The sequence below is a fragment of the Glycine max genome, chromosome 8 (assembly GCF_000004515.6).
Source record: "Glycine max cultivar Williams 82 chromosome 8, Glycine_max_v4.0, whole genome shotgun sequence".
In the NCBI taxonomy this organism is placed as follows: domain Eukaryota; kingdom Viridiplantae; phylum Streptophyta; class Magnoliopsida; order Fabales; family Fabaceae; genus Glycine; species Glycine max.
In genome coordinates, this window is record NC_038244.2 from 44,663,591 (window position 1) to 44,734,154 (window position 70,564).

The 70,564-nt window shown below is 31.9% G+C and overlaps 9 protein-coding genes across 10 annotated transcripts in view; 4 read left to right on the forward strand and 5 right to left on the reverse strand.

Moving 5' to 3' along the window:
* Nucleotides 1–8,634: 8,634 nt before the first annotated feature.
* NF-YA07 (nuclear transcription factor Y subunit A-7) lies at nt 8,635–12,460 on the forward strand. 2 transcript variants are annotated; one of them, XM_003532156.5, is made up of 6 exons: nt 8,635–8,877; nt 9,704–9,992; nt 10,134–10,246; nt 10,432–10,503; nt 10,766–10,930; nt 11,632–12,460. In XM_003532156.5, the coding sequence occupies exons 2-6, from the start codon at nt 9,716–9,718 to the stop codon at nt 12,013–12,015; spliced, it is 1,011 nt and encodes a 336-aa protein (XP_003532204.1). In that variant the 5' UTR covers nt 8,635–8,877; nt 9,704–9,715; the 3' UTR covers nt 12,016–12,460. The 2 variants fall into 2 exon arrangements, with proteins under 2 accessions (XP_003532204.1, XP_006586181.1); XM_006586118.4 differs by having other exon boundaries at nt 8,692–8,881.
* A 2,398-nt stretch (nt 12,461–14,858) lies between these two features.
* On the reverse strand, nt 14,859–18,496 carry LOC100784481 (uncharacterized). The gene is made up of 5 exons (XM_003532158.5): nt 18,332–18,496; nt 17,459–17,773; nt 16,140–16,341; nt 15,352–15,580; nt 14,859–15,217 (listed from the first exon to the last, which is right to left on the reverse strand). The coding sequence occupies exons 1-5, from the start codon at nt 18,416–18,418 to the stop codon at nt 14,974–14,976; spliced, it is 1,077 nt and encodes a 358-aa protein (XP_003532206.1). The 5' UTR covers nt 18,419–18,496; the 3' UTR covers nt 14,859–14,973.
* Nucleotides 18,497–20,870: 2,374 nt separating this feature from the next.
* On the forward strand, nt 20,871–22,053 carry LOC100783048 (uncharacterized). The gene is made up of 2 exons (XM_003532155.5): nt 20,871–21,212; nt 21,788–22,053. Exons 1-2 carry the CDS (start codon nt 20,912–20,914, stop codon nt 21,949–21,951), a joined length of 465 nt encoding a protein of 154 aa, XP_003532203.1. The 5' UTR covers nt 20,871–20,911; the 3' UTR covers nt 21,952–22,053.
* Nucleotides 22,054–25,172: 3,119 nt separating this feature from the next.
* Nucleotides 25,173–29,620, forward strand: LOC100782507 (THO complex subunit 3). Its single transcript, XM_003532154.4, has 11 exons — nt 25,173–25,386; nt 25,550–25,645; nt 26,634–26,763; nt 27,113–27,204; nt 27,413–27,481; nt 28,227–28,284; nt 28,391–28,490; nt 28,676–28,762; nt 28,863–28,941; nt 29,068–29,200; nt 29,291–29,620. The coding sequence occupies exons 1-11, from the start codon at nt 25,324–25,326 to the stop codon at nt 29,323–29,325; spliced, it is 942 nt and encodes a 313-aa protein (XP_003532202.1). The 5' UTR covers nt 25,173–25,323; the 3' UTR covers nt 29,326–29,620.
* A 1,145-nt stretch (nt 29,621–30,765) lies between these two features.
* On the reverse strand, nt 30,766–32,710 carry LOC100801421 (uncharacterized). Its single transcript, XM_003530780.5, has 3 exons — nt 32,170–32,710; nt 31,672–32,019; nt 30,766–31,258 (listed from the first exon to the last, which is right to left on the reverse strand). Exons 1-2 carry the CDS (start codon nt 32,581–32,583, stop codon nt 31,735–31,737), a joined length of 699 nt encoding a protein of 232 aa, XP_003530828.3. The 5' UTR covers nt 32,584–32,710; the 3' UTR covers nt 30,766–31,258; nt 31,672–31,734.
* Nucleotides 32,711–46,842: 14,132 nt separating this feature from the next.
* On the forward strand, nt 46,843–63,736 carry LOC100781622 (proteasome activator subunit 4). Its single transcript, XM_006586117.4, has 35 exons — nt 46,843–47,154; nt 48,022–48,124; nt 48,223–48,335; nt 48,700–48,822; nt 49,190–49,291; nt 49,377–49,542; nt 50,184–50,300; nt 50,400–50,467; nt 50,575–50,676; nt 50,753–50,969; nt 51,269–51,505; nt 51,591–51,718; nt 51,834–51,951; nt 52,038–52,256; nt 52,339–52,494; nt 52,633–52,709; nt 52,814–53,019; nt 53,338–53,551; nt 53,646–53,725; nt 53,824–53,941; nt 54,033–54,203; nt 56,269–56,437; nt 56,520–56,563; nt 56,658–56,700; nt 56,778–56,929; nt 57,474–57,568; nt 57,713–58,614; nt 59,714–59,995; nt 60,082–60,177; nt 60,967–61,145; nt 61,387–61,468; nt 61,938–62,062; nt 62,506–62,598; nt 63,264–63,417; nt 63,533–63,736. Exons 1-35 carry the CDS (start codon nt 46,994–46,996, stop codon nt 63,572–63,574), a joined length of 5,454 nt encoding a protein of 1,817 aa, XP_006586180.1. The 5' UTR covers nt 46,843–46,993; the 3' UTR covers nt 63,575–63,736.
* A 51-nt stretch (nt 63,737–63,787) lies between these two features.
* Nucleotides 63,788–64,411, reverse strand: LOC121175246 (transcription factor MYB80-like). Its single transcript, XM_041017784.1, has one exon. It carries the CDS (start codon nt 64,409–64,411, stop codon nt 63,788–63,790), a length of 624 nt encoding a protein of 207 aa, XP_040873718.1.
* A 6-nt stretch (nt 64,412–64,417) lies between these two features.
* On the reverse strand, nt 64,418–65,268 carry LOC100800883 (transcription factor MYB80). The gene is made up of 2 exons (XM_041017697.1): nt 64,825–65,268; nt 64,418–64,732 (listed from the first exon to the last, which is right to left on the reverse strand). Exons 1-2 carry the CDS (start codon nt 64,955–64,957, stop codon nt 64,503–64,505), a joined length of 363 nt encoding a protein of 120 aa, XP_040873631.1. The 5' UTR covers nt 64,958–65,268; the 3' UTR covers nt 64,418–64,502.
* Nucleotides 65,269–66,209: 941 nt separating this feature from the next.
* Nucleotides 66,210–70,564, reverse strand: part of LOC100800344 (probable amino acid permease 7) — a 7,233-nt gene continuing 2,878 nt past the window's right edge. The window contains exons 4-7 of the mRNA XM_041017680.1: nt 67,675–67,889; nt 67,382–67,515; nt 67,046–67,273; nt 66,210–66,935 (exon numbers count right to left, since the gene is read on the reverse strand). Coding sequence (XP_040873614.1) covers nt 66,534–66,935; nt 67,046–67,273; nt 67,382–67,515; nt 67,675–67,889 — 979 coding nt within the window. The 3' untranslated portion in view covers nt 66,210–66,533. The remainder of the gene's footprint in view (nt 66,936–67,045; nt 67,274–67,381; nt 67,516–67,674; nt 67,890–70,564) is intronic.

Genomic DNA, 70,564 nt, shown 5'->3' on the forward strand with positions numbered 1-70,564 from the left:
AGTTAATATTACCTTGATATGTCAATAGGAAGTTCTCAAGAAAAATATAATAATTTTCTTTGACATGAGATTATCATAATAATTGTCAAGTTATTTATTATATTTTAATTCAGGACACCTAATTTCTTAGGATACTCGTTGAATTGGATATGATTAAATACACGTAAAATTAATGATTAATTAAGAAAGAATTCATCAACTCTAGATAATGAGTTTGAAATCTATGATAAAATTAAGACATTGTTGAGGACAATTTAATGAGTGAAAAAAATAATTTTTAAAATTATTTATTGATTAAATATAATGTGGTAACTTATTAGAGTTTGATAATATTATTATACTCTAAATTTAATCTTGAGATGTAAATGATAAAAAGAAATATTATATTATTGTTCTATTGATTCTTCTTGAAGGTAAGGTAAAATATGTTATTCGCTGTAGGTGTTTTGAACACTCATTTTTCCTGCGGATGATACCGGTTCATCACGGCACGTGAATGGAGACATGGATTTGTATGTATATTCTTAGGGTTCCTTCACCTAAAGATAGGATCTAGATATGCCTCTGCATTTAAATAAAAAAATATGAAAATAAAAGGGAGGAAAAAAAAAAGAAGACAAGAAGAATCCATCGTGTACATACATTCGTTTATTTTAGACCAAGCTAAAGGATCACTCGAAAGATTGTGCCAACTTTTATCTAAACTTTTCTTCACGTATAATGCTATACAAAGGCAAAGTTGTGTGCATAGGAAAAACCACTGATCTATCTAGAAAAGTACTGAGATAACATTGGGACTTTAGACTGGAGCAGCATTAAATTTTGAGCTTAAACTTTAGTTGACTCTAACAGCTACTACCTTCAATTTGTAGAAGAGAATCTCTCTATTGCATGCATAAACCCCACCCCTTAGCGTAATGCCTCCTCTTTAGTTAAGGCAAATGTTTTAAAGTATTCATACACATAATCTCAATTGCATTTCAATTATTGTAGTTTTAATATTTCTACTGAATGAATTAATCGCTGTTTTTATGCTTGCTAACCCAAATTCACATGGAAAAAAAATTAATACTACTAGATTGAATATCATCAAACATAGAAATTCTAATCTAACCCTTATATATTAATCCCGTTTTGAAAAACTTTAGCTATAAATTGATGTGTCTCCTCTGTATATATTATAATAAAATTGATTCATGAAAAAACTTTAGAAACCTTCTTGTAGTTGGATAAATTAGTTAGTACCTTAGTACTGATCGAATAATAACTTCTTTTGACGTAGGAAACATCGTTTCAATCATCAGGACAGATTATGTGTAAATGCCAGCAATTATCTTTTCTGCTTTTATGATTGTCAAATAAAAAGAACGTGCACGGACTCACATGTATCAAAAGAGAGATAGATCAAATATTTTGTAGAAATGAGTGCCACATATATTGTTGTTTTCAATATTAAACCATGTTTAAGGCCAGGTGTATATGTATTTCTAAAGCAAAGCAAGTTGGTCAGTTAGATTCCCGTTCCCTACTTATTTAGAAAAAGAAGGCTTTAGCACTTTAGACAACGAACAGCATCATACTGAAGCAATGGATGAAGATTCTCTCACACTGCAGATATATATTAAGCTTTTATATCCAACGAATTGATGAAGGGGGTTCATCTTTTTTAATTATTTAATTTATACATTGTTTCAGTTTATAGAGCATTGTACTTCACAATTGCAATTTGTTTTGTTTCAAATTACAGAGAGTATAAAGATGGAAATCAAAAGCAAAAATTATTCAATCAAGATGACAAGATGTATGATGTATCCAGTTGAATTGCTCTATACGATGATATAGAATTGTATACTTACATTGAAACTTTTATATATAGGAAGTGTAAATCTCAATAGGTAATTTATTACCTTTAATTTTATTAGTTTAATTAGATCAACAATCTTCCACCCCCTCTGGTCAGTGCTTCTTCATCTCCTTCTTGAGCACAAACAAAATTTCAACCATTGATTCGAACTTACGAATCATTTGCAATTCACATTTCATTTAAAATTCTATTCAAATATAAACTAATAGTACACACGTCAACGGTCAAATTCTCAAAAAACCCTTTTTCCTTAACTTATTTTTTGTTTGTTCAATAAAGATAGTCGTATTATACCGACCCCTTTCTTTCATTTGGTCAAACTCTATTGACTCCTTTATGTATAGTTCCTTTGTTTATTATGGGCCATTGGTGCAAAATTGTGTTGTTACTGGATCCAGCAGTTTAGCTATTATTGGCCCAACTCACAGCTCACAGAAGCAAATCTAAACTCTACAATTTGGGTAATGTTTGAATTGATAGATTGGAGGGATTAATAATAGAGTGCAGTGAGAAGAGGGTTTCAAACTATTATGAGTTTCCATAGAAATAGAGTGGAGATGAGAAAAATGGAAGAAAAAAATTAATTGAAGAATAAATTATTAGAATTTCTCATATGACACAAAGTAAAGGACTAAATCTATTAGCCATCAAGTTAGTAGGTTGTTTCTTCTTACATTCCTAAAATATCACCCTAAATCCCCTCTTAATTATAAAAAATCAATTTTATTTTTTATTTGTAGGAATCGAAGACAAGTATTAAAGAAATTTACAATTCACATTTTTCTTAATCAACTGAATTAGACCTTTCTTGACATGGAAAGATTAATCTGAAATGAAGGTTTTACATTTTGAATTACCTAATTTGAAATTTATAAGGGGTGTTTCTTTCATTGCTAAATAATAAATCTGGATTCAAATTTTAAATTTTGGAGTACCTAATCCAGAATGTACAAAGAGTTAGGGTGAGATTTTTGGGGTGCAGGAAGAAACACCCCAGTTGATATCGGCCACAATCCTCTCAAACCTTGTTAAGGCCCAAACAGCACGAAGGAGATGCAAGAATACCTATTCAGGAATAAGATAAGGGTAATATGGGAATTTTGAAACATTTTGGGGGTGCAAGAAGCAATTGTCTTAGAAAAATATTAATGGTCTTAAAATAAAATAAAAAAGGCTCAACCTCCCAAAATGGTGCTGGAAAAAATTGACCATATTGGATCTTGGACTTTCAGCATAGTGGTGGGTATCTAGTTGTTCTTGATTTAACCAAGTCACCAATCATACTTTCTGTGTATGATAGCGAGAATCTGTTTGAGGATTATTAGTTAGGAGCTAATTCAGTCATTTCCCTCATATTGCTCGCAGCTGTGATAGAAATACTAGCAACCTTTGTTATATTTCCAATTTATATATGATATTAGAAACAGTCCAGTCTATTCTGGTTTTAGAATGAGGCAAAAGATAAAGTGTGCTTAATTTTTAGTTTGGAAAGTCCCAAACCACAGTTTGGGGAAAATCTTGTCTCTTTTAACTATTGCACAAATCTTGTTCTGCAGTTTCCAAACTGAAATCCAAACATGCTAAAGATGGTTGTACTTGCTTTAGAACTTAATATTAGTACTGACAATGTGACTTGCTTGATAGTCTTCTTTAGTTTATTGCACTTATAACCTACTTAACATCTATATGTAACATTGGAGTTAAATCATGCTTGGTATATGATTTATTTGAAAAAAAAAATGGACAGGATGGGGTGCAGGTTTACTTTCCCCAAGCAATTAGCAAAACATGTAGGGAGAGGGGCCAGGTTGCCCCTATGTTGTTGGAGTTGGGTGTCTATTTCTATAACCTACGTGCTAATATAATGCAAACAATGAGTAGTGAAAGACTACGAACCATTTTCTAGTTTCATTGAACTTATCATATGGACAATGTAATCCATATTAAACTCATGCTGTTACTGTTATTATTCTACTCAATTGATAATTCTTGTATATATTTTCTGTATCTGTTCAGTTCTTGATATTATGATTTTGTGATAGCCTGATGTGTAATATTTTACATTTATCATCTTTCCTAGGGAGGCGTTCTTTCTGGTGTGAGTGTGGCATTACTAGTTTCCTGATAGAAGAAAGTCTAATGGCACATTCAACAAGCTTGATCTTTATGGGCCGCAGTTTTAGTCCACTTCCTAAAACCAAAGTCAGTGTATCTGGAAGGCTTGTCTCCAGATCTTCAGCAGGACTTCGCATTCAAGCTGTGCAAGAGAACGGTGGACCACGAAGACTAGTGGACATTATTAGACTTGTGCCTGAGCTCTCAAGGAATTAATTACTTTAGAAGCCATTCTCACAGGGCTCTGTTTGGTGGAATCTCATTGTTGGGTGGATTTTATGTGGCACAAACAATCTCTCTTTTGGAGCTCTAGGAGTCAATGATGTTATTGCTGCAGCGTTATGTGTTCTTCTCACAGAATATGTGACAAAGTTCGGCAAATTTTTCAAACTATGTTCCTTTTAGAAACTAATTCCTAAAAGGGAGCTGTTTTGAAACTTTTTTCAGGGGGGGTCTGTTTTTGAGGGGGACTCGCCAATGGGGTTGGCGAGTTGGACACGTGGCGGCGCCTGGTGGACTCGCCAGTGGAGTTGGCGAGTTGCTGTCCACGTGGCGGGTCCCGCCACTCGTACTGGCGAAATGTTTTTTTACGGAAATTTTTTTTTTAACTTCAAACGGGTATAACTTTTGATAGGAATGTCCGTTTGAGGCCCATAATATGTCAAAATGCTCGAAATTGAATGACGAATCCCTTGGCAAATTCTCGAAGGAGATTTGGTCAACTCATTTTCCCAAAAAATGCCTCTAAGTAGCTCAAAAATAGGATTTAAGATTAAAAAATGGGTGGTTGAATCTTAAATCCATTTTTTGGGAAAATGAGTTGATCAAATCCCTTCGGGGATTTGCCAAGGGATTCTTCATTCAATTTCGAGCATTTTGACATATTATAGGCCTCAAACGGACATTCCTATCAAAAGTTATACCCGTTTGAAGTTAAAAAAAAAATTTCTGTAAAAAAACATTTCGCCAGTACGAGTGGCGGGACCCGCCACGTGGACAGCAACTCGCCAACTCCACTGGCAAGTCCACCAGGCGCCGCCACGTGTCCAACTCGCCAACCTCACTGGCGAGTCCCCCTAAAAAACAAACCCCCCTGAAAAAAGTTTCAAAACAGCCCCCTTTTGGGAATTAGTTTCTAAAAGGAACCTAGTTTGAGAAATTTGCCGACAAAGTTCTACTAAAGTCGACCTAAAGTTACATTCCTAGTTGCTCTTCTCAACAACTTTAAAATGGGTTTCACTTATGGACTCTTCATTGATGCCTTTAAGCTTGCCAGTTGATCTTTAACATCAATGCAACTACTCGAGATTGGAACTTTCATACTTAGCTGGTTACTCTCCAAAATGGGTTTGCTTTTGTTCAGCCACCAAGCTAGTACATTTCAGAACTGGTCAACATATAAATGCAACTATTGAAGATACATGTTACGTGGTCACTCTCCAAAATTGGTTTGGTTCGTAAATGTTAGAATTATCCCTTTGTACATCAGCCATAATTCTCGTAATAACATATCAATTATTTTTGCCTTATATGTCTTCTATTTTCTTTGTAATTTGTCTGGCTGTTCTGGTCTTTTTCACTATTTTTGTACCTTTTAGGCTCTAAAAAACTGTATACCTCTTTGGTCTTTATATTTGGGCCACAAATCACAATATTGGAGTTATGAGCCTATGACCACATTCTGATTACATTTTTCTATTTGGGTGGACCTTAGGGTAAATGGCTTACATAGGGAGGATAACTCTAATGGTTTTCCATATAGTGGATGATACTAATATTTTTAAATATCTTTTAATTAGTTGACACTTTATGCTATCACCCTACCAATCTATTGAAAATCTACTTGCGTGGCTCTATTTTGTTGCTCAAATGTTGCAAACTAGTAGTTATTGAAGCATTTTAGCAGTTTCAAAAAACCAAAATTATATCATTAGTATTGAATAAACATAGATAGTGGAGATGTTTGGTCATCAAACACGTCAACCTCATAGACTGTATGACAAAGAACAATCTTGTTTGATTTTATAGGCATGATGTTTCTTGCTTAGTTGATATCATCTTTATGAATGTTAGGTGACGGTATTAAATCTCTAGATATTTAGTCCTTATCAAATTCTTGTAAGGAATTTTCTAAACACGAGTCAGGGTCTCAAAAAAAATTTGAGTTTCACTGTCTTGCTTGCTTTGGAAAAAGGTTGGGTGTGATAACTAAATAATTTATTAGAATATATATGCGTGTATCATATAATTGATGCCATCCTTATTTAATAATTTTATTTCTCCAACTTCCTTTTATATTAGAGATGTGAATTACAATAATGTTAAGATTGTCCTGACCCAACCCAGTTGAATGGTTTTTCTTTAAAAGACTAGAATTTCATCTCTCCTTTGAGCGAAACTAATATCTCTGTATTCAAGCCTCCATCTTTCATATAAATAAATAGAAAATGGGTATTGGCATATCATCTAGAAACTAGTATATAATATTATATTTTGTATACGTATGCATTTAGATAAAAAAAATATTAATTAAAATTAAGGTAGTGATTTAATTGAATAATTGTAAAATAATATAGTACTGTATAACTTTTTGGGTAGATTATTCAAAATATAATTTTCCTTCACGACTAATATATTGTGCTCAATGGGGGTGGATATGAGTAAGGCAAACCCTCAAAGAACTCGAAGTCTAACCAAATAAAATTAGTTTTGGCCATTGGTCAGATCAAATTGAAATACGTGAAATTAAAAAGCAATCAATTCAAGCATCGGGTTCCATCAATCAAATCATCCAAACACGAACTTAGCCAAACATGTATCCATAACTGCCTTCATTCTTATATTTTGTTTTGTTGATCTATTAGCAACATCTCATATTGTTCATGTTGTTATTTGTCATTTTCTCCATAATAAAAATCAGTTGTTATAAGTTTATTGGAAATTAAGAAATTATAAAGGATAACTTGTTAAATAAGGAACTAGACTTATATAATTTTATGATTTTTAAAATATGTAAGTTGATAATAAATAGTAGGGGTGAGCGTGGAACGATTTGGGATGAGTTTTTTGAGGTCTAAAAAGAATGGTTTAGAAATCTTTAATTGTTGTGCATTAATATCGTACTTACCTGGTAATACTAAACCTTATCAAATTGAGTCCTTTCGATGAGAATTTTATTTCATTAAGAAAGCCCCGAAAACACGTTTCCTCGTCAATGAAGTGTTTTACTACTATTATAATACGATATTATCTGTCCAAACAAACATAATGAAAAATAAAATAAAGATAAAAAATCACTTCTAATTGCTGTGAGATTGTTGTCCTCAACAACAAGTGAGACTCACGTTTCCACATCCTCACCCAAGCAACAAATAAACCTTCAAACTTTTTACCCTTTTTTTTTTCAGTGTGTAGCGTGTAAGAGATATAAAAAGTACTGGTTCATTTTTGTTTTGACAAAAAAAAAGTAAATAAAAGGTTAATAAAGGTTTAACAATATTTTGTCCAGTGACGTTGCTTTAATATATGGAGAGAAACGCCTATAAAAGGTTAGTAATGGTTTAACCTTTTAAGTAATCTCTATTGATATAATTTTTATTCAACAAAAGTATTAATAAAGGTTTCTAACTTTTTTTATCTCCTCTATAAAAAAAACTTTTTTATCCAATAATAAATTACATTTATTTATAATGAATGTTATAAATTAAATTATAAGTCTTAAGATATAAATAACATTAATTAATATTTTAATACTTTAAGGCAAATTACATTGAATATAAACTTTTCATATAATACAAAGAACAAAATACTAGTTTTTTTTTACAGCAAAATACTACTTTATTATTATTTATTAAGTATCAAAATGATTTTAAATTTATAAACATTATATAAGACTCTGGATAAGACGAGAATAACACCATGTTTATCCGTAAATGATCACACTAAAAATAGAAATTTCAAGTAAATTTTGTCAATAATGTTCCCAATCTAAAATCTAAAATCTAAAATTTATATTCTGGATGATGCATTACTTGACTATCATTCTCATTATAGAAATTCATTCATAAAAATACTCACCTAACGATAAAAATAAATAATAATCAAAGAAGTGAATATTAAAGCAACACCAAATCCAACTGAAACTCCAAAAATTTCAACCTATTTCTATTTCGAGTTAACTTGAGAGAAAAACCAAATCGAGAATCAAAGAAGAAGTAAAGTGAAAAGAAAAGAAAAAGTAAATAAATAAATAAAAAGCGTGATGCATTTGCAAAGGCAAGAAGGGGACACGTGGCCAATGTTGCTGTCAGCGCTGGAACTATGTGGGCCCCACACAGAGGCCACGCGTTCCGCGGATTCGTGCTGCTCAAGTGCGTGTCACGGGGGCCACATTTTCCTTCCGCACCTCTCACCCGCTGTCTCCGGTCACCCTCACCCTCTATCTCCCCACAGCGTACCTTCTCCCGCCACCGGCACTCCCGGTTGCCCTCCTCCACGTGTCCGCGCGGACCCCACAGGTAGGTGACGTCATCATCACCCTCGTCTCCCGAAGCGTAAAAGAATAATAATTTAATTAATTAATTGAAAAGTAAAAGGGAAAATGCGCTTTGAGGACTCAAGACTTAAAAAGACCCAAACAAAGACTTTTGTGAGATGTTATGTTTATGTTACTATTTTTTTTAAAAAAACTTAAAAAGTTTCAATTTTTATTTTAATTTTCTCTATTATTATTGGTGCTGTTACTATTAATTAATTTCTGGGGCTAAATTGAGAGAACTGTGTGTGTGTGTGAGAAAAAGAGAGAGAGTAAGAGAGAAAAAGAGGAATCAAGATAGCTCCTTTGAATTTTCTATCAGAATCTGAGGACCCAAAATCTAGGGTTTTCTGTTCTTCTCTGGGTAAGTGAGTGCTTTGATTTTCTTGGTTCAATTTTTCTCTTGATTGATTTGGGGATTTGCTTTGATTGCGTGATTCGTGTCTCTCTGGGTATTTTTGGGATTAGGGTTTTTGGGTTCGCTCTTCAGAGCTGAAATTTTTTATTTTTGATGATGGGTCGGAGAATTTGGTGACTGATTGAGTTTTGATGTGGGAATTCTTGAATGGAATCATGGAAATTTTTTTTTCATGGCGGGAAGGGGATTTTAGCTGAGCTAGGGTTGATTGTGAATGTGGGAAGAAAAGGGAGAGAATTGGGGATTTTGGGGGTGGTGTCAAGTGACGAATTTGGTGAAAATTTGTGAAACTGAGCTTCGTAGGTAGTGTGTTGTTCATTGTCTGGCACCGGCCGACAGTTAGACTGCATATGTTGTTGATGTGTGCTATGGTTTCCCTGTGGTTATGTTTGGTTGTCTGACTAAATATGCCTTAAAAAAAATTAGTAGTGTTTGAATTTCCGTTCCCCTGGCTTATATCTATCTATAGCTGTAGCTATTAATTGAGAGATGTTGTCTTTCAAGAGTTTTGCAACTCTAATGTATGGTCTAGTGACACAAAATCAATACCAGTTTTGTAACTTTCTATTAGTTTGTTTTCTTTTATGATGAATCATGATGGTCAATTTCACTTGAGGTTGCTGGATGGTTTTTATCATATTTTTTGTTTCTGAGATTGAATTTAATCTTATGAAGGTTGTCAGTGTTGTTTTAGTATCAGTTGGCTTTGTTTCAGTGTAAGGATTAAGGAATAAGATTTATGTAATTATTATGTATGTTGTTGCTTTTGTAGGGATCTGAAGACATGCAGTCCAAGTCTGAAACTGCAAATCGGCTGAGGTCAGATCCTCATTCCTTTCAACCTGGCGGTGTTTATTCTGAGCCTTGGTGGCGTGGTATTGGGTACAATCCCATGGCCCAAACAATGGCTGGGGCAAATGCGTCCAATTCGTCGTCTCTTGAATGCCCTAATGGTGATTCTGAATCCAATGAAGAGGGCCAGTCTTTGTCCAATAGCGGGATGAATGAGGAAGATGATGATGCCACTAAGGATTCGAAGCCTGCTGCTCCTAATGAAACAGGTGCTTTAGAGAATCATGTAACTAGTTTAAGACAAATGATGAAATTAGGGAATATAATCAGATGAATTGGCACTTCCGGTTTTATTTGATGTACCTTTGTGATTCTTCCAAGTACTAAAACATTAATTTTTTTCTTTGCAGGAAATTATGAGCAAGAACAGCAAGGGATGCAGCATACTGCATCATCTCCACCATCCATGCGTGAAGAATGCCTTACTCAGACACCACAGCTGGAACTTGTTGGTCATTCAATTGTTAGTCTTTGCCTTTGTTGTTATCACTTTTTTAAGATATATACATGGTCCAAATATTGATGACTTTGTTTGATAGCATAAATTGTTGTTGATTTATGCATATCATTTTGATAAAAAATCTGTTATAGAATTTATAGTTGCTTGCCTTTGGAATGGATTGGACTCTTCGTTTTCTGTTGATGCAGGCATGTTCTACAAATCCTTACCAGGATCCGTATTATGGGGGCATGATGGCAGCTTATGGTCACCAACAGTTGGTATGTGACATTAATCTGTGTTAATACAATATTAATGATTATTGCATATATAGGTCATAGTCATAATAATTACTGATTCCAGTGTTTTGCATTTTTCTCAAATTAGTCTGATAAGAAATGTGGTTAGTACATAATCCAGAAGGGATATGTTCTTGTCATAATGATAAATTTGTTTCATTCTGTTTAGTATATTGTCTTGTTTAAAGCAATGGTGATATTTGGATAAGAGAGATAAATAACTATATGATTTTTTTACCATTAGGGATATGCTCCTTTTATAGGAATGCCTCATGCCAGAATGCCTTTGCCCCTTGAGATGGCTCAAGAACCTGTGTATGTGAATGCCAAACAGTACCAAGGAATTCTGAGGCGAAGACAGGCTCGTGCTAAAGCTGAGCTTGAAAGGAAGCTCATAAAATCTAGAAAGGTACTAATGCACCAGAGCTGATGTGCCTTTATGCATTTTTATTATTTTTAACTATTGTAGTTTGGCACTGTTTTATCATTTGGACAAGTGATATCTAACCACATTTTAGTTTTGATATATTTTTCAGCTTTGTTGCATGTTACTGTACTGGTGTACTAAACTTTATTATTCTGTGCTGATCTAAAAAGAAAAATCATTGGGACTTGAATAAACTTAACATGTCTGGGAAAGTTATATATAAAGGGTATACAATGTAAGTAGAAAATTTGTGGACCTTATAACTAGTAATTCTCCTTAAGCCCAATTATTAGAAGTTTGTTTGGGTCTTAAATGATGAGAAGGTCCCTACAGGAGCAATGGCTGACCTGATTAGCTTCCTTCTCATATTCAGGTCCATCTCTCCATGCAAATCCATTTTTGGGCAATATTCTGTTTTCTTTAACAATGATATTGTTGAATTCCTCGGTTTTATAGCTTTTTTTTGTGTGTGAATAACCCGTGGATCTATTCTATTATCCACTTTTATGTCACCTAGTTGCTTCAAAAGTTTTGTTCACTTATCTGCTAAACGCGATTCTGTGTTTGAAAGGGCATAACATGCTCACAAACATTGGACAGAATTTGGTTCTACTATTACTAGTGTCCTTCTTAACGTTTTGGGATCCTCTATTGGGCTATATGCTGACATCTGGTGTACACAGCCATATCTTCATGAATCTAGGCATCAGCATGCTATGAGAAGGGCAAGGGGTACCGGAGGACGATTTGCAAAGAAAACTGACGGTGAGGGCTCAAACCACTTAGGCAAGGAAAAGGATAATGGTACTGATTCTGTCCAATCAATTAGTTCATCTGGTTCTGAACCTTTGCATTCTGACTCTGCCGAAACCTGGAATTCTCCTAACATGCAACAAGATGCAAGAGCATCAAAAGTGCACAACAGCAGGTTCGAAGCACCCAGTTACCAAAATGGCAGTGGCTCCTACCATAACCATAATGGATTGCAATCTTCAGTGTACCATTCATCCTCAGGTGAAAGAGTGGAGGAAAGGGACTGTTCAGGTCAGCAGCTGAACCACAATTGATGGGGGGTTAGAGGCCGAGGTTGGTTTGTATCCTAGTGACATTTGGTAAATACCTTGGTTATCTGTAAACACTCTTGGCAATATATGTGCCAAGCGGCAAATCATTCTTGGCTTTGTTCTTGTGTTTGTGGTGTGAATGATACTAGGGGGGGGGGGGGGGGGGAAGAATGATTGATGATTGGTGTCTGTGATTTCTGTTGAAATCAGTCAATCAATCCTTCGTTCTTTGCTCATTTTTGCATTTTGTACAGTTTTTTAGTGGTTAGGCAACTTCAACCAACATGGAATGGAAGGATGGTCAGAGGTCAGAAGATTATGGAGTATGGAGAAACAAAAACTCTTGGTGTACCAACACTCGTTTGACTGGTTTATCTTTTGTGTAGTTCAACCGGTTGTTAATGTTAACGTAAGACATCATAGAATAATGAAACATGCTATTACATCATTTGTTGCCCTTTGTTATTTCAGTTTTTAGTATTTTATTGGTTCTTAAGAAAATTAATTTTCCATTGTCTGTAGCAAAGATGAAAAGGAAAAGTTTTCTCGTCCATGACTTTGTTTGCCTTGTTGAAGTGGCCATGGGACAATCGGCCGAATATTCTTGTATTATAAGTGAGTAGGTATAAAGGAAGAATAAAGATGCTATTATCTAAACTTGATTATAGCTCTCGCTAAATTTATCAAAGATGAAAATGATTTATAATTGACTTGAATATTTTTAGTTTTTTTAAATTTGAGTCATTTTTTTTAGTCCTTTAAATTCGAAGTTTTTTTTTGTTCTTGAAATTTGTAAAATATTTTCTTTATTTTTTTTTAAAAGTGAGTCAAACAAGAAATAAAATATTTATAATTTTTGTCATTTTTAATAGTTAGAATTTAATTTTTTTTATTTTATATTTTAAAGTATGATTTTTTGGGTTAATTGGTTTTTAAAGTGGTTAATGGATTTTTAAATTTTATATTGACTTGATTTCTATGATAGTTTTTAATTTTTTTTAGATGTGTATTTTAAAATATAAACTAAAAATATTATTATTAATGTTACAAATAGCAGATCTTTTAGTTTACATTTAACTTATACTATGCAGAAGAATTAAAAAATATTTTGTGGATTTTAATGATTAAAAAATTAACCTCAAATTTAGATAATTAAAAAACTAAGACTCACGTTTAAGAGATTAAAAAAATATTTAAATCTTTATAATTTTGTATGATATTATGGATCACTGGTTGCGGAGGGAAGTACTACATTTTACTCTTTTTTTATTTCTTTCGATAGTATTTTGTGTCCTGTGGCTTAGAAAGGGATATACTTTGTCCCCATAAAGTTTGCTTTTTTTATTTTATCCCATCAAAATCTTAAAATAAGACGCACGTTTGAGTTTTAAAAGGGGTTACCAGTTAAGCTTTATTTTTGTGCATATCATTCATTAGTTTTATAACAAAAGTGCAGTACTGTCTTGCAATAGAGAAATTCATTTGATAACTTCTGTAGTTCTTTATCCACTAGTGTGATTTGATATTTTTATCCTTTTTATTTTGCTAATCTCTAATGTGTTTTTCTGATAAGCATTAAATATAAAAGATCACACATAGTTAATGTTTTTATTATTATCAAACAATGATGTTAATTGATTCAATTTAACATATGATAGTCTTAAATAAGTGTTATTTTAACTTTTTAATATAACATTAAAACTTTTTCATTAATATTTTTTAATAAGTGTGGTCTTAATTTTTCAATCTGATATTAATAATAAGATTAATTTTGTGAAATATTATTTATCTTTTATGTATTTATTAACTTTTGTTTACCTGTGTAAAAAAAAATATATGATAACACTTATTATGGGATGAATAAAGTATTTTTTTAAAATCTATCTATTAGCGAGAAGTTATTTGAATAGTATTTATCACTAATATTGCAAGATTATAATCACATTTTTCATTACTTTTAATGGATGTCTTTCCACAGTATAACAAGGAAGTGTTTGTATTAATTTATTTTAAATAAATAAAAATCTACGTCTATATTATAAATCCGAATCTTCTTTGAATGATGGTGATTTTAGGAACTATTTTTTATAAGCATTTTTACTCGTTATTTTTTAATGAACATTTTTAGAAGTTATTTTTGTTGGAAAAATTAATTTAAATTTTCAAATATTGATGAAGTAGATGAAAAGTTAAGAGGTACATTTCATGAGGTGGTGAATGTATCGTAACTATTGACGACGAATCTCACTAACCATAATAAGAAGGAAGTCAAAGGAATACTTAATGTCTACAATGTGTCATTTATAAAGGAAGTCATGAACCTTTGCTATACAAAGGAATCATTTGAAGAGAACAGTCACCATTTAGCCTAGAGAAAGGGGACATCATCCTAAACGAGAGGAAGGTCATGTAACTGAGAGTTTCAATATTAATTTTCTAGAATAAATTTCAATTATTTAAAAAAATTATTGATGATTAAAAATAACCTTGTATCACAATATAAATTATTTATGATAAATTCCAAATATAATTTGTATCTTCAAAACATTTATTGGTTACAAAATTTAATTATTGTATTTTGAGTTATATTTATTTATTATAACTTTAATTCTACATATTTCTTCGTTGACTTCCCAATTTTTTTACCCCTCAAAAACTCGAGGCTTGAGCAAATTAAGGTTAGGGAATCGGCTTAATGTAAATGTTTCTTCATTAATTTACCTTTCCATTTTGACATGAACATAAGTTATCTGCATAGTATAAAGCAAGGTAACGCGAGAGATCAGCCCGTCAACCGCATTGAGAAGCACGAGGAAGAAAAACACAATCCTTCAAGAGCACATCGATTTGAAGGCGAAGAACCATTTTTACTGTTATTATTTCATACATGGTACTTTTACACTCAAAAGGAAAATTGTGATCTAGTCACTAAATATATTTCATTTAGGTATATGATAACCTTTAATCATGATGTTTATCATCATCCACATCGTTTATGACTTCTTCAGTATTATTATCCTGTTCCATGAAATCTTTTGCATCGTCACCATCGGCTGGAGCTGCATCCTCCGGTCCATTTTTGCTCGCATCGGCGGACCCTGTGGCATTAGCCACATTTTGTTGCTTATCCATCATCCCAGACAAGGCTAGAGTCGGAGACCATTCAAGAACATCATCAATGATGTTAGATACCCTCTTCTGGTACCTGCAAAGCAACATGTAACAGTTAGAAAAACCAACTACAAACAGTTTTCCCTTTATGGGTTTATAGATCCAACTAGAAAGGAATTTAAGCTGAAAATGGATGGATAAATTCCATCCACTATATTTAGGACTTGCCTTGCTCTGGCAGCTTCATCGGGTGCATGATGCCTCAGCAATAATATGAACAGCACAGCTACCCCAGCATAGAAAAGTCTTGTTGTCCACTTGGGCTTTTCCTCTTCATCTTTCTTAGGCCAAAATCTGAACAACTCCCGCAGTGTTGCTTCCTCGGCAAGGATGTTAGGGAAAAACCAGATTCGCTTTCCAAGAATAATATATAAAGCGCCAAATATTGTACCTCTTACTACAATATTAAAACATAAAACATGAGGCCCAAGGAAGCACTGAAGCAGGATGTGGTGCACTTAATAAGCATATTTCAGACAATTAGCCACCTCTAATCAAAAATTAATTTCTAAAAAAAATGTATATGGTTGAGTATGATTCTAATGAGACTAGATGCATGTATAGCTAGGTATGCCTTAGGTATTAGATAGATCATTTCCCTCCCAAAAAAATGACAATTTTTCAGTTATATTTAGGGATTTTGGATATTTTTAACCTTTCAATTTTTCCATGATTGTTTCTCTATATTTTAATTAGACCCATTCATCCTTGCTTGGGAAATGTAAGAGGCAAGTTTGTAAATTTATTTTATAGTAGATGTTTTCACAACAATATATAAATATTGTATATTCATTTATAGTATTTAAAAAATCATATTAACACATTCATATGTTCAACTTTTAAAATCGAGGTACTTTGTGTTGGTAATAAAGTACCAAAGCCATATTCATGCAACATATCAGAGGGTAATTAAACTAGGCAAAAACAATCAAATATTAAAGGAAAGAAAACCTTACTCAAGAGTAGAGAGAGGATGAGGAAAAGGATCCCGGCACATGAGTAAAGTATCAATAGCTTGCAGCGATGAGGGTACACAGGAAATAAGCAAATAGCCAATGTTAACACAGGCCAGAAAAACGAGAGGAGTGTCTGCCAAAGTGGATGGCGTTTTACAAACGTCCATGCAAAAAAAGCATCATTTTCAGAAAATACTTGTTCCTGCCAAAGACAATCAAATTGTTAGATTCAAACACAGAAAGAAACCTAATCGGGTAAACAGCAGAGGAGAAAAAACCATACAATATGATGGTTTTAACATAGAAAATGCATTTTCTCCTAAAAAAACATAGAAAATGCATTTAAACACCACAAATACACCTTACAATTGTCTCGGTATATGATATGATGAGTCATACACATATATCAAGCAAAAAAATAGACTCATCTAAGAGCATTCAGCCTTAGAGAAGGTTGTGGTCACCAGAATGTGGCTGGAAACAAACAGAATTCAACCAGAAACAAAAGAGAAGGTTATGGTCATCGGAAAAGGTTTACCGTCACAGGAAAACTGTCAGATAAGAGGGTCTCCAATGACAGTGGGTGAGTATCCTTCTGAGCTCAGAGTGTGGATGTTTCAAAACTGAGAGGGAAACTAGTAAAAGACCTAACTTTCATTTAAGGTCTGAAAAGGGAGTAAAATCTCATTTTTACCCCCTAAAAACCCCAAAATGACACTGGAAAGGAGCAAAACATTCTACTGTGGCTTTTCAGTAGCAGCCTAGGGCTGCTCCACTCCACAACAGCACTTTAGCACCACTATTAATAACTATGAATTCATCAGGTTATCCATTTCTCAACATAGCACAAGTAACTATATCAGGCATAGGCAGACCTAAGCCGTCCATTGAGAGTGACCATAAGTTTCCAACATAGAAAATTTCCCCTTATTATTAGTTTTCTCTTTGAACAGTATAGTAATATGATAATCGGCTATTCGCCAAATGTAGTTCTCTCTTAAAACACTTCAATCAATTCATCTTATAGACTCTCCCCATAATTCGATCTCGGTTCCAACCCTCATCCTGTAGAAGCGATCTGAGAAACCTAATCCTCATCACACCAAACCAGATAGGAAGAAAAAAAAAGGGGTTTTAACAGCGTCTGAGAATCGAAAAAGAAACATCAAACAGGTCAGTATTGCAGAGTGAGAAATTTCTGAGATATCGACGGATCCACATTCAAGCACATACATATTGAACTTTCTGATGTAATCATTGCACGTCAATAATTGCAGAAAGAAGGCTCAAACTCGAAACCAAATAAAAAAAACACTTACAGGGAAAATTTCTAAATGTGCAGGCCAGGTAGACAGCTTTTTCTTCCCAGGACGAACAGTTTTCACAACACGATCACAGCGCACTAAAAGATTTTTTGCGAGTAGAATGTTGGCAATCTCCTCTGTTTCCAAATTCCTATCTGATTCTAGGACGTCTTTGAGCTCCGGATGGTTTTTCAAGAAGCTCACAAAATCCTTCCCTCTAAAATACTCAACACGCGTCTCCTGTAGAACAGCCCACCTTGAAACCAATTCCTTATGATCTCTAACCTTCTCAGCAAAAACCTGGAACACATCTTTCTTGACAACTTGTTTCTGAAAACAAAACAAGACCAACACAGTCACAAATTAAAAAGAGGCAAAAAAGCAAAACTGAACAGCATTGCACAACTGAACATGACCCGCAAAATGACATAGACACATAGTACAAGGTTTCAGAAAATCATGAATTGAACATGAAGTCTAAATCAACAAATAAATCTATAAAAATCTACCAGATCAAATGTCAATAACAACTCAACCACAGTACATTTTCAAGCTTTCCTAATTTCTCTTTTACATTAAAAACACTAGTGAAGTTGAAAAATGAAAAAACAAATATAATCACAGAAAAAACCCAATAAAAAATTGAGCTAAAAATAGGACACTATCACATTCACACCAAATTAAAATAGCTTTTGCCATAACTCATTTCAAATATGATTGTAGTACATTACTGAAACCTAAACCCACCCTAAAATTGAAATCGAAAATTTGATCAGTGACATTTCCGTAGCAACGAAAATGGAATAGAAAACACGTTGAGTCAGATTAACAATGAGAGCAGCAGAGTAAAGAGAATGAAAAATTGAGATGGGAATTAGAAACCCTAACCCTAGGAGGAGCGTCGGAGGTGGGATCTGGTGCGGATGAGCGTCGCACCCTCTTTTTGTCAGCTGCGCTTCCCGAAGACTTCTTCATTTCCTTCGTCTCTTTCAGTTACCCTACGCTGTCTCTCTCTTTCTTTCTTCTATTTTTCTAACATTTTATTAACAACTCATGTGAATCTTAAGATTCAAGACTGTAATAAACTATATTTTATTTATTTATTTTACTATTATTACTTATTATATTGCACAAAATCACATAGGAATAAAAAATAAGTTGAGTCTTCGAGAAAAAAGAAAATGGGTGGAATCAAACTTTATTTAAAGAGAGAGAAAAAATTATAAAAGTGTAAAATAATTTTATATTATAATTTAAGTATAAATCATAAGTTGATTATTTTTATAAAATAATTTTAAAAATTATATTAACAATAACATGATTTGTAATTAAGTGATAATATAAAAATATTTTATATTATTAATACATTATCATTAAACTCATTTAAATAGATTGTTTTTTGTTTAAATTACATATATTCTCTATTTGAAATAATCTTGTTCGGATTAGATAAAACTTTGATAAACGACAAACTTTTTCCTTTAAATATCTAACAATTATATACTTATCCAAGATTTGAATTAGAGACTTGATAAGATGTATTAATCATATGTCAATTGATAAATATGTTTGATGGTATTTAAAATAGATTGTTATATTTATATAATTTATGATCTTAAGTTATATGTGACAAAACTATATATTTAATGTAAAATTGTTTGTTGAAGAAATGGAAAAGTATAAAATGACATCAAAATAATAAATTATAATTTATTTAAAAAGAATAATTAAGAAATTGAATAAATATAATAAGAATAAAAATAAAAAAAATATAAAAATAACTATAAGTTAGCCATTTTAAAAAATATTGCTTAAAATAATATTTCAAAAAAATTATTTATCAAACCGTGAAACATATTTTTTTATTAATGAAAAACTAAAAAATAATTAAAATATTTTTCCAAACATAATCTTAATATGACTAACACATACGTCTTTTACTCTTTTTGTTCATAGTAGCTTGTGATTTGAATTCGATCATTATACTTCTCTTATTGGTGACGATATATAAATTCCAGTATAGATTTTTCTCAGAATGGTAGTTTTCCCTCACCTGCAATAAGGCATACCTTCCCTTAATATATTTTTTTTAATTAAAAAAGTTTGTTTAACAAGTTATTTTATTTAAAAAGGCTTATTTTATATAAAAAAAATATTAGATAATATTTACTTGTTTCTACATGAGTTAATAGACTAGCTTATAGGCTAATGAGAAGAAAAAAAATCAAATAAAACAAAATATAACTTAATGAAAATTAAAACTATTGTTACTAAAAGCATGGAACAAAGGTTGAAATAGGTAGATTAAACTTCATAAGAAACAAATTTATTTATTTAAATCTGTTTTAAAGGTTTTTTTTTATAATCATTATAAATTATAATTAAAATCTTTGGCTTTATGTCATACCTCGGGATATCTTACTAGGTTAAGTTATGTGAATCGGTTATGGAACTAATTTTTAGTCTTTCATAATTTAATTATATTTAATCTATTTTTAAGATTTAATCTCACATTCATTATATTTTACTTAAAATATTATTTTTTTAGAGAAAAAAAGTCTATTTGTTATAAGGACTATAAATTGAGCATAAATTTATCCTTCAATAAAATTACAGCCTTTACTTTTTATGAAGAATATACTTTTTATGATAAATAAATATATGATTAAAAGAACCTTGTAAGATTATTTTATGATAAATAAATATATGATTAAAAGAACCTTGTAAGATTATTTTATCCTTCCACTTTTGTCCCTTTTCATATTAAGTTTGTTGTTGACATTATTTTGTAGTTTTTAGATTTATAACTATTAAGATTAAGATAAAAACAAAATGCATAAAAGATAGAGTTTTATAAAGAAAAAAAATTATTATGATTTAAAAATAACCCATCTCTTACATATAAAAATCTCTCTCTCTCTCTCTCTCTCTCTCTCTATATATATATATATATATATATATATATATATATTTATAAAAATTATACTAGATGTATTTTTTTTGTCTGGGTATTATTAATTATTAATGCATTATATTTAAATCGATAAAATCTACATTTCTTTTTTGCAAATCTGTGTTACATTTATTTAATATGATAAGTAGAAGCGGAAAGATATGTCCAATCATATGTGTAACTTAATTACATTTTCTTTATTTTCTTTTCCAAATTTAAATTCCTCAAAAGGGCGTGTATGAAATAAAATTTCCAAAAACTTACCAACCCATCAGCTAAAATTTTATTGAATATTTGAGATGAGTGCATTATTAGGAGGCCAATAATAGATGTGAAAGTCCATTTTTGTAAGATGACTAGAACGCACTTAATTATATCTCAATACATTAGTTACCAAAATACTCACATTAGAAAAATCAAAGGTCAGTGTCACGCTTGAAGGTAAAGACAAAAAACATTATCTTCAACTCCTTTGCTCGTGTTGTGTTTTGGATATTTGAGTGAGAGAACAGTGAATGAGGAGTTCCAATTCCCATATTCAATTTCAAATGTTCTTCTCCATGCAGCTTCTTTGCTTCTACAAGCACCCACCACCACTGTTTGTACACAATATTAATGAAGGCATTTTTAAGTACAAGAGGTTTTTCACAAACCCTTCTTCTTCTTCTCGTGGCATAGTTCATGCAGTGAAGGAAGATTCACAATCACAGCAATATGAGGTAGACCCAGATAAAGCCAGAGAAGCACTCAAAAAGCTTGATGAGCAAATCCAGTCTCTCTCCAATAAAAAACAAGTCTCCACTCCAAAACTCAGAGGTACTCTTTTCATCTTTACTTATTTTATCATCTGAAACATTTTTTTATCGACAAATAAATATTAATTATTAATTTATTAATTTTTGTTAATAAGAGAATTTGAACTTACAATATCTTTTCTCTTTTATTTTCTTTTTCCACCATGAAGTCAACTTTATCCTCAATGCATAACTTATTGACTAATTCTTGCAGTGTTTGAGTTATTAGTATTATTTAAATTTGTAAAAAAAAAAGTAATTGTTAATATGGTATCTTTATATATTTTTTTATATATAAATTCTCGTTACCCTCAATCACTTTATTTCCAAACAATAGTAACTGAACATGTTTTTCACTGGTACCGAAGGGCTGTGTATGAAATAAAGAAAACAAATTAATTCTTCTTATAAGATTTTCTAAAACAGAGTTGAATGTTTTTTAAGTTTTCAAAAAATTAAAAGCATTTACTATTTTATTTAATGCTTTTTCATAATATATCAACAGTATCTGTAGAAAGATTTATAAATATATATAACTACTCTGGATTTGAACATGTCCCGAACTCATATATAGTGAAATACTTGAACCTTTTGCAGTTTCGGACATGAAGCTTCCCACAGAGCAAGCCAGTCGCAATGATGAGAAGTTAGAAATTTCAGATTCGTTCCTTACAACTTTAGCTGCTGGTCTGGTTCTCTTCACTGTATTTTATAATGTACTATTCTATGCTGTAATTAAGCCTGCCATCGATGGTTCATAACATCTCCATATATGGCTCGTGTGTGTATACATAGAAGAAGAAGGTTTTATAGCATATAAGAACCTCGTTGTTATATATACATATGAAATGGAAGTTGGACTATATCATTTTTCTCACGACTATATATACATACTTACTCTCTTGCATGTTACCAAAACTCTAATTGTGAGTTGTGAGTTAAGGGAATCTAATTCAATTGTTATTTAAGTTATTATAAATTCTTTCATACTATTTTTTATTCCTGCATGCTAAAAAAATATCTGATTATGATACCACTTTGGAAGCAATTACTAATTCTTCTTGCATTTTCTTCAAATTTTCTTTATCATGGTTACCACCAGAGTTTAAACTCTTGAATTAAATTCTCCCGAGCATTTATTTGCAATTATTGTCAAATAGGTTATCTTACAAATATTTTTAAGAAAATATTCTTCAATAGGTTTACCCGTCAAGATAAAAATAATAAGAAGAAAAAGAGCAAAAAAATATTTTTTTTGAAATAAATGTATGTAGAAATAGAGATAAGAATACGAGTAAACTTTCCCTTCTTTAAGAACCCATCAATCAATAAACTAAAATAAGAAAAAGTAAAAATGGCAACAAATTAACTATCATTGATGACTCGTGGTAAAAATGACAAGTTAACTTGTCCAGACATTTTTATAAGAAAAAGTAAAAATGACTGGAGTATCTATCATTGATGTGCCTCAACCTATGAGTGAATGGTGATTCAAAATGTTCAGGGAAGAAGTTACACTCATGGAATTTTTTTATGACTGTGATTCATTACTAACATTTGCATCTACCAGCAAGATGGTTTTCACAAAGAGAACTGGTAAATGGTAATCTAGCAGCTCATTTTCTTGCCTCTTTGGCTTTTTTTTTCGGTGAAGAGGTCTCTCGTCAATTGGACCCCATAAAGCAAGGACTAATATTGTGTTTCGCTTGAATGTGAATCTTTGTTGGTTGTTCAGGTGGTTTTTTATATTGATCTAGTTCCTTGGACTCTTAAAATAGGTGATAAATTTATATAGAATTAACAAACTCTATAAGGTTTCTAGTTGGTCACATTTATAGAGAGGCCACACTTGTACATATAGGATTGTCTCTCATGTTTTTTTTTCAATGATTCTCTTGGTGGGTACAATTCAATATATTTAAGAAACAACTCAACTGAATTAATAACAATATATAAAACAAAATTTAAAGAAATTATGATGTATAAATTTGCACAATTAATTTTTATATTAGTTCATTCTTTCCCACTAAAAGTTATATCTAATTCTCAATCAATTCTGAGAGAAATTTTTCACTACAACTTAATTATACAATCAAGACACTTCACTTAACATTATTGGGATACCGCACCCAATTACGCAACTCTTCTTTAGGGATGCTTACCCTAAACTGCTTGAAATCTATTTTGCTCAAACAACATCAAGTACCAATAACATGCAAACTCTAGTGTGCAACCTTGAAGCAATCTTCAAGAAATCAAAGAGAGGATTTGAGTGCAGTTTTCTCCAATGTAACACCAGTTTTTCAATAATATTTTTGAACACAGAGACTTTTTTTTATTAGAAATGAATGAGCTTCCAAATGGGCCTCTGTTATAGAGTAATCAATTGTTTTTTTTTTACGTAATTGATTAATTGTCTCGAAGTAATTTATCACTGACTTATAATTAATTATCTAATACAGTTTTTCAAAATGGCAATCAATTACTACTCACACAGAAAACCAAATTTTTAGCTCTTTGAAGTATTCAATTACTATAAGTAATGAAAGTCACTAAGTATAACCTTAAAATAATCTATTAATGGATATTATTTAGAGAATACTTATGAGTTATTGGTCCAAACAGATCATCCTAGAGATTTAGAGTTTTAAGAAGATTCACAAATATAAAGATATGAAAACTTATATGTTGGGAACTCATGCCAACGCCATTGATGATAATAAAGATAAGTACATCTAGCCAAAGATACTTGACAGCAAAGTGTATTAAAAGATATAAAGGGTTACAACTCAAATAAAATGCAATAAAAGTGAGAATATAAATGAAGTCATATAAAAAATTAGTGACTTAATCTAGCAACATATTCGAAAACTTGAGAGTTTGCATCATTTATATGTTTTGATCTCAAGTTTGTAAGTATCGTTAACATATTTTATATTTGAGATATTATCTATTTAGGTGTTTGGTGGACCGTCACAATTTTATCTTTGGTAAAATGAGTCTCAGTAGGTTGAGAGAAGAGTGTTTATAAATGACATGTGGTCTTGACTCCTAAGTGATATAGAGCTTTGAGTCTATTGAAATAAGCTTTATGGTCGAAGCTAAAGGACAAGAATGGCTTAGACCCTCTTTCTAGCACCAATGTTCCGACCTCAAGTTCGCAAACATCATTAATGTCTCATATATCTAAGGTATTGTTTGTTTAGGTGCTCGATGGGTCGTTACGATTTTGTCCCTAGTAAAAGATGTCTCAATAGGTTGAGATGAAAGAATGTTTATAAAAACTTATAATCCCAACTCCTAAATAATGCCAAACTTTATGACTATCAAAGCACTCTATTTATTCTTCCTTTCGGAGTTTATCAAATTCTCCTTATATTTATGTTTGACTTTTGATCTTTTTGTTCTTGTGGACTCTTATAGTGAGTCATGAATCTAAATAGATGAATTATTATAGATTGTGATTGTGAACTGCGATTTATATTTTTATATAAACTTTATTCTATATTTATGTAGATTTTTGGGATAATGTCCCTCATAAATCATTTAGTAAAGTGATCAATTTAATATATATATATATATATATATATATATATAACTCCAAATAAAAAGTGATTTTTGTTTTTAATGGTGTTTGGATAAGGAATTTTGAGAGAAAAGTTTAATCATTTAAGTGAATTTAAAATATTATATGCTCATATAACTTATTCGTATATTAAATTCAAAGAAGTTTTTAAGTGATAAAACTTTAATATTTTTTTTCTAACCAAAATAAAAAATTACAAATAACACTTAAAATGAAAAAAAAAACCCTGAAATTACACATAAAATTTACTTATAATAAAAATCAAATTACTCCTCTATCGTAAAAAAAAAATTACAAAAGTTAAAATTATTTTATAAAAGGAAATAATTTAATTAAAGTAATAAAATTCTCATAAATGAAACCTAAAATAATATTAATAATCACAGGATTGCGCTACAAATTTTCAGGTAAGAACACACAATACAACGCTGACTCTTCCTCCTCCTGTTCCTACTTGTGCGTTTCCACTGTCATCAGACACTGCTCACAGCAATCACAGTTACTGGAAATCTTTATAGTCAAGCCTCTCAGATTCGTTGCTTCCACCATGGAGGAACAAATCCCATTTAAGAATCTCCATAGCAGAGAGTATTCGGGTCACAAGAAGAAGGTACCCTTTTGCCCCTTCTCTCTCCCCCTTTCTCGTTCATGGTAAACGCGTTCAAAGCTCAAAACTTTCGTGCTTCAATGCTTCGGTTTGTGAGAAAGATAAGCCCTTTCTCAGTTTTTCTGTTAGAATTCTGAAATGGGTATTTTTGTTTTTTCTCCAATAGGTGCACTCTGTGGCTTGGAATTGCATTGGCACAAAACTTGCTTCTGGTTCCGTGGACCAAACTGCGCGAATATGGCATATTGAGCCACATGGGCATGTAAGATTACTCTTAATTGATCCCTTTTTTCTCTGTGTGTGGCTAAATTTTGTATTGATATATTTTCTCATAAATAGCTATCAGGAGAATGAGACAGCAAATTATGTTGTTTTATTTCATGGATTAGAGGAGACAAAGGGCTTTTATATTAGCCTTAGGTCTAGGCCAGTCTTTTGGGTTGTTGTACCTGAATATGGCTTCAGAGCTAATGGAATAAAAGGGCATATTAGCCACATAAAGATTTCATCATTTGAATGGAGAAAGCATAAATTAATGTTTACAAAGAAATGTGGTAGGTTTGCTGTTTGTGAAAAAAATTGAGTGGCCTTAGTATCAATATCTTGTTTGATAATCTCCACTTTGAAATTACTGTGGGAACTTTTAATGAATTCAAGCAATGTCTTTCTATTACTTTTGGTGGATGAGATAACATGACATCATGTGATTTTTTTATTTGTTGGAAATCGGAATGTCATATAACCAAGGATTAATCCTTAGAAGATGTTGCCATAAGGAAGAGTAGAACTTATTTAGAGGGGTATCTTGAGCAGGGGAAGGACAAGGGGTCAGTTGGGATAAAATAATGGATGAGGGTTATCTAAGAATCACTGCCCTTTGATTACATTTCCATGATCCAAAATGACTGTACTATCAGAGAATATGTGTCTAAGAATTAGGACTTGTTGGACCAAATTCAAATCAATAAGTGCATTGCAAATTATGTATAATCTGGAAGGAAATTCTTATCAAAGTTGTAGATCAACTGTGAATTTTTCCACTGGCTTCTTGCAAGAAATGAAACATTATGTTGTGATATGGGGGGTGGGGGTACAATCGAGAAGGTTAAGTATGGTACCCTTTCTGCAATTCTCTTTTAGTTTTTGCTGCTTCTTTTGTGTCATTGTAAGCAATTTTATCTTTCTCATTATTTTGTGGTTAGAAATTTTATTTTTCTGTTTTGTGTGATTGGGTGGGGTGTTTATTGTAGGGCAAGGTCAAAGATATTGAATTGAAAGGTCACACTGATAGTGTGGATCAGCTATGCTGGGACCCCAAACATGCTGATTTGATTGCAACTGCATCGGGTGACAAGACTGTTCGTTTGTGGGATGCTCGAAGTAAGTGATCATTTAGTTGCTCAATTTATTTTGATTTGTCATATCAGAAGGGTGGAGATTTATTATTGGCTTTTTATAATTTGGGAGACCTGTAATCCATTGTATGGTTATATTCTCTTAATCCCGTGCAAACCTACCATATATGCAATTGGAATGCACAAATAATTGGTTTATTTACTTGAAAATATTTCTACTGGCAAGATAAAAGCTTTCGTCGATGAATAATTAGAAAAAATGCTAATTGAGTTAGCTTAAAGGAAATCTAAAATTATGTTAACAGAGAATATTTATTATTTTTTCTTTTGAGGGAGGGGTTTTGAAAAAAGTTGCTCATGTTTGGTTTCTGCAGGTGGAAAATGCTCTCAACAGGCGGAACTTAGTGGGGAGAATATTAACATCACTTACAAACCTGATGGGACTCATGTAGCTGTTGGTAACAGGGTATGTGATACAACCCCTTTCATTTGCTTTAAGCTCTGAAGGGCTGATGTGGTGACTGGATATGTCAAAATCGACTATATACTGTTATGTTTGAATTGTTCTTGTTCTAGAATCATTGGGTTTGTAGTTAATAAATAGACTATGTCTATGATTCTCTTGCTATTTTTAAGCATGTTAAAACCATATCCTGTTGTTTTGTATTTCATAGGATGATGAATTAACAATACTGGATGTTCGGAAGTTCAAACCAATTCATAGGCGCAAGTTCAATTATGAGGTATTATCTAGTTTATACTTCATTCTTGCTGTCTGGTCTGTTTCTGTCAGTTTATTAAAGCCTATTTTCGAGGATAAGAGATGATATTGAACCTTGAAAATTATGATCAACTTGTCTTTCATTATCTGTTACCAGTTTAATTGGTAAAATACATGTATTGTACTTATGTTAGTGTATTCTTGTTGTATTGAGCCCGTTGACGCATTAGTATATGTTGTATATAAATATATCCTTGTACTTATTTTTCATTTAAGTTTATTCATATTTTTTGGTTTTTTACTACTATATTTGTTGAGTAAGAGTGACTTACAATTTCCATGCCTTGAAACCTGATATGTCTTTTAAAAATCGATAGAATGTTGTTTTTTCACTACATCCACTCCAATGTAAGTTTCAAGGATTCACCCTATATAGAGAATATTATGTATTACTAGCTGTACGAGCATCATAGTGCTTCTGCTTCCCAACACACACCGTCACTTTCTGAACTACCTGTGTTTTCTGGTTCCTAGCTTTTGTTTTCTTCTCTTTTTGCATTCATCTCACCTGAAATTTGACTCCTTCAACATCTTTCATTATTATACTGTTCCGGAGTTCATTGTTTTGCTCAATTGCACTAAACTTATGCCTTTTTCTTTTGGGGGTTCATACATGTCCATCTATGATTACACATTTTCAAAACTTAAAAAAGTGAGCATCCTTGCTGTTTACCACAATGAACTCAATAATTCCTGTGCTTTCCTAGGTAAATGAGATTTCTTGGAACATGACGGGTGAGATGTTCTTTCTAACAACAGGAAATGGTAAGATCATTCTTTGACTTCGTACTTTCTAAAATATGAATCTCAACTTGGACTCTGATAAAGTAGAAAACTTTCTTATATTTTTATTACTTGCTCACCTTCTCAGGGACTGTGGAAGTTCTCTCTTACCCATCTCTTCGACCTCTTGACACTCTCATGGCCCATACAGCTGGTTGTTATTGCATCGCAATTGATCCAGTAGGAAGGTACATTTGTTCTTTCTGGTCTCATTAATTGCACTTCAATTAGCAAGGTAGTATACAAATGCACAACCATATCTGATTCTAAAATTTTAATTGTCTATCTTCATTTCCTTCAATAGAATATCTTTAATTTTCATAGAAAAGTATCTATAAGTACATAAATAGATAATGTCATGTTATTGCCGCAGATATTTTGCTGTTGGAAGTGCTGATTCCCTTGTAAGTCTGTGGGATATATCAGAGATGCTCTGCGTGCGTACCTTCACAAAGCTGGAGTGAGTTTTCCTCAGCTTCATGTTTGTGTATTCAGCTTTTGTTTTTCAGGTTATAATGATCGTGTTTCTTGTGACAAATGTGGCATGTTATGCTTCTCAGATGGCCTGTCCGGACAATTGGCTTCAATTATTCTGGAGATTTTATTGCTTCTGCAAGTGAAGACTTGTTCATTGATATTGTAAGTTACACATGACATTTTTTTATTTTTGTTTTCTAACTCATCTTTTGCAAAACTTGGGCTTATCCATCTATCAAATGATTGAAATTTAATTTGCATCTTGTTTGCTACTACTTTATGAAACAGTCAAATGTTCATACTGGAAGAACAGTGCATCAAATTCCTTGTAGGGCTGCTATGAACAGTGTTGAGTGGAATCCTAAATACAATTTACTTGCATATGCTGGTGATGACAAAAACAAGCATCAGGCTGATGAAGGTATAATCTTTTTGGGTACATGTGTAGTGTTAATGGAAACACAAAGAATCACAATATGCCGCAGTTAACTTCTGTGCTTTTTGGTTGCAGGTGTTTTTCGCATTTTTGGTTTTAAAAATGCTTAGTATATATGGCAGGGGCACTGTTTTTACTGGTTTGAGAATGCAAACAAAGGGGAAGACTGAGAGAGCCTAATGGAGGTTGATTTGTAATCTGAATGAATTTGATTATTATGTGTAGAACAAGGGGCAGCATTCACGGACATGAATAGTAGTAAGTAAAAGGGATATTTTTTTTTTCCATTCTTTAGTAATTGTATGGAAAAATGATATCGTTCAACAGCACATTGCCCTATACAAGTTGTGACACAAGTTGTGACCAAATTGTTATGTATTTAGACATAATAGTTCTTTTACTTTTTACACCGCTCTCCCATCAGAATGGTTTGGTAATTGATGACATTAAAGGACAACAGCACAAATGGTATTTTGGAATGCTGAGTTTGAAATGTTCGCGCTAATGTCGAGTTTCACTTTCTGTATGGATCTCCAAATCGTTTTTATTTTTCCGTGGATCACCAACACTTTTTTTTAGATCGGCTGGATCACAAACGCTTGATTGGCCATATTTTATTCTTCTATGTTACTCAGGTAGAAAGGAGCATGGTTGTTGAGTGAAAGCTGTTTTGGGATAAGGAGCATGATTGTAGAATGAAAGTATAATTTTGTGGAAAATGAGAGAATAACTTAAGAGTGCGTTTGGACGAGAGAATTTAAAATTGAGAAATTTTAAATTCTAAGAATTTCAAATACTTCAATTGAAATTCTTTTATTTTCAAAATTTTGTATTTGGATAGAAAAAATTAAAATTGTGAGGGTGAAAGGAAATAAATGTAAAGAGAGGAGAAGATATATTTAGTGTGTTTTCAAAGAGAAGAATATTGATGTTGCATGAGGAGGCGCAAGGGAACCGAGACATGACGAGACATACCACCATACTTGATCACAACATTCAGTCAACAACGCAAGGCATGATCCACCTAGGCCTTCTACGCTGGCAAGCACCTCTATCGCGTGATAGACAGCGGCGTTCGCTCTCTTGACTGGTGGGTGCAATTCTACTTGTTTTTCTACGCTCGCACTCAATTGACGCTCCGTGAACTCAGGCAGTGTTTCTTGAGAGAAGAGGATCATCAGCGTGAATGAAGAGTCATGAGTTCAAGAATGAAATTTCAGAAATTTTCAGGATGAAGGTTATAAAAGAAATACACTAACGTTTTGAAAGGTTCTTTTATCAAGAAGAAAATTTTAATTTCTCACCTTTTAAAAAAAAATTAAAATTTTATATTTTTAGTTGTTTGAAATGAAAATGGAAGTATTTGCTCCCTTATATTAACACTGGCTAGATTACTATTGCAGGAAATTGTTGTTCTGGCGCTTATTAAATACTTACTTTTTTTGCAATATAGGCTCCAAAAATGAATTGCATGTTTCTTCCAACAAATGGTAATGAGTCAAAATTGCTCTTCAGATACTTCAATATTTTATTTTTTTTTGCCATGAAAGTTCCAAAAAGTGAATTGCATATTTTATTTCACAATATATTCCAACAAATAGTAGTGCAGAAAGAGTTCCCAAACATTGTAGATATCTGGAGCACACAAGAGGTGTTGCTTTCAGAATAGAAAGAACTACGCTCTTGAAGGATCTCCAAGTAACAATAAGTCGTACTTTGAGACCCCTCATCAACTAACCAAAATCAGCAACACAATCAAGGGAAAAAATCTTCTCGTATCAATGAAAAAATCAACTAAATAAGTGTTTATCCTTGCGAGAATGTCTGGACTTGATGAATCCTTGTATCAATGAAAAAATCAACTAAATAAATGTGCATCCTGTCTCCCATAGGTGGTCCTGTGTATATATGACATATGCTCCAGCCCCCTCCTTGCAAAATTTGAACTTTGCATTGAAATCTGAGGCCTCTTTTATTAACATCATGATTCAAAAGGGTTTGCCTAATCTATCGGACCAAATCTGCTTCATTCCCCAGCAGAGGCTAAACAAGTGCAAGAGACACAAACCATAAAAACAATAAACCAATCAAAAATCATCTCTTCATATGACTTCTAAGATAGTTAACTTCCAATCAAAATAGTTAAAAAGCAATTTTAATCCCAAGTATTTTGAAGATAGTTACTTTAAAAGCTATGATCTTTTTTTTATTATAATTGATGAATTTGATCCCTCAACCTAGTATTTAAAGTTCAACAAAGAATGACTAAATTCACCAAGTATACAAGGGTCAAAATAAGAGTTACCAATTTATAGAAGACACAAAATCATCTTTTGACCAAAATTTAACTATACCCTTCTAAAATAGGATTTTATAAAATAGTTTATTCAATAACAAAACCAATGAACACAAACAGCATAACAAGATTTGATGTGAGGGAGAAAAAGAAACTTTACCACAACAAGTCCCTCAGCAAGATCCACCAAAGCCCATGCTCCAAGGAGAGCCAGATCCAAGGATCACAGGCCACAGAGGACAAGCTTGGAAGCAGGAAACACCAAACCTGAAAAGCAAACAAGGGAAATGGTGAGCAAGTTCTTTGAACACCAAGTGAGTGGCCTCCACTTGATCTCAACACTTGAGCTCTTCATCCTCTTCCCACTACTACTACTATTAGGCTCCTTAGAAAGATCAAAGCTTGCCCCTTTCATCCTCAACTCCTGAATGCACCTTGTCACAGCCCTCCCATCATTCCTCTCTCTTTGCAAGTGCCCCCACACCTTCCAATACCTATGCACCTTCATCTGCAAAGGGAGATATATAAAGTTGGTCTAGTGGTGAAGGGAGAAGTAAAGGGGAGAGAATTCGCAGGTTCGAATCCTCTTGCTAGCAAAAACTAAAAATACTAGCACCTAAAAGTTGCCGATATAAAAAAATAAAAATAAAAACTTCACCTGCACAAGAACCACAAACACAAAGGAGGTGCAAAGGGACACCATGGAGGGAAGCCACCACTTGTGACAAACACTATGGTGGGCTTGTTGTTGGGCTTTGGCCCAAGACGTGAAAAGGAGGGTTAGGAAGAAGGCATGGAAGATGAAGAAGAATGAGGAGAGTTGAAAGAGTTCAGCTTTGATGGTATCCATTCTTGTCTCCTTGTGAGCAATGCGTTTGGAGAAGAGCTCTTCCTCTCTTTGCCATAGCTTCAGGAGCAAGAGGTGCCCGGGGCTCTCGGAGATTTCGGTTAGAGGGTGGTCCTCTATGGCCTCAATCATGTTGCTTGTCATGGAACACAACACGTTCTTGTGATGATTATGCTCTTGGTCTACTGGGATTTCTACTATGTGGGTGTCTTTTGTTTCACCCATTGTTGTTGTTGATGTTTGATGTTTGCAAAGGATTGAACTGAGAATGAAAAATGTGAATGGTTGTTGCAGAAAGCGTAGAGAGAGAAAGAGAGAGATGTAACTGAAGTTGTTGAGAGAGAGAGAGAGAGAGAGATTTGGAACGTTATATACCATTTTGATACTCAACCGTTACATTTAAGGTTCCAACGGTAACATTTCTTATTTTTAGTTTAGTATTAATCTCAACGGATACTTATGTTCTGTTATGTTGAAGCCTTTTCACACCATGCCGTCAACAATTAGTTTTTTTTTTATATTTATAAAATGCATGTTAAGAAACAAATGAAGGATTTAACTAGAAAACTTTAATTAACTAAAATATACGCAAACTTATACGTTCTAAATTCTCTTATAAAATCTTCCGACCAATCCTCTTATTTATAAGATAAAAGAAAGTGCTGAATATGTTGTATGTTTCCAAAATATATCAAGTGTATTTATTAGCTTTTTATAAAATATTTTTAAAAAGTATAGGAGAACATAATATTACTCGGTTATCTAATCGAAGACCTTCATTTATTTATTTTTTTGTAATAATTAATTTAAAAATTATATTTATGGTAATTTTTAATTGAATGAAATTGTACAAAAATTATACAGTGCATGGAAATTAAACTATTTGGTGAATTGGAACGCAAAATAACTGAGATTAATTTTATACAATGCAAAAACTGGATGCCTATAAATCAACAGAGATTAAAAATTGTACATCACTTTACTGTATTCCAATAAATCAAGATCATATAATTAAACAGAAAATAAATCATTAAGGTTAGGTTGTCTAACTTGAGAACGAAACTACTTTCAATTAAGCTAAAGAAAACTAAAACATTTTTAATTTTTTTTATTATTAAATTTCATTCTTGCCTACTTTTATAGTTCTACTTATTTATTATTTACTTTATTCTTTATTCTACTTTTGCTAAATTGTCGTTTCAACTGTTTTTTTTAAATAAGTATTTATTTTTACTCAAGAAAGTGACCAACTCTTAATCCAACTGCGTTTAGCCCACTAACTTGTAGGAAAAAGAAAAGCTTTGGTCTAACCTAAAAAAAAAGCAGGCTTGACTAAGAAGATTTCAACTCAAAATTGGTCCATGCATGTCTCAAACCTATAACTTTTACATTATCATTATTACGCTTTAACTAATTGACCTAATAAATTAATTATGTTAAAAAATAATTAATGTTATTATATATAAACTAAATTTTTTATTAACCAACAGATCCGTATAAGACTTACGAATTAACCATATGTAAGTCTCATCCGTATGAATTATATGTAAGGGTATTTTTTATTTTTTTTTCCCCTCTAATTGCGGGTGTATTGGAAAAAATGCTAGGTGTAAGAAGAAAATCCCACAGGAAGGTAAGTGGTTTTTTCTGAGAGCTATCTTTTGGGCTGGGTTTTGATTATATTTCTTGTTGGTGGATTATGAGTTTCGCTACGAAATATTTATTTTGTTTTGCAAAAGAGTGAATAATAGGATGATAAATAGGTAATAGTATATATAAAAAAAAAGTCCATAATCCATTCCTAAATTATCGTAGCAAGTAGAAATTTCAGTATTTCTCTTTAGTCCTTACATTTGAAATATGTGTTTTTTTTAAGTCTTTGTACGTGAATTTTGATAAATTGTTATTTTAGTTTCTTACATAATAAATTGGTACTTTATGAGTTTTTTAATTTAATCTAAAATATTTTTAAGAAATTTATATATAAATTTTAATATATTTTTACTTATCTTAAAAATATTTTAGATTAAATTAAAAGAAATACTTTAAAATTAAAATATAATTTTTTTTGAAAAATATTGGTTTAAATTGATAATTTGGACCATTTTTCACTGATTTAGACTAATATGACTGACACCAATTTTAGAAAGAGACAATTTTTTGAAGTTACCAGAACATTTACCAAATATGTTGTCTATCTGACCAATCAATCGGTTCAATTTTTGAAACAATAAATTCAACGAAACTTAATAGAGTTTAGCAAAAATGAAAAAATAACAATTTCATTGTTTATATATTTTATGATGGAACAAAGTAAATTTCTCATTTCATTGTTTAGGAAGTAAACAAAATTAAATGAGTTATAATTTTTTATTCTTATATTATCCATATTTAAAACACCAATATTAAAATTAGATAAAGGGTGAAAATCATATTAATAAAATATTAAATATACTGTCAAAAAAATATTAAATATAAAAAAATGGACCAACGTTTTTTTTTTTTTTTTGTCTTTTCCATTCTTAACCCGGCTCATCATGTGGAACAAACAACAAAGACTAGCACCCTAGCCTCGGTAGTTAAGTAGCTAATATCAACGAGTTATTTCCAAGTTTGTGTTATAAAACATACCATAACAATTTCTTTTTTTCATTTATGCTATTGTTTTGAAAGGTTATATCCTGCATTTTAATGGGTTTTGCTTTTGCATGGATATTCACTAATCAGTTTGTATATCCCATGAACAATAATTAAGGCTCGGTAATGGCAAACAATAAGGTAACTCTTTCAATTAATTCATTTTCTCCACAAGTGCCTCCATATGTCTCTATAGCACCTTCATTATTAGTATTCTTTTCCTTGTGGGCATTATCTTGAAAAATTTTCCACGTTTGTTTTTTAGCACCCTTCATGAGCACTTTCCCCCTTATTTGCATAGTCGAGAGTCAAATATCAATTTTTTTATATATAAAAAATTTATTTAAGAGTATAATTATAATTAAAGATCATGATTATGCATCAATCATATTATACCATACTAATCTTATTCATTTATCTTGAACTTGAAACACAATTTCTCATGTTTGTTTTTCAATTTTTCTTGTGTTCTTTTTCCTTCCTTAAATGCAACGAATAACATTGATAATGTGAAATTTTTTTATTTCCTTTATGGAATAAATTGTAAGTGATTGTATATGACAAATTTGCTAAATTTTATAATATTTATTTTAATTAAAAGTCATATAAAAACAATTTCTAGTTTATTAGCAGTATAAAAAGTTTTACGATAAAAAATACATGTCTACTAAACTCATCTCCAATAATGCCTCCCCTTTTATTATTCGGATTATCTTGGGAATAATTCTTGTCCATGGCACCCGTTGTACTCTAGTTAGAAGAATTTCTTGTTCAGAGATTAAAATCCTGTCATATCCTATCAAATAAAAAATAATACCAGCAACACATCCTTCGTAAGTTATTACTATTAAATAAGATTCGCATAAGTCTTACAAATTAAAAATAATTTTTTTATCATGGGAAAACCCTATATTTAATTAATTGATTGGACACAATTTTTTCCCTTACTAAATGATGCATTGGAATCCTTTACTTGATAATTGATAGTTATATCAATTATATTTATTTATTTATTTATTTATTATAATTGTTAACAAATATTATGACATGTTTAATTTGATCTCTATTAAAATTTAGATATTATATCTTATGAGTTATGGATAGTCACTTTTATTAGTGAAGGTTTTAATTTTTTTCATTATTTATAAGAAAAGTTTTCTTTTTAATGTTATGAAATTATAAATATTATATTGTTTTTTATTTAACATTATGTAATATGTTATTTTAAAAAATAAAATTATATCATCTATTTATTACGGATTCAATCACAATTAAACAATTAAATCTTTAATAAGTACCTTCACCCATTTGCATGACTGATCCAATTTTAACACCAATATAAACCTACTTATAAATACACTTTAACTACACTATTTAAGTTTAGAGAATTTTCAAAATTAACTACCTTCTGATGGGTTAATATATCTTAATATAGTAGCACTAGCCACAAATTAAAAGACTATACTTATATCTTTGAATATTGCAAATGGCTATTCGGACATGGATTGATGGAACTGCTACAACTTCTTGTGTGTTTTTGTGAAACACTTTTAGTAAAACTTTAATTATATATTAATTATTTTAAATATAAGAATAGTTTAAACGTACAGTAATTTATTTGATGATAATAAATATAATATATAGTATTTGTTTTATAAAGTAAGCATCTCGTTGACCGATCCAAAAGTTTAGACTATTAAATAAAAGAACTTGATGATCAATTATGCATGATGTATGATACTCCTTTAGTCCTTGTCCATTCGTTGCAATAAAGCACTAAACCTAGAAATCTTGAATTGAGTACTTTTCACTGAGGCACCTAGCTAGCTACTCCATCTTGCATGACATTAATTAATTAAGGATGAAATTACGAAAGGACAGAGTAATTGCCATTAGTGTGAGAATATATATATTTGAGTTCTGCCCCCATGCATGCCTATTCATGATCCTTTATTTTGTTCCATTACAATAAAGGAAAAAAAATTGTTTTTGCATGGGTTCTTTTCCAATTCTTTGAGAATTATTTGGGTGCTGATTGGAACATCTTCCTCATCTTTAAATCTCTGTCACACATTAATTTACATACACGAAGGGGACAGGATGAGCCTTCACTTTTTCGACTAAAGTTATGCAAATTTGTTATTGGAGGCATCCCATGATGAATGAATCACCTACACTAGCCATTGCTTGTTATATTAAAATTATTTTGTTAAAAACGGACAAGAGTTTTTTTTTATATAAATTATGTATCATCATACAATATGATTTGTAATTTTATTACAATAACTTTTACAACACTATTTTGTCTTTTTATTTCTCTTTAATATATCATATAATTTATTTCACACTTCTCTTTCCTCTCTTATGATTATATATATAAATACATATATATATATATATATATATTCATTTTTGTACAATTTTGTTGTACAAAGACATTCTCTCTTTTTTATGGAAATCCAATTCCAATATTCTTTATAACTTAGTCAAATAGGTGATGATCTTTTTAATTTAATCAACGAAAGTGTTATGATTTTTCAACCTTCCGACCTTTTCGAGAAGATGGATGCCAAAAATGTTACGGGTTCTTCATTATAGTTAAACAAACGTTTTTATGATCATTATTAGATCCGAGGCATATATTGCCTTTTTGGTTTTTTATCATTGAGGGATAAAATAAGTGCAGAAACTTTGAGTTTGATTTGACTCATGTGCAAAGGATTTTAGTTCCATGTTTGCATCCATTAGTTTGATCATATTTCATCTTGTATCTCTCTCTATTATTATGAATGAAATGAAAATAATATTCTTTCATCCTCTAAAAAAAAGTTGAACTGGTTATCTTCTCTAGTACTCAGCAAAAAAAAAAATCTAGTCTAGTGTAAGTTATTCATTAGCTAGATCGGTTATGCAATTAATTCGGTACAAAGTAATTTGAGATGGTTTAAAACTCCATTGAAACATTTAAGGCCGAATAATGAATTGAACTGTGTTGCTTTTTTTCTTCTATATTAATAGGAATGTAAAATTTCATTAGCGATATATTAAACATATATGAGATCATTTTTTTAAGGGAAAAGTTAAACATGTGATCTAGTAATTAATTTAAATAACATCAACACCACAACTATAAGTTAATTATAATATTTTACTTATTACGTTAAACTATACACAAATATTTAAATTATATATAATATAATTTAATTCAAATGGTTGACGTAACCACATCAAGCTATGTTGCGTTTATGTGAATAAAATTAATTTATTTAACAGAAAAATTCATGTTTATTTATCATCGTGTACAAAATTTCATTAGACCAATGATAATTACGGATCACGAGCAGGATTAGTCTTTAACCCAGTGTATTGGAGGATAATTCAGACTCTAATAAAATAAAATAAAAACTATATATGATTTGACTTGACAAAATAAAAAAAATTATATACCATTTGACTGGTTAAAACATATTGGTTCAATGAGTTAATATGTTAATTTTAAAAATTATTACATACTTCTATATAATTAGGGATGAGAATGTTAGATGCATGAACTATTTCACATCACACATAACTTGGATCAATTTTTTTTACTAAACAAATTAAGACTTTTTCTATATATATATAGAAGTAAATCAACTCTGAATAGATTCCTCCCCTCAAAGGTACTTGAAATGCTAAAATCGCCACTTGCAGATTGTTTAAAGCTAAATGTGGACACTCGACAACACAAAATTTGGAGGTATTCTAAGAGATTAATTATAAATGACGGACCATTTTCATGTCATGTCATTTGGAGAACTAACAAGAAAGTGCCTCCTCGTGATGTAGTTGAAGTTCTAACCTTGAGATGTTCATTAAAACAAAGAATTTCAGCAAAAAGAGTTCTATCATTGAAATGTGGCATAAAATTTATTCTACATCTACCATGCATTTCCACTTGGTGAATTGGTGGAGGTAGAATCAAACTCACTAATTTTGATTAACAACTCTCACAAAAATAGTGAAGCGACAAAACTTAGATACATTATTGGTGACAACCTGCGCAATTGTACAACAAGCCTTTACTTTCATGATTCATCTCTCTTTCACGTGCATGTAGATAGGAAATAAACCTAGCTAGCTACATGGTTGTTTGTATGTTTGATAACTCCTTTTGGCTGTACTTAACACCATCTTGGCATACGAGACTAGAGGTGTCCACCTGGTTTCTAATCCATGTGCTAACCTTGTCTAGTCTAATCCAAGTCACTCATATATCAATCTACACTTATGTTGTGCTTGGTTTCTTCTCTAGGAGAGTAAAATAGAAAAGAAATTTTGTGACTTTTTTCATATCTCTTATATTTCATTTTAATTTAAATATTATTTTTTATTTTATCCTCTCAATCAAACACAATACGAGAGAAAGACTGAAACAATAAATATAATAGGTACATATGGTGGTAAAAAAGATAGATATAGATAAATTAAGGGTCTCAATAGAATCAATGTCCTAAAGTGTTGGAGTGTTTTTTTTTCTTCGAAATATTATTGGGGTGTCTAAAATAGTCTAATTTTTATAGATAATATATATTTTTAAATCAATGTCTATTTAAAAAAAGGTGATAACATCACATTAGTTTAACAATAAATTTAAAAATACAATTTACTAAAAAAAATAATTATATGTTATTGACAAATTAATGTCAATGTTTCTCTTATGTTATCATTGACAACATGAACTAAAACCAAAAAATTTAAATCTTAAAGTGTTAAAGAAAAACATTAAAAGACTATAATAAAAAACAAAATAGAAATAAAAATTATTTAAAGTTTCTTTTTTAATACAAATGTAGTGTACATCAAACATAGGATATTATATAAGAATTTATTGTGTCCTTATCTTATTCTACTGTTCCCTTAAAAAAAATCTTATTCTCCTGTTATCCAACTCTTGTACTTTATTTATTTTAATTATAATAATGCTTGACTTTTATTTAATTGATATAACTCCTTTTTCAAAGGCCCTAATATCAAAATTAATCTAAAAGATTAGTTTAACTTTTTTAAAATAGTTAAATAAATCAAACTCTAAATAGACTAATGGTCCTAAATTCTAAATTAACTGTACGTAGGTAAGTGAACTTAAACTTATAAATAAATTAATAAAAAATATATAATTTCAAAATATTATAGTAAAAATTTGCAATATTATTATTAACTTAAATTAGTTAGTTTGTTAAGATTAAAAGACCTATTAAATGACTTAAAATACATCATTTTTTGCTATTTTTTTTTTCAAATCTTAATTAACTTATTTTAGCCTAATTAATCTTGATCCGAACTAAACCAAATTAAAATCTCCGAACATCGAACTAACTTATTTTCAATCTTATTTTTTTTAAAAGGCATTTTCAATCTTATTATTCAAAGTGAATTATTTTTTATTCCCTTCTAAATATTTTTAGACCAACGTTATTGTTATTTTGTCCAGCACATTAATTAATTAAACAAAGCATTTGGAACCATTTTGATATATCATTTAGACTTTATTTTTTGGACGCAAGTCACGTAACCTACCATTATTTATACATTTTAGACCGAATAAAGGGTACCTTTTGGGATTAAAAAAACAAAGCAAGCTTATATAGACGAAACCCGGCGCAACGACATCGCAGGCGATCATTTTCACCATCCACAACTTTATAGGATCAAATTCAGATCTAATAAAGAAAGAATCAAACATTAGTTTATGTTTTCAAATGTTTTTGATTCTGTAGTAGCCAATTTACTAATGAGTAAAGTTGTGTACTATGTAAACAAAATATTCTTTGTTCATATTCTATTATATCTTTTAAGATGGTATTGCGCAGATTCTTTAAAGGGTGAAGGAATATTGTGATAACTTCATTTTACTGTATTGGAAGCAACTAATTGCGGTGCTTAAAATTCATGGTAAAGAGAGGGAATATGTGTGTAGGATTTAAGTACATGATATATGTCTCTCTCTAATTTTTTATTTTATTTTACATGATATATGGTTCGACCGTTCAAGTTTAAAGAGTGTGTGACAAAAAGTACATGATAGCTTTAAACTTAAAATTCAATGTTCTTTGATGCATACTAGATAATTTACATCAACTTTTTTTATGACTTTTGTATAATTTTTAATATATTATGCATGATTTGTTATTGTTTTGCACATTACATCCTGACTCATATTCTCTTCTCTACTATTTGTTTTCTATAAAAGAAAAAAAGAGACAATCCAAGCTTTAAAAATAATGAAAAGCATGTAAGAGAAAAGTCCTAAAAAGTTTAAGCTAAATGGAGGGAGAAATACCAAAGGAAAGGGCATTATAAGTAGAGTAAGTATGATGTCCCATCCTGAGAAATTGACAAATCAAAAGTCGTCACAAACACGTACGATGGTTTATACTTTATACATTTTTTATGCACACTAAAACTTAGTTTTGAAAAAAAAATTATCTTTCTCTTTTGATATGTTTATTTTTATATATCACAAGTATTTTTTTATTTAAGAAAATAATACTCAAGTCAAATAAAATTATTATGCATAATAAAATATTTCTTCAAAATATTTGATACAGTCACATGTCCATAACTCAAATTTAAAATTAAATTGAAATCATTTCACACGAATCAATTTATTTTATGATATTCTTTTGATATGATTTGGATCTTCTTTTTAAAAAAACCCATAATTAAAGGGTTCTAGGCACACAGAAAACATAATTTTTTAACATTGTTTATAGAGATCAAGATTGTTCTTTTCTCTTCTTGCATTTCGGAGACCATGAGCAACTAAATTCATTTTTCTAGTTCAAGGTTGATTGAAGTTTAGTTCTTCAAGAATTGTGGGATCTAATCTCTATGACTTTATAAAAAATACTATTTTAATGACTTTTACTATTTATATTATAACAATGAGTTAGAGTATTATCATGACTTGAGCGTAAGACTGTTTTCACAATTATTCGATGTCATCATCTAAAAGGAGAACGTGTATAACAGGATGAGAAACATGAAAGTACTCAAACATTGATATAAGTCAATTTTATAATTTAAAATAAAAATAGAAAATATTTTCTTAAACTAAACAAATTCATTAAAACAATATACTATCATTCATATATGTTTGTACGAAATAAAATTAAGATTTACTTTTTTAGTTGATGTTTTTTTTGTTTCCTCCCTCTAAAAAAATGCTTCCACCTATTTATTTATTTTTATTTTGTTTCGGTGGCCCTTAGAAAGTGTTTTGGTAAACGTGGAATTCTCGTTTGCGTTGAATGGAATATTTAACGCATAAGCTATATTTTCCTCAACGTGTTGGATAAACGAATAATTTATACTGTGGCTAATGGTTGTGGAAGTTGGAAAGATCCAAATTCATCCTTAAATGAAAAATTAATTTTTGAAAGTGAAAGATATTGATAGATCATCCTTAAAATAAAAAATTAATTTAGTTTTGAATGTACAAAAATATAATAATCTAGTCTTATATATAATTTAATGATAAATTAGTTTTTAAATTTTATAATTTAATATTAAATTAATCATAAAAAATATAACTTTTATCAAATTCATTCTTACACATTATAAGTTAATAATAATGATCTCATAAATTTAATTACATGACTAATTTATTTTACTTTTTACATATTCATAACTAGATTTATATTTATTATTTTTTTATCCGTGCATCATACTTTTGAAGATGGATTTAGGCATTTAGTTATTTATCCTAAGGGAGCATTTGATAGCCGTAAAATTTTTAAATACTTGAGAATCATGATTCTTGGAAAATTCAGTTATTGAAGATCATGATTTTTAAGAATGTGTAAAATAGGTTTAATTAGTCTTAATATATTTATTAGGAAATAAAAATTCTCACGTTTGGTTACATTATAATTTTTTAAAGATTTTTTTACAAATATATCTTTTATTAAGAAAATGCATCCCAATGATTGAATCATCTCTTCAACTTTGATGTTTTTTATTATATTTTTTTTAGTGTGTATTCATAGAATCACATTAGAAAAGCTAATGATGAACTGTTATTATCAAAATTGGTATGATAATAGAAAAATAAACACAAGTGATTTATCACGTAATGTTTAATAAAGATAATGTCAAATATCAAAGCTTTAGACAATGAGAAATATATGAAAGTGTAAAAATATAAAAATTAAAATATACCATAAACACAATGCAGCAATAATAGAGATTGAAGTTTTTGGATAAACATCACTTGATGAATTCTAATTTATAATTGCAAAAAAGGATAATGTAGTCATTTTTTGTAATTAAAACTTTTTTCACTTGAAAAACTTGGATTCCACATTTTTCCTTGGGAACATTTTTGCGATAAAGTGGATTAAAATTGATGTCTTGAAATCATAATTTTTGGGATTTTTTTAATTAATTACATATCAAACGTGAGAATCATAGTTTTCCAACATAAGATTCCTAAAAAAAGTAAAAAAAATTCGGCTATCAAATACCTCTTAAGGAAAAAGTTTTTTCATTCCTAGGAATTATAATACTGAAAATCATGTTTCTTGATAACGAATAAAATTTGTTTGATTAGTTATTAAAATCTTAAGATAAATTTCATAAAAATCAAAGAGTTATACAATATTTTTATCATATTAAATAATTTAATAAAAAATAAGATGATATTTTTATTTTAATAAAAAAATTACTCGATAAAGTAAGATTCTCACCTCCTTTCCTAAGAAAGTTTTTGTAAAAAACAGATTAAAAAATATTCTAAAAAACATATTATTCTTTTATTTGATACTAAACATAAGAAATAAGTTCCAAGAAATAAAAAAATAAAAAATCTCCCAGCAAACGTCTCCGAATTGAAAAGTTGAGTTAGTGCATGATAATGAATTGGGAGGAGTATATTCCAATTTTCCGTTTATAAGTCATGGGAATCTTGTTAATAATATATGTGCGTGTTTACTGTTTAGGGGACCAGAAGTAGCCTCTGGTGTATAAAAACAAAGTATATATAACAGATATCTCAGTTGGCAGTCGCAGGTATCAAATGTAAGATCCTGTGCTGTGTTCAAAGGTGAATCAATGAAAAAGTTGAACAAAGAGAGAAGAGAAGAGACCATGGTCCTAATGGATCTCTTTATTATTAAGGTAGGGACGCCACTGCCCCAGCTTTTAATGGACACACCTTCCCTCCATGCCTGCTTCTCTCTTTTATTATCTGTCGCTTGCATAGCTTCCTTTATTCTACATTCAAAAATTACTTGCAATTCTTTTAAGTGTGAAGATCCATTTAGGTTTTATAACATGTTTAGTTATCCTCAAAAAGTACAATTTTGCACATTAAAAATTTACTTCAAAATTGAGTTTCTTAGAAATAACAGTTTGGTTACTTATTTCTCAAATTGAAATTCAATTTCTAAACTTTAATTTAAATATGCACATAGGTTGCATGATTCTCCTTTTAAATATTTGATGTAATTATATATTTAGAACTTAAATTTGAAATAATTGGTTAACGTATAACAAAAACCTATCTTAGTTGTTCCACACACTTTGTAGTATTAAAAAATTTATTTTCTTTTAGTGTTAAGATATCTTAAAGTATATAAATTTATTTATGGGACTGATATTTTCTAACAAAATATTTTCTCACACATATTGGAGATTAAATCTTTGATTATATGTTTTAAGATATAAAATTATTTATCAACCACACAATAATAGTTGTTAAAAAAAATTATGTTGCATGTGACATGCATCACCTTCTCCTCTTTTTTTTTTTTTTTTTGAAAAATATCAATAGATGTTCTTGCCTCTTGGAGTAATAATTAAAAATAAAAAATATTAAATATTTAAAAATATTTTTATTAGATTAAGACTTTAAAACATAATATTTATTTTTAATTACTTATAAATATTTAATAAAATATATCAATTTTTTTTAATCTAACACCTTAAAATCATTTACGAATAAACTTATTTTTAATAATAACAAATAAATTATTAAAAATTTAATATATTGTCATTGCTAGATTGTTTTTATATTGTTACTCGATAGTTGCCTCCTGGTGAAATGCACATGTAAGTTTGGAGAGAATGTTCTTTTTTTTTTTTTATGTATAAGTAATCATATTTGATAATTGATATGAATTTTTTTTTTTAAGTTGCTATTATTTTATTATAATAGTCAAGACATTTTCCATACATAATTTGTGATTAAATAGTAATATATAAAAAAATAATAGTATCGTTATTTATTCTGTAATATTTTATCGAGTTGTTTTGCCTTCAGATTTATTTGAACCGGTCTATTTCATTAGTCTTCTTTGTAAATAAGAAAATAAATAAAAATTCTTAATTTAAAACCCATAAGATAAGAGTAACTTCTTTCTAAAATTACATGCATCTTTCATTCTTTCTTCTTCAAAAAGATAGCATCTATTATGTCAGATTTTAAAGAGATAAAGTTTCGAATGTCCAAATCAGATACACAAGTTTATAATGTCAAATGACAATTAGGTTTCAACCTCAATTTCCTTTTCCGTTACTTTTCATTGTTAAATAGCAATATGATATAAAAAGACTAATTAACTTTAAGTAACACCGAATATCTCCTGATGGTAAAAAAATAAATAAAATCGTGAGATGTGGACATCCAACGGGTTAAAATGAAACAAAAAAAATGCCAAAGTTATATATTTTTTTGTTTGGATTAGTTTATTTTACATTTTAAATACTTTAATAGAAAAATACAAAAAGAGTTTTTTGTAAACAATTATTATAACGCATAGATAGAAAATTAATCATGTTATTATTAGCATAATCAATCAGTTAGCTTTTTTTATTATATAAAATCAAACTTAGATACCCAAAAAATTATAACAAATTAGGCATGTTACTCAACTAAACTAAATCTCTTTTTATATCAATTAATTATTTAATTAACAGGTGATTCAAATGATAAATAAATTTGAATAATTTTTTCAATGATCTCCATAATGTAAGGATTTTGAACCTACACAACATATAATTGGAAAAATAAACTTCATCTCCCACCGATATTCAAATAGCACATGCAATAACACTTCAACATGAAATATCCTAAAAATACTGATTAAGTAATATATAAATAGATTTTTTTATATTAAATTACAGGATTAAAGTATATTAATAGCATTAAATATTTTTTTTTTATAGAAACTCTATTTTTATTTTCACACTTTTTAAAAGAAATTTAATGATTATTTTATAGTGCCATCAAGTTACATATCAACGTTGGTATGATTATAATTATATTTATATTTATCTCTCTCTATATAAATAAGTAAGTTATTCAGAAAAAGTAAGTTTGTGGTATTTTGTCAATTTTTAATTTCTCGTCCAAAAACAGGGCGAATTAGTAAATTTATGTATGACAAATTGGTAAACTAATGTTGGGATTCTTTTCTCATAAATTAATATTTAATGTTTCTATGTTTTATAGTAAATGTTTTTATAATAAATGCCTTTTTTTTAAATATAATGAATGTTGGAAAATTAATTATTAAATGGTGTAATTTACTTTTTTTTTATAATCACTCCCAGTAATGTATTGCGTGGGGGGGTTGAAATCGAAATGAAAATCAAAGTTCTTTTCCACAAATTGAGTGTTGAGTTGTCAATGGAGTTCAATGGGTGTGATAATTTAATTAAAAGAGTAATTAGGAACTAAGTGGCATAAATAAAAGAAAAAAAGAGTTAGTCCTAGCAAAATTGGAATTTACTTGTGTTGGAATCTTACAAGCATTGGCATCTGGATATTATTAGTCCTTGAAAAAGGGGGGTTTAAAGTAAATTCCGCAGCTTGAATCTATTACAATTTACACACTCTCTTAATTCACCTTTCTTGTTAAGAAAGTTGCTCCCAATCTTCAATCCTTGACTCTGCACCTATATAAACACACCACCAAACTCATTTTTCGCATTTCCTCCAAATCAAACAACAAAAATGCATCTCTACAATGCATGGCTTCCGCCGCCGGTGGCGTCTCAGACCTCCGGCGAGCGCGACTCCTTCGCCCGCCTCATCGCCGCCGTCAACTCCTCCTTCCGCTCCGACGATCCCGATTCCGTCTACTCTACTCTCAAATTCATCTCCGTCCTCGACCTGTCAGTTTCACCACTCCTCAATTTCCCAATCTCCGCCTTCTCCTTTTCCCTAATTCCTTCTTCAATTTTATCTTACTTTTTGCTTTCGCTGTATTTCTCTCCCGTACGGCTCAATTCGGAAGATTCTCGAATATCGTTTCGATTGATTTTCCGCTGTTTTTTTTAGCAAGTGCTGTGGTGCGAGGTTTTGGAAAATGATGTTGAATTTGTGATCGAAGGTTGCGAAGTGTTGTTAGAAGTTACTGAAAGGCTTAGGAGTGTGAGATTCATGGTTCTGTGAGCAGTTTAGCTGATTATGTGAATGGAAAAAAATAGTTTAGGAGAGTGATTTAATTGGTTTAACATGTTTTATTCTGCTTAATTGCAAGGAAATGATGATTTTTTTTTTCCTTTCAAAACAAGTTAATAAGATTAAGTGATTTCTTTCACTGTGTGTTCTGAAGATATAGTATGCTTACTTAACTCTTATCAGTATCAGTGATTTCGTATATTGTATATTAACTGGCCGAGGTTGTGTAATACTGTTATTGCTTGCTTCGGTGTATGTTATCCAGTGGAATACTTTTGTTAGAAGCAAGGTTTTAAAATGCAGTTGCGGTTGCAGTTTTGTTGCTTTCCTTTACATTGCGGGAAATAGCGGATAAATGTGGTCGCAGTGATTCCAAAAACCTTGATGTTGTGTCTGAAATTGTGGTCACGGACCTTTTTTTAAAAACCTTGGTTATAAGTAATGGCTCTATTTTTACTTCCAAAACTGCATAATATATAAGTAGTGGACGTGAGTGTTTTTTTTTTTTCACTCATGGCCTGTATCCAGATGGAGTTGGTTGTTGGGTTGAAATCTAACTTTTTACGTGTGTTGTGCAGTTTCATAAAGGCAAAAAGTGATTTAGCTTTGGAGGATGTTCGCAACCTTATCCATAAGGGCCTTGAGATATTTCATGTGTCCCGTAATAAGCTTTATGCTCAGGTGATGCTGCATTTTGTCTTGGATGAGATGCAGAGTTTTCTTGTTCTTTTTATGTCTTGGGTTGCTCTTAAATGATTGTGCCATTTTTTGTTTATTAGGTTAGATGGGGAAATTTCTTAGTCAGACTACTCAACAAATATAGGAAAAAGATTTCACTGACTACTGAATGGAGGCCACTGTATGATACACTGGTTAGCACACATTTTACTAGGTGAGTTTTGTATTAGTACTGTTGCTGCTTCAGCCTTAATTGGTTTAAAGTTATTCTGTTCTGTACTTAATTTGTGATTCTTAGTTAGCTCAATGAAAGGAAAAATAAAATAAAAGAAGGCAAGTCCTGAGGATTTAATCCTTGACATGGCAATAAATCCACAAGTTACCTTTGTTATAAGCTTAAGTTTGACTTTTGAATTCGGTGTTATATTTTTTTCCATTTACTTTTGAAATTTAATAATCTCTGGGCTCTTGCTAAATCAAAATATGGAGTTGAACTTATATTGAATAATTTATTTCTTTTCTGCATATGAGATTTCAAAATTTGAGGTTGGGGATTTTGAATTATATTATTGCTGCAGAAGTACAGGACCAGAAGGTTGGAGAATAAGACAGCGACATTTTGAAACTATAACTTCCCTTGTTCAGTCCTGCCGGAGATTCTTCCCATCAGGTTCTGCCTTTGAGATATGGTCTGAGTTTAAGTGAGTGCTCTGGCGTTGTTTCTGCATAATGTTGAGTTATTATGAGAGTTTGTCTTTTATTTATTTTGTACTTGATATTGATGCTGAGCCGAGTTAAAGTGAATTTTCTGTGAATCAATACTTCCAGTGAGTGGAATAATGCTGGACCTGTATTAGTAGGACTTTTATATTCTTTTTCCTACTTTGAGCTTTTGATTTAATTTGTTTTTTGTTCTTAATTCCTTTTCTTTGGGTTGGATAAATACTTTCGGTGAGTGGAATCATGCTGGACCTGTATTAGGACTTTTATATTATTTTTTCAACTTTGAGCTTTTGATTTAATTAGTTTTCTTCTTAATTCCTTTTCTTTGGGTTGGATAATTTGTAGATTTTTATTGCAAAACCCATGGCATAATTCATCCTTTGAAGGTTCTGGCTTTGCAAGACTGTTTCTCCCCACAAATCTGGATAATCAGGCCTTTTTTACACAGTAAGCATAAAATTTTAAGGATATTTTTTTGGTGTGATATCTGGCATGACTTCCTGCGAATTAAATTTTATAATTGGATTGGCAGGGATTGGATAACAGAGTGTATAGAGTTGTGGGAATCTATACCAAATTGCCAATTCTGGAACAATCAATGGGCAGATGTTATTGCTCGTGTTGTAAAAAATTACCACAATGTTGACTGGGAGTGCTTCTTGCCTTTGCTTTTTGCTAGATACTTGAATATGTTTGAGGTGAGCATGTAAACTCTTCTAGCAATGTTGGTTTTATTCACACTTTGATTGAATGTTTTGGCATTGGACGTAGATTAATTGAAAATGATTAGGAAATAGATATAATCTATCTCTCTGAAGACTCTTATTCTGAAGCTTAAATCTTGTCTTCTTTTTCCTACTTCTTTTTTAAATTAATATTGATAACCTTGTTTGTTATCGCAACTGAGATTTTAGCTAAACATCTAAAAGATGAAAGTGTTGAAACATAATTAATTACATTCAAGCGTTTTAGTGGTTAATACTGAATATTAAAAGAATGAGGTATCTCTTATGGATTAATGCTGGATGTTAGGGTTTTTCTCATTTATTAATTATACATGCACACCTTATTTTTTTCCTTTGCTTTTTGAGTTTGCATAAGTAAATTGGATGTACCTGCTGACAGTGGTAACAGTTAGCTTCATGAAGTGTAACTTTTAGCTCTTGGTGTAAAGTCCTTACTTTGCTAGCAAAACTAGCTAATGTATTTTCAAATACATATATGAAGTAAATAGTGCATTCTTTGGGTACACTAGTTGACCTATTGCTACACCCATGTTTTGTGTAAATTTTATTACCTATTCATAAGAGCTAATTGATCTATATCTTGTAAATCATAGGTACCTGTTGCAAATGGAAGTGGATCATATCCCTTTTCACTGGATGTCCCAAGAAATACTAGGTTCTTGTTCTCCAATAAAACTTCTACTCCTGCAAAGGCTATTGCCAAATCAATAGTAAGCAAATATTCTGTTACTTCTGTGAAATTATAACATTGGAACCATGTTCTGGTTTCTTAATTTTAGTTTAATAATCTTTTTTAATTGCAACTGCAGGTATATTTACTAAAACGTGGTAGTTCATCAGAAAAGCACTTTGAGAAATTGATCAACATTTTGGAACAGTTTGTTTACTCACTTATTGCTCTGATTATTTTGCTTAACTAAGCTTTCTTTGTCTTCACAATTCAGTTATTTCCGTAATTTTTTTAACTGGCATTTATTCTTGTAGATATTATCATCCCTCAAATGGGGGTCGGTGGACCTATGCATTGGAGCGGTTTTTGTTTCATTTGGTGTTTCAATTTCAAAAGCGTCTACAGAATGAACAGTTGTAAGAATTGATTATAATTTGTCATCTATTTTATTTTTTGTCTGTTTTGTGCAACTGAAGAAGTTGTGTATTATAGGGGCATAAATAATAGCAGACCCACCGAACAGCATCTTGGGGAATTAGAGAGGGTTTTCTTTGTTAATTCAGTGCTAAAGTTAATTGACCGTGGTCAATACAGCAAGAATGAACATCTCTCTGAGACAGTTGCTGCAGCAACTTCTATACTGTCCTATGTAGAACCCTCATTGGTTCTGCCATTTGTGGCATCTCGGTTTCGAATGGCCCTTGAGACGGTTAGTACTTCTGCATGAATTTTATGTTAGAATTTCAATAGTTATATGTGGTCAATGGCTTATCCAAAGCATAATATTTTTCTTGATAGAATGTCTCCTGAAGGATATGATATGATGATATATTCTTGTGAATGTGTAAATGATATATTTTATTAGATTAGTTTGTTTTCTTGACCAAATTCATTTTTCCTATCCAAATGATAATGTCTTGTGAAGTATATGATACATTCTTGTCAACATAAATGATTATTTTAGTAGATTACTTTGTTTTTCTGACCAAATTCATTTTGCCTAGCCAGATGACTGCCACTCACCAGTTGAAAATTGCCGTTATGTCAGTGGCATTTGTCGGGCGTTCACTATTTTATACATCTGTATCAGCTTCCTCCATGAAACCAATTGATCTTGGTGGTGGTGATGAAACATTCATTGATCTTGTGGGGGTTTCATTATCCAATGCATTACTTGGCATGGATGCTAATGACCCTCCAAAAACCTTGGCTACCATGCAATTAATTGGTTCCATATTTTCAAATGTGAGCTTTCAACTTTTTGATATGTTGAATAAAAAACTTCTTACTACTATAGATGAATCTTTACCTGTCTACCCTGTAAATGCAGTTGGCTTTATTGGATGATAAAATTGATGACCTATCATTTATGCCGATGATCCGCTTTTCAGAGTGGCTGGATGAGTTCTTATGCCGCCTGTTCTCCCTACTTCTACACTTGGAACCCGGCAGTGTTATGTAAGTAATGGTGCTAAGGTCCTCTCTTGTTCATGTTACTTTATTTGGAAAAATAATTGTTTAACTGGATTTTATATGTTGCTTATAATCGGAAAACTGGTTTCTGGTACATTAGAAATGAAGGTCTGCAATCATCAGCAGCAACAGGAACTTTCCTGGTTGATGATGGTCCATACTACTTCTGTGTGCTTGAAATTCTGTTTGGGAGGCTTTCAAAATCACTGTATAATCAGGTATTACTTATGATTTAAAAATACTTCATAGTTACTACAATTTCTTGGCTAATATATTGTCTTTCTCTTCACTGATATGTCAATAGGCTTTGAAGAAAATTTCCAAGTTTGTGAGGACAAATATTCTTCCCGGTGCTGTTGCAGAGGTTGGACTGCTTTGTTGTGCGTGTGTTCACTCAAACCCGGAAGAAGCAGTTAGTCAACTTGTTGAGCCAATATTACTGTCTGTGATATCTTCTTTGAAAGGAACACCACGCACTGGATTTGGAGGAGGAGGAACTTTTGATGCTTCTGCTTCATCAAAGGTACCTTTTTTTGGTCAGTTGTGGTTATCTTTCACTGCAATGTTGCTTCTGGATTTTCTTGAAAGCTGAGTTATTTTTTCAGGTTAGATCCAGCATTTCACCAGCTCTTGAGGCTTCAATTGACTATCAACTTAAGATATTGTCTGTTGGCATCACATATGGAGGTCCAGCGATCCTCCGCTACAAGGATCAATTCAAAGAAGCTATCTTCTTGGCTTTTGACTCACCATCTTGGAAGGTCTTATTCTTCCCATGCTTGATTTGTTTATTCAAATAAGTTGATTATGTTCTCTTACAGATTAACATGAATTTTGGTGGTTAATAATGGAGTGATCCATTGGTTCTCTAAATTTGATTTTCTTACTTCCAATGTCAGGTTAATGGGGCTGCTGATCATCTTCTTCGGTCCCTTCTTGGAAGTCAGATTCATTATTATCCAATAGATCAGTATAAGTATGTACATAGAAGGGTTTGACTATGTTTATTTAGTTCCCCCCCTCATGCTGTGGTTTTATTTTTTATCTGGACATTCAAACATAAAAGTTTTTGGTTTGTAGGTGTGTTCTTAGTCACCCTGATGCTGTTGCTCTAGAAGAATGGATTAGCACAAAAGGTTTTTCCACTGATGAAAAGTTGATCCCAAAGTGGCATATTCCTTGTGATGAAGAAGTTCATTTTGCAAATGAGCTTTTAGACATTCACTTCAAGTCAGCTTTGGATGATCTTTTGAAAATATGCCAGACTAAAATCCATGCCGACCAAGGTATATAACAAATAAGCTTGTCTTAAGTAGTTTATGCTTTATCCTGTCATTCTTTTAGCAAGATAGATTATTTGAGTTCCTTTTTGACAAAGTTAGAAATCTGGTATTGATTCTGAATTTTTATTTTTTGAAATCATCTACGTCAATACTGATTATTCTGATTTTTTGGAATTGATTTTCCCCCCACTTTTTTCTGTTATATGATTTGTTGATCATGACATGAAAATGTATTTGGATGGTAGTGTTCCATGAAGAAGTTCCTACTTGGCTAATACAAATGTATGCTTTTTGCTATATTGAATGTACTTTGTCATGCAGGAGACGAGAAAGAGCACTTGAAGGTGACTCTTTTGCGTATTGAATCATCGTTGCAAGGACTTTTTTCTTGTTTGCCCGATTTTGTCCCAGACTCTAGGAATGGAATGGTTGAAGATTCAAACCATATGTTTTTAATTGCCGGGGCCACAGGTTGTACTGTTGGTAGTACTGCTCTGAGAGAAAAAGCTACTGAGGTTGTACATGCAGCCTGCAAGTAAGGATCACACTTAATGCTACTCTGTACATTGTTCCTTCAACTTATGTTCTTGTGCCATTCAGAAATCCTGTTAATCTTTTTGGTTTAATAGATATGTCCTGGAGAAAAAATCAGATGACAGCATCCTGTTGATACTGATTATTCGCATCATTGATGCTTTAGGAAACTATGGTATTGACTTCTACATCTGATTAAGTTTTCACTTATTTCTCTGTTTTCTGTTTGTATATGCACTGCCTAATTTATTCTATTTCCTTTTTTCTACACAGGAAGTTTGGAGTATGATGAGTGGTCTAGTCACAGGCAGGCTTGGAAATTAGAATCTGCTGCCATAATAGAACCCCCCATTAATTTCATTGTGTCATCTCATTCTAAAGCAAAGAAAAGGTATTAATACTTTGAGAACTCATCTTTCTTGATTACAGGAAGAGTGTTCCAAGACCTTTTAATAAATCTCTGATGTTTGTGGTATATCCAGACCTAGGTGGGCTCTTATTGACAAGGCATTTATGCACAATACATGGAGGTCTTCACAAGCATCCTATCATCTTTACCGTACAAGTGGGAATTTCTGCCCATCTGATCATGTGACTATGTTGATGGATGATTTGTTGAGTCTCTCGTTGCATAGCTATGAAACTGTCCGCCTGTAAGTGAGAAACCCTTGGCTAACGAAAACATAAATGTTTTATATTATGATTTTTTTTTTTGCGTAAGCATGTGGTTTGATATATAGCATATTTATTTATTTTCCATATTTAATCTCATCTAGTTAGTTTTGCCATATTCGTTGAACAAACAGAATCTAGAGTTCTTTTTGAAGGAGCAAAAAGTAGCAGAATAAAATCAGTTCAGATACAGGCTTTTATGTAGCATTTAGATAGTTACATCATTAATGGTCTAACATTGCAAAGACTTTGGAATTGTGTACAATAAATGAACAATAGTTTATAGCAAGCAGAAAGGAAAAGATAAAGGGACTTAAAAGTATCGTCTGTCACTGCTGCAGTTTTAATCTCCAAGCTATGGTATGGATCCTTATGTCAAATTTTACTTCATAGTAGACAATAGGGCCCTATAGCAGTGTAGCGGAGCTTCCCTAGACAAATTCAGTAGTGGCTGCAACCCTAGCAAAATTAACAGCTTTTCCTATGCTACAGTGACGTTACTGTGATGGGCTTTAGAAACCCATTTTTACCCCTGAAATGCTGCCTTTTTTTTTTGTTGGAGTTAAAATTGCAACCCCCCCACCCCCAATTTTTCTGACGTGGTTTTTGATTCAAAAATATCATGTTTATGAAACCCTTCTTCCTCAATCATTCCTGGAAAAAAGCTACCTCTGTTTTGAACGCTGTTGTCTGACCCAGTGACCTGCTGCTTGCTGGCACGCCAGCCCTGACATTTCCAACCAATGACCAACTACACATGGGAATCTGTTCTTCCTTTGGTTTCTGTTCATGCATCACAATTCACTTAGCTTAGTCGCTGTTTACACTTCACTGCTCGCAGATGTATTCTTTTTTGGTGTGTTTGTGTTTTGTTCTTTCTTCTTCCTACACACATTACAGGTCTATTTTTCCTGTGTTCTGTTCTATCTCCTGTTGTACTTCATACAGTTCACAATTCACATTTTCCTAAGTTTTATCTTACGTGCTGTTTAATTTCACCTTCACCTTTCATTTTTTTGACTTCATTCCTATGTTCTTATTAGTTATTGTTCCTAGGTTATATTTGTAAACTGTGGATTATTATTTATCATGAATTTATTTAATTTTGGATATATAGTTTTTAATTTTTGAGTATTTATATGTGTGGTATAAATTATTCTGTTTATATTATAATATTTAAAATAGCAGCCAACCTGCTTTCCTTTATCCTGCTATGACATTGTCTTTGCTGGCTGGTATGTGCCACTATTTGGAATTGGTAACTAGGTTTTATTCCTCCTCACGTTATAATCAAAGAAAAGATTCTTCATGTTTGAGTAAGACTCCTTGCACTGCCTGTTAGGTCAGCTGCTGATTTATTCATCCTGGCAAATGAAACTAGTTTATAAAGCTGAAAAACACCAATGAGAATCATCTGTTAGTGATTGCTTAGGTGGATATCTTTTCATATTCTCTTGAACTTGTTTGTTTCTTCTCTAATGAAATTAATTCTCTCACAAAAGTAAAGTAAAGAAAAAAATGTGCAATGGTATCCATGTATAATTCAAACTGTGTTTTGGTGCTTTTTTGGGGTATCACGTGTAAATGTGTAATAGAAGTTCAGTATGCTTCTATTTCATTAAATTGCTATGTAAATGTTTATATTGATTCTCTTTATTTTTAGAACATGAGAGAATATTTTATCAGATCTTATAGACTATTCTCTAAGATTAATTTCCCTATTTTCTCATTATTTCTTAAGATTAGTTTTCATAGTTCCTTATCTTGTCATGGTTTGTTTCCCTTTCCCCAGTTAGCTAGGATTATGATTAGTATAAATAGGGGTTAGAGTGCTCTTGTTTTTATGTAACCTTAAACATATTAATACATTCTAATACATCTGTTATATCAATTCAGTGTTTCAATCTCTTCTATCTCTATTTCTCCCTCTTCCCTAAAAACTCTACAATTTCAACAGTATCTCATTCCATAATCTAACATGCTTGCTTTAGTTAAGACTGCTACAGTACTTTTGTATGCCTGATTGAAATTTCTCGTATGATCCAGGCTTGCTGGGAAATCTCTAGTGAAGCTGATCAAGAGATGGCCATCTATGATTTCAAAATGTGTTATCACTCTTACCCATAACTTGCAGGATACCAATGCCAAGGAATATGCAGTGTTGGGGTCCTGTTCAGTCCTTGCCTCACAAACAGTACTCAAGCATTTGACAACGGTGATTGTCAAGGATGATGTTCTTAAAATTGTCTTTTTGGATGGTTAATACTTTCATGTCTCATTATTTTCTTTGATTTCAGGATCCAAAGTCATTCTCTTCATTTATCTTGGCAATTCTTTCAAGGTAATCTCTTTTTTCTGTTTGTTTTACATGAAAATTTTTGTACTGTGTAACATTAGAGATTAGAGAATAATACTTTCCTGGTTTCTTCTTGAAGTTCGCATCATGAATCCTTGAAAGCTCAGAAAGCAATTAATGAGGTAAACTTATCCTGCATCTGATTATTACAGTTTCATTATGTGCTTTATATTGTTTAACTTTTCCTTGCTTTCAACAGCTTTTTGTGAAGTACAACATTCAATTTTCTGGAGTATCTAGAAGCTTTTTCAGGATCTCAGACAAAGAAAATCATACTGGTGGGCTGGGGTTTTCAGATTTGGTTTCTCAGATTGGCTCCATGAGTTTTGATTCTACTGGCTTGCATTGGAGGTAAATGTTAATTCGTTTAGTTTGAAAATCATTTGACACTAATGATAGAATAGTTGCTCTTGCATATTTAGATTCTGTCTCTGCTATTTCTTATTTATTTGTTTTAGTTTATTGGAAAAAATCCAAGTCCCACATTGGCTAGAGAGATAAGGCCAAGATAGAGTATATAATTGAGGTGCAACCCTCATCTCATGAGCTAGCTTTTGGTGTTGAGTTAGGACCAAACTCACATTCTAAGATGATATCAGAGCTTATCCTAGATCCATTAAACGAGACACCCGCCATGTGATCCACACACCAAACTCAATTGTGTTGGGTGTGTTGGAAAAAACTCAAGTCCCACATCGGCTAGAGATAAGGCCACAATAGAATATATAAGTGGGAGGAAATCTTCACTCTATGAGCTAGCTTTTGGGATTGAGTTAGGCACAAATCCCACATTCTAAGACATGCTGCCTCTCAATTTGTTAACTAGTTTAAACATCATGTTTGTAGATTCTTTTGCATATTTAAAACATTGATTTTAATAGTTTCAGTTCTTCAGGTATAACTTGATGGCTAATAGAGTGCTGCTCCTGCTGGCTTTGGCATCTAGGAACCATCCAAATTCATCTTCTAAAATTCTGAGTGAAACTGCTGGTTTGTTTCTTGCCTTTTGCACTGTAAGTGTATATGAGTAACTAACTCAGTTACTCATATACACTTACATGCACATTCCAAGTCTGTATTACTGCACTTATTTTGTGCAATGTGTTTATGTTTTTCATGCTGTTTCTCATTTAGGACACTTCCTGAAGAATTTGAAAAGTCAGCTTCCTCAGACAAGGATACTTGCAATTTCAGCTTTGAATACACTATTAAAGGAATCTCCATATAAACTGTCTCATGGTGAGAAATCTGCCGTACTTGAGGATTTGCAAGACCATGTCAAATCATCACTTGAAGGAACTTTAACGCAAACTTTTCAGGAAGAGGGTTTCTTCAATGAGACACTGACTAGTCTTTCTCATGTTCATATAATAACTGATACTGAAACTGCTTCAAGAGGAGGTCAGGGAGATTCAAGTTTCCAAAGCTTAGCAGACAAATCCATAACTCGTTTTTACTTTGAATTTTCGGCTTCATGGCCACGTACGCCAAGTTGGATCTCCTTTTTAGGAAGTGATGATACCTTTTATTCAAGTTTTGCTCGTATTTTTAAACGGCTAGTACAAGAATGTGGCATGCCTGTCGTATTGGCTCTTAAAGGTGCAGTAGATGAGTTTATAATTGCTAAGGAGAGGTCTAAACAATGTGTAGCTGCTGAAGCGTTGGCGGGTGTGCTACATTCTGATATTGATGGTCTATCAGGAACATGGGAAAGTTGGCTGATGCCTCAGTTGAAGAACATCATTTTAGCCCAATCTGTTGAATCAGTTTCAGAGTGGGCATCTTGCATACGATATGCAGTTACTGGTAAAGGAAAGTATGGAACAAGAGTTCCTCTTTTAAGACAGAAAATTCTGGATTCTTTGATGACACCTTTACCTCCAACAGTAGCTACTACAGTAACAGCCAAACGATATACTTTTCTGGCTGCTGCACTTATAGAAATATCCCCACAGAAAATGCCAGTAGCTGAAATCCAGCTCCACAATACACTTCTGAAGGAAGTTCTTGGTAATATGTGCCACTCATCAGCCCAAGTAAGTATTCCCTCTGATCTCATATATTTAATCAGTCATGTATTTGAATTTTCCCTTCCTATGCTCCTTATTGATTATCTTCCCTCCTACCCGTTGCTAGCCAATTTGAGTCAGGAAATAACACCACAAAACCCTGGACTGATTATAGTTCAAATTCTAATGATATTAAATTGTTTTATCTAAAATATACATCGTCACTTTCAACATTTATCAATTTTGTAAATTAAATATCTTTTACATTGTTGTCATACATTATCAATGTCAAATACAACTAGCCTCAACACTCACTAAATTCACACTAAAATGAGTTGAAGCTCTCATTAGTTGAGTACAACCACTTAATATTGTTGAACTGAACCAACATTATTACTATGCAATTGTATCAAATTGATTTTATTTACTTTTGTAGATTCATTTATATCAATTTATATTCTTTAATGAAGTACATGATCTTTCTTGGTTATCCTTGCAATTTTTGTCTTCGTGTCACCTTGGAGTTCTGCTGTTTGAATGTATGGTGTTAACTTTTAACAACTATTTCTTTGTTTCCTTTGACATTTATTTTGTTTTCTCACTTTTTGTTATGTCATTAGCTAATGATTACATTCTTAAGGTGGACCTTACTATCATTTATGTGAGGAAAAGGGATGAAGGGATAACTGATATTTTGCAGGCATACCAAGTATCCTTAATTTCTTGTATATAAAACTGTGTTTGGTTTATCTCATTATAGAATTAAATATATATAGGGTTGGTGTGAATTAGAAATAATACATACATTTTTGTGAGTTTACAATAGTCCTTGCCTTGGATTTCTTTGTAAGGTCTTCTAGACAAAGGAAAAAATCACGAGAAAAAAAGTGAAATGTTTGCTAGAAATTTTATCAAAATAATCAGTCTATACATTAACTTATGTGTGGTCTGGTTGTATATGACCATATAAGATCTCCATTTCCTTCTTAACACATCCATGTTTTAAATTGGAATAGATGTGTAAATAAATGGTATGCGCTGGGTTAAGTAATATGAATATACAATTGCTTACAAGTTTTATTATTTGTTTGTGGTTCTGACCTATTTCAATTTGTCTATGCAACAGGTGAGGGAGGCTCTAGGGGTTACCCTTTCTATATTGTGCTCTAACATTAGGCTCTATCATTCAAGCCGTCATGATAATGCACAGGATGAGAGAAATGACAATGTTGATAGTTTGATGAAAGATGAAAGCTGGGTTCAGTTTCTTACAGAGCGAGCAGCTGAAGCAGTTGTCAACATTCAGATTGCTACCCAATCAGATAAAGTAGTGAATCCTGTAGATTCAAGTTCTCAAAATGGGCATCTAGATGGTGATTCACAAGATGACATTAAATGGATGGAAACGGTACCAATGGAAGCATAGAGCTTAATAGATTTTGCTTTTACTTATCAAATTATTTGCTAATTGTTTACTATTTCAAACACATGTAGCTACTCTACTTCATCATCTCATCATTGAAGTCTGGGAGATCCTCATATCTGCTCGACGTGCTTGTGGGACTTCTATATCCTGTGATTTGCTTGCAGGTTCGAGCTATATATTTGACTCTAATAATTTGAACTTTTTACTTATTGTTTGACTGCATTGTAACTGTTTTCTGATTTCTTTACTTATCATGCGATTTTCATTGATTTATGTTTTCATTTTGACAATTTGTTTGGTTTATTGTGTACGCTTTTAATTGTCTTAAGCCTTTAGCACTCAATTCTCTTAGAAACTCCAAATTTTGAGTCTTATCATCTTCCAGGAATTAATTATAGGATGATATATGTTGACTTGGTTTTCTATCAGCTTTAACATTCTTCCAAGATTCTGGTTCCACCAAAGTGGTAAAACAGTAATAAGGTTGTCCAAAAAGCTTATAATCAAATCTCGAAAATAAGCTCTTGAAATCTTTGAATCTCTTAATATTTTGAGGCTATTAGAAGAATAAACGTGAATGGGCCCTTTTGTCAGTGTGCTTGTATAAAATATTAATATTAATAGGTGGTTTTCTTGCTACAGGCAAGTTTTTATACTTGTGATAAATCCATTTAAGGACACTTTAATTGAGATGTAACTTTTGTGGTTACACCAGCTCAGTGATCAATTAAACAGAAAGAGAAGTGTCAATTTATGATTACATATAATTGCAAGACTTAATGAAGCCTACAATACTTTGACATTCTTATACCTTTTGGAACAACTGTATTAAAAATAAATTGTAAAAATGTTATTTTCTTTTTTTGTTCTATTTGATTCTATGATCATTCAAATAGGGAAGGTATCAGTTTATCACATTTCTGAATTATTTTATATGCTTTTGATTTTTGAAGGAAACATCAAATAAGGATTTGTCAACATTAGCCAAGGTAGCATTTGAATTGCTTAAATGGATGATTGTTTGGGAACCTCACCTTCAGAAGGCTGTATCTGTGATTCTTACTGCTGCCAATGATTCCAACTGGCGAACTAGATCTGCTACATTGACATATCTGCGCACATTCATGTACAGGTATGATGATCTTGTGATTGGTTTGCTTTGGCGTACCATACTCTAAATGGTTGCATGCTTATTCATTATAGGCATCTAGCTTCATGTGGAAATATTTTCTTAATGAAGTAATTGTATTAAGCAACTTGTTCTTAACAGAGTTTTTTTCATTGATAATTATTTTTTCATTTATTTGAAGTGATTTCATATTTTTGTCTGTTCTGAAGTAGATGCAAATAAAGTTTTGTTCCTTCTTTAACAGGCACACTTATATTCTCTCAAGTTCAAAGAAGCAAGAAATTTGGAGAACTGTTGAGAAGTTACTAGTAGACAATCAAATTGAGGCAAAGCTCTTTCTTAAAAGCTATTTGAATAGAAATGCAAAATAATTTTTTTCTCCGTTTTATATTTAGAAATTTGGGTACTTTATAGAACATGCCATCCTTGTAGAAAAGGTTTGACCTTAGTATGGACTCTACTTTTTAAGTAGCAAGTCATCTCTTTAGTCTTTCCCCTTTAAAAACTGGGTTGTGGACGAGACCAAGATCATATACCACAGGAGCTTGTGTGACTTGCCTGTAGAGGAAAGCATGTTATACTTTAAAAATGTTTGTAGTTACCAATAGCTGTTTTCCTTGTGTGGCCAAAATCTGTATCAACATATATTTTAGGGAAATCATGTACTGACATGTGTCATGTTGCTTTTCTTATGCTCATCCATTATTAATGGTTGTCATTTACATTTAGTCTTATGTGATTATGAGTAATTCATTTTAAATCATCTCATTATGGAAGACTTAATCTTTTCTCTAGGTAAGAGAACATGCTGCAGCAGTTTTAGCAGGCCTAATGAAGGGCGGAGATGAAGATCTTGCTAGAGATTTCCATGATAGAGCTTATAAGGAGGCAAATATTGTACAGAAGAGAAGAAAGTCGAGGTTATTCTTTGCCTCTTCTTTCTTTGAAATTTAGTTTTTTTTTTTTTACAGAAATGGGCCTCGAAGCAAGCCTAAATTTTGGTTCATTTCTTTTAATTTAACATCATCTTTATCCATTGTGCATTTTCTTGTGGATTATATCTCTAGTTTTAATTTTGGACCTTCATGAAAATACTATTAATGCAAAATATACTAGCATGATTGTTTTAGCTGTAGGATATTTGCTATTCATGAAAAAATAAGTCATGGTGTGCATGCAGTTTGTCTTAAAAAATATTTTATGTAACATGTAGGCATGAGGATCGTAGTTAGTTACAAGATGGATTTACAAACATTTTTTTTATCTGTCAATTAAATAGCTGATATGGTCATCTAGTAATTTCTCATTTTTTATTATCTCTAACATTCCAAGTTTGATAAAGTGTGGAAATTTTCTAATACAGAAATGCAAGTTCTGGATTATCAATAGCATCTGTTCATGGTGCTGTACTAGCTTTGGTAGCTTCTGTATTATCAGCCCCATATGACATGCCCAGGTTTGTCTAGTAATAAAATCCATGCCTTATGATTTGTATTGGTAATTTGGAATGCATGTAATGACTCAGTGAAATTCACTTATGAGATATTGAAAAAAGTTAACATTAGGTCAATCCTACTGGGATAAGGCTTTTGAGGTTGTTGTATGTCAATACATTTTTTAGTTGATTTTATTTTAAAAAAAAAAAGACTTTTTTGTGGAATATTGTGAAATACCTTCTTCATGATATTGGTACTGTAGTCTTCAATTTTTGCATCACATTGAATGGAAATGTGAGTTCATTTGTGATTATTTACAAGGAGCAAATATCAAGCGTAAAAAATGCAATGCCCCTATCTCGTTAGAAGTACAAGTGATTTAAGTGATAGTGTTACAACCATAGTCTAATACCCAAACATACCTTTTCCAATTGATGGTAGAACTGTATTTATCTGAAGTTCAGCAGAGAGAAGTCCAAAATATTTTTGTGAACTCAGGCAAAAGTTTACTCTTATCTCTTGAACTATAAGCATCTGTGTGTTAAGCTCTATAGGTTTACAAGGATCACAGGCGGGATTTTATTTTTGTTTTGTAGAAACTGGAAGGGATTGATAATGCATCTATTGATTCTTTTCCACTGTATTTTCTTGTCATTATCTGACAGCATTAACTACTTTCTTTCAGTTGGTTGCCTGATCATGTTACACTACTTGCTCGCTTCAGTGGGGAGCCATCACCCGTGAAATCTACAGTTACTAAAGCAGTTGCAGAGTTCCGGCGGACCCATGCTGATACATGGAATGTTCAGAAAGAATTATTTACTGAAGAGCAACTTGAGGTAGTTATCTAGAAAATCCAAATATATTATGTTATGTGGTTTAAATTTGATTGTTACACTTTTGTTTTTGTTTCTTCATATTCTTTTTTGCTAATTTTTCCCTCCATATTCACAGATTCTGGCGGATACATCCTCCTCGTCATCATATTTTGCTTGATAAAAAAAATTCCAAAGATATTGTTGGGGGAGGGTACTGAAATAATTGGTTAGGGAAAGTATGCTTTTCATTTTTGGTGTATTGACTGTATTCATAGTTGTAAAAATAGCTTTTATTTACATTTTGTATCATTGATCATCTAAGAAATTTATTTCTCAATAATCTAGTCTCAGAAGTTGAGCTTCTTGCTTTCCTCCGTTCTGTAATTTTTTCTTATACCATGGGGTTAATTAAATCATCTGCTGGTAGATCCCACACCACACAATCGGAGCTGAATATATTGGATAGATTTCTAATTTCCTTCGTAGCCTCAGAATCATCACCAATTTCGGCTTCAAGTTTTTCATGTAATTGGATTTGCTGATCCATGGCTGTGCATGTGCTTCCAGTACATACACTTTGGCTCCATTGAGATGCATGCCCTTTGCTGAAAGATACCGGAGACAATTGAAACCCAGACATTGTAGGGAAAACACCGTATGGCATTGCAAAATTTGCAGATGTAGTTGCATTGGAGTCCCAAGGTTTGTTTGCGGGCATTATTTCAGGATCATGTTGTATGGCCTTTGATAGGTCAAACTTAATCTTCTCAACTGTTGCGTCCTTTTCATCTGGCTTACAATTAACGTAATCTGTGAAGTTATTCCCCAGTGCTGCAGTGGAATGCTGTCCCTGGTGGAAGTTAATTGGCTTCTTGGTAAGAAGATGGAGCACCTCATCTTTGAAACAGCCAAGGGCTGCTTCAGCTAGGTGAGCTGCTTGTGGGGGTGCCAATGTTGTAGCAATTTCAGCCATTAGATGGGAAAATGGCTTGTGGGTGACAGGGTCTATACCCATGCCTGACAGTTTCTTCTTCAGCTTGGTGTTCCAGTGGTTTTTGACATCATTGTCAGTGCGTCCCGGCAGCTGGGCTGCTATCAGTGACCATCTAAACACCCATTAAGGTAAAGCATTTAAGGAAACAATAATAATAATAATAAAAAGAATCGCCAAGAACAATAATTTCTATGGGTAAATATTCAATGTACCTGTTACCAAAAACTGAATGAAGTTTCACAATGGTTTGCTCTTCCGAATCCGAGAATTGGCCATGTTTGAGATCAGGACGAAGGTAATTAGTCCACCTTAGTCTGCAACTCTTTCCACATCTCTGGAGGCCTATTTCATAAGCAAAATCAAGTCGGAATGAATGCTCGTTTTTTATTGACATTAATATGAATGATATCAATATAGAATGGAGAGGGATTAACCAGCATTCTTGGGAATGAGACGCCAGTTGCGAGTGCCATGCTGAACAATGTAGGAGGATAGCTTGTTATCTTCCTCAGGTGTCCACTGTCCTCTTTTCACGTTGTCCTTCTCACAACATGGAATACGCCCCATTTCTGTATTCTTTTTTGCTTTTTCAATAAGAAATTCCTAGTGAGGACTAGAATAATCGAGGGGACTGTTGGGAATAAGAATTGTCTTTTTTTTTTTTTTTTTTCACCACAACTCGTGAACTCTCTCTACCAATCTTTGATTTCTTTGAGGTGAAAAAGGAAAGACGTGGAATATTTCTGAGTTGGTTGTTGTTCCTTTCTTTTTTCTGTGTTTTTCTGGTACCGACTCCTTATTCTTAATATATAAGGGGTGCCAATTGGAATTGCATTGGGTACATGGTAAAAGCTTAAAGGCATCAAAGGCGCATGATTTTGTTAAAGAATTTCAACGCCATTGAGCGTGTGAGGGGAAGGTAGGTAGCTCACCCACAAGATGCTTGGTCAACATCTCTCTCTTTCTCTTTCTCTTTCCTTCTTGACTCTTTTGTTCATAGTTTGTGTGCTTAATGCATGTGTTGGGTAGGTTTATGCTTTGATCACACAAAACCTCCTCACCTTCAGAGGAAGAAGGGTGGCAGGGATAGATCATATCTAACTTTACTGATCTCAAGGTCCACGTGCGGGGTCTCTGAGAAAATTCTTGTTAATGGGTTTCATTTGTTACTATGATAGGCCATGTAGAAGAGAACCTGGAAAGAGAGAACTGAGGTGGATCCTACACATACTGTATGACACACTTTGGAGCAACATTTCTTGATAAAATGTATATGTTCGTTTTCACTGTACATTACTTTAGTAACATTGACTAGCATTATGATTTTGGATGATAGTCTGAGTTTGGATATCTAACACGTAAAGTTGATTACTTTCTAAGCGGACTCACTTAAATTTCTATAGTAAATTACTTGCCTCTTGTATAATAAGAATTTTAACAATCATTATTACAAAATTTAACGACAGGAACCGGTTTGAATGGTTATATGTTCTCCTACTTCAATTTTTGTGAGAACACTTGAAAGCATAATAGGATTGTGGGTAATTAGGATTCTAGAGTTAAGACTCACCAAACTAAATAAAATTCCCTTGGCCATTTACTGAACTCCATAATCTTAAAATAGTGTGATGTGCCACTCATCCAATTATAGTCTCCTTTCCCGTTAATTTGGCTAAAAAAGACACTTGGAGCCAAGAATTTTACCAAACACTAAAAGTAGAATGGAGTTCATATATTCAGGTACAGAACATCTATCCCAAGTCTCAAGTCGGGATTGAACTGAAGGTGTGATTCCCTGCTTCAAAAACCAGACCTTCTCAACTTTTTTATTCCCTGACAAAAATTTGCATCTTAACTCAGTATTACAGATGACACTAACTAGTTTCTCAAGACCATTTCAAGAAAAAAAAAATGCAATTTTAAGCTTCTGCAATTCAACTACACATCTTTACTACTACATCTTAACAGGAAAGAACAACAGAACCTTGAATTCATCAATGTTCCATGCTTAATTCTCTATGCTTGGGGAGGCATCTACTGCGCTATGTTTAATGCTGGTTTTCAAAGAAAGGGCAAAAAATGTAACAATCACAATCTAATTCATCAGTTCAACTTCCAATTCGGGGAGAGGTCTGAAAACTTCTCAGCTTAATTTTGCAGATACTATCCCTTCAATGGATCCAATTAGAGTGAACAATCCCACCAAAAAACCAACAATGCTGGAAGTCCTAAGCATTGTCCACTTAGCTGTCCATTCTTCAATATTGCCCTTACTCAAGTACATTTCCACTGGAAAATATATAGATAATGGATAATAGATTATGCCAGCCAAAACTCCCAAAATCTGATTGAAGTAGGGAAAGATCATTGCAATCCCAGTTGTTGATGCAACATATGCAGTTCTGAAAGTCAGCCTGAGAAAATTTAGCGGGAAAGCCGGCAGCAAAGGGAGTTTCAAGTAGTACGTGCGATTTGCAAATTCACTGTCCGGGAACTTGAAACGAAGCCAATTCTCAACATTGGCAAAAAGTGGCTGGCTATACACCTGCACCAGAACAAGATACAATAAATGGCACAGCACGACGAGTCGTGGAGAGACTCAAATGGAAGCACTATAACAAAATTAGAGGATGATGTCTATAATATTATATGTACCTGATATGCACCAACTAGGTGAATTACTATACAAGCATTGGAAAAGTCTACAAGCCAATGTTTATTATAGTGTGCAAACCCTGCTAAAAGGTTTCCTGGTGTATCATTACCAAAGGCTGCATATCCAAAACACCCACAGCAGAGGTAGAAAAATGTTGTGATAATGACTGATATTGTTGAGGCCCTCTTCATGGTTACGTTTTCTGGTGGAGGCGACTTCAAAGTATCCTTCAAGAATTGAAGAAAGTTGTATTAGCCTTGTAAATTGTTAAAGCTTTCCCTCAAAGCTGTGGTTAAGTTACATTTTCTGGTTATCTGAGATCACAGGATACATACCTGTATTTCTATAAGAATTACTGAGAAAGGATAGGAGAATGCTATGTCACCAAGTGCTTGAGCAATCAGCCATAATTTTTCCATTCCACTGGAAGTAGGGATTCCTTCAATGCTACCCTCAGCATGTCCATTTTCTGATCACATTATTACCAAAAAATTATATGCATGTTTTTGCTCAAAACAAAATTGTTTAATTATCATATTTATACTTTCAAGCAACTCACTATGAACACGCCGGTCATGCTATCCCTGAGGAAAGACACCAAAAAATTATCAGATACTAATGAGCATACCTTTGACTTGCCCGATGGAAAGCCCCATTCCTATGAAAGCATAAGCAAAGGACATAATTGCTGCAAGAATTGACAACCATTGGATATTATGGAAGTTGGGTATCTGTGAGAGAAGAACTTGCATTGCACCAAAAATAAACATGAAATATCCATCCCCAAATCCACATGTTTCTTCATTCCCATTGTCTTGGGAACAGTTTGATTTTTGGATTGCTCTGCAGTCACAAACACACATAGCAGTCCAAATTAATGAAATTATTCTTTAGCCAAATTGCTACAGTGAGATTCCAGGAACACCTTCATATTTTCCTGGTGGAGTACGAGTGAGAAATCTTGCTTGCAAATAGTAGTATTCCATAGATGAATGTAGGGAAAGTAGAGCAAGGAAAAGGAAATAACAAAACAAGAGAAACCAGTGTGATAAGTTGCTGAACACACCTCATGCTGATAGCAGCAGTAATGACATAAGCAATTCCCAAACCATATAAGCTTACGTTCACAAAAACACCACAGAAGCGACTATTCCCTTCTCCTGCAATGTAACCATCCAATTAGGATCATTTGTATAGCAATTTTTCCTATAGAAACATATCAAGATGCTGTTCCAAATATGCTAGCTTATTTGATCAAAATTGACATAAAAAATAAACTATATGAAAGTTTAACACTTGATAAACTGACCTGACATAATACATGTTAAGCTTTAATGCTATGAAAGGAAAGAAGCCAAAAGAACTAAGTTCACTATTAAAGAGTAACATCTAACCTACCATAGCTTCATAACATATTTACTATTAATATCACCATGGCTCATCTGCCATTGCTTTCATCATCACCACCGTCATCACCATGATGCCTTTCACCCGACATCTCGTTAATCATAGTCACAATGCTAACCTTGTGGTGATATTTCTCAGTATTAAATTAGCAAAGTTAAATTGTAAAATCATAATTGTTTTTTTAATTCAGCATCAACAGTTGATGATTAAGAATGCAATATTTTTTTTTTCTGATATAGATAAATAAATAAAGTATAACCTCAAAAAATCTCCATATCCTTTTAATATGGATTTCATGCCTATATTTTGTTATTGTATTATTAAAGAATTATTGAATATAATAGCTCATATTTCTGGGTTATAGGCTTATAACTCAAATATATTTTATATACGTGCGGTACCAAAAAAATTCTTAAAGGAAAACTCCGTATAAGAGATACTGAAATATATTATTGGGAGAACCAAGTAATTTTTTTTAAGAAAATGAATACTTTCAAGCAGTAAATTAATGATTTCTCTATTTACTTGGTTCCGTGTGGCTTATGAAGAAAGAGAATGATAAAAGTGTAATGAGCAAGATCCATGTGGAAGAGTTAGAAATGGGACACATCACACTCACGTTACCATTGGTCCAAGTCATCAAAGCCACGTTTTCCATTATCACAATCACACCACAATTTTTATTTGTTATTATAATAAAGTAACAAGAAAACAAAGTTTGATCCATGATTTCCTCCACTTTATCTTATCACACAATGCACAAATTAATACTAATGAACAAAAACAGATATCATGTACATGGAAATAATACTAATGAACAAAACAAAAACAAATATAACACGATGAATCATGTTGGTGCTATTATTGAAATTGTAAAAGCTTACCCTTGTGCAAATTAACAGCATCAAGGTATGAGGAGCTCCTATGAGGGCCAAGTTCAGGGTCTGGAGAACGATATGTGTTGCTGAGAAGGAAAGAAGAGAGGAGAGTGATGGCAGCAAAGAAAACAATAGTGAGTAGCCCTCCAATCCATCCAAGCTGTGCAATGCTCCATGCCAAAGACAACACTCCTGACCCTATCGCTCCTGTCACTATGTGTGCCACTGCAGTCCACACTGTCCCTGCACTCACACATTCACCATCAATTCCTCAAAATAACAACAAGAATTTAGTTTTCATGCAATCAATCATAAATCATTCTAAGTACCACTGTTCAAACGACTATTGTAAAAGTTAACCAATTTACCCGAAAATATGTGACTAGATGACTACACGTTGATCGATACGGTCAGTATATTCTAATTAAATTCTAATCATAACAATATCTTGATACGATTCATATACTAACTGTTCATTCCTAGAAGTTTTTCAACATAAGAGTAACAATAACAATGCAGAACTTGGATACATATGCATTTCTTTTTTTCATTGAAAATAAATCATTAAGATCACAATAACAGCACAAACCAGTTCTTTCGACGTGACATTCTTCTTCATATTTGGTATCCAAAAAAGGGGTGCTGTCATATCCTGAACCTTCATCTCTCTCATGGTTGTTGATCAGGTTAATTGCCAAAACCCAATCACTCTCAGTTCATAGGAAACTGAAAAGAATCAGTGCCAAAAAAAAGAATTTTCTTTCACAGAAGAAGCGATCTCAGAATCTGGTTTTGCTTTGCTTTGATTTGGTTTGTGTTTTAGTGGGATCAGTTCATATGAAACTGTCTTTTGGCAGATACAAATCAAATGCTTAATGAGTTGTGTAAGTGTCCTGATAACTGGCTAGCTCCAACGTGTTTTATAGTCAGGTTGTTTTTATTTTATTTTATTTTAAATTGTTCGGCTCAATTTGCGGTAGTCTATGACTGCTAATTTTTCTTTTTGTCATGAAATCGTTTTATTTTGTAGCGTACATAGACAGATGCATCCAGAAAATCAATCAAAGAGGGCTGTTTTTTTTTTTTTTTTTTTTTACTTTAATTATTTAAATATATAATTTAAAATAAATAAATATTTAATAAACAATTATTTTTATAAAATCATTTATTAGTTTTATACATAAAATTAAAATTAATTTTTATTTGAAATGATACATGAAGAAAATAATTCAT

Bases quoted from the DNA above. Each gene is read 5' to 3' on its own strand.
- NF-YA07 (XM_003532156.5), top strand. From the start codon at position 9,716: ATGCAGTCCAAGTCTGAAACTGCAAATCGGCTGAGGTCAGATCCTCAT. The intron at 10,247-10,431 runs GTTAGTCTTTGC...CTGTTGATGCAG, and splicing joins AACTTGTTGGTCATTCAATT to GCATGTTCTACAAATCCTTA. The intron at 10,931-11,631 runs GTACTAATGCAC...TGGTGTACACAG, and splicing joins AGCTCATAAAATCTAGAAAG to CCATATCTTCATGAATCTAG.
- LOC100784481 (XM_003532158.5), bottom strand. From the start codon at position 18,418: ATGAAGAAGTCTTCGGGAAGCGCAGCTGACAAAAAGAGGGTGCGACGC. The intron at 17,774-18,331 runs GTTAGGGTTTCT...TTTTGTTTTCAG, and splicing joins CCTCCGACGCTCCTCCTAGG to AAACAAGTTGTCAAGAAAGA. The intron at 15,581-16,139 runs GTAAGGTTTTCT...TTAATATTGTAG, and splicing joins CATCCTCTCTCTACTCTTGA to TAAGAGGTACAATATTTGGC.
- LOC100783048 (XM_003532155.5), top strand. From the start codon at position 20,912: ATGAGGAGTTCCAATTCCCATATTCAATTTCAAATGTTCTTCTCCATG. The intron at 21,213-21,787 runs GTACTCTTTTCA...AACCTTTTGCAG, and splicing joins CTCCACTCCAAAACTCAGAG to TTTCGGACATGAAGCTTCCC.
- LOC100782507 (XM_003532154.4), top strand. From the start codon at position 25,324: ATGGAGGAACAAATCCCATTTAAGAATCTCCATAGCAGAGAGTATTCG. The intron at 26,764-27,112 runs GTAAGTGATCAT...TGGTTTCTGCAG, and splicing joins TCGTTTGTGGGATGCTCGAA to GTGGAAAATGCTCTCAACAG. The intron at 29,201-29,290 runs GTATAATCTTTT...TTTTGGTTGCAG, and splicing joins CAAGCATCAGGCTGATGAAG to GTGTTTTTCGCATTTTTGGT.
- LOC100801421 (XM_003530780.5), bottom strand. From the start codon at position 32,583: ATGGGTGAAACAAAAGACACCCACATAGTAGAAATCCCAGTAGACCAA. The intron at 32,020-32,169 runs GTGAAGTTTTTA...CTCCCTTTGCAG, and splicing joins TGTTTGTGGTTCTTGTGCAG to ATGAAGGTGCATAGGTATTG.
- LOC100781622 (XM_006586117.4), top strand. From the start codon at position 46,994: ATGCATCTCTACAATGCATGGCTTCCGCCGCCGGTGGCGTCTCAGACC. The intron at 53,942-54,032 runs GTATTAATACTT...TGGTATATCCAG, and splicing joins CATTCTAAAGCAAAGAAAAG to ACCTAGGTGGGCTCTTATTG. The intron at 63,418-63,532 runs GTAGTTATCTAG...CCATATTCACAG, and splicing joins TTACTGAAGAGCAACTTGAG to ATTCTGGCGGATACATCCTC.
- LOC121175246 (XM_041017784.1), bottom strand. From the start codon at position 64,411: ATGGGTATAGACCCTGTCACCCACAAGCCATTTTCCCATCTAATGGCT.
- LOC100800883 (XM_041017697.1), bottom strand. From the start codon at position 64,957: ATGGGGCGTATTCCATGTTGTGAGAAGGACAACGTGAAAAGAGGACAG. The intron at 64,733-64,824 runs GTTAATCCCTCT...CTTATGAAATAG, and splicing joins TCTCATTCCCAAGAATGCTG to GCCTCCAGAGATGTGGAAAG.